The sequence below is a fragment of the Lotus japonicus genome, chromosome 1, assembly GCF_012489685.1.
Source record: "Lotus japonicus ecotype B-129 chromosome 1, LjGifu_v1.2".
Classification (NCBI taxonomy): Eukaryota; Viridiplantae; Streptophyta; class Magnoliopsida; order Fabales; family Fabaceae; genus Lotus; species Lotus japonicus.
In genome coordinates this window covers 95,351,543-95,406,297 of record NC_080041.1, presented here as the reverse complement: position 1 = coordinate 95,406,297, position 54,755 = coordinate 95,351,543, and the positions used below count along the sequence as shown (strand labels likewise).

The 54,755-nt window shown below is 38.0% G+C and overlaps 5 protein-coding genes, 1 long non-coding RNA gene and 1 other non-coding gene across 7 annotated transcripts; 4 read left to right on the top strand and 3 right to left on the bottom strand.

Moving 5' to 3' along the window:
- Positions 1-396: 396 nt before the first annotated feature.
- LOC130728048 (uncharacterized) lies at positions 397-5,506 on the top strand. The gene is made up of 4 exons (XM_057579375.1): positions 397-585; positions 742-2,379; positions 2,690-3,711; positions 5,181-5,506. Exons 2-4 carry the CDS (start codon positions 892-894, stop codon positions 5,302-5,304), a joined length of 2,634 nt encoding a protein of 877 aa, XP_057435358.1. The 5' UTR covers positions 397-585; positions 742-891; the 3' UTR covers positions 5,305-5,506.
- Positions 5,507-8,847: 3,341 nt separating this feature from the next.
- On the bottom strand, positions 8,848-8,941 carry TRNAY-GUA (transfer RNA tyrosine (anticodon GUA)). The gene is made up of 2 exons: positions 8,905-8,941; positions 8,848-8,883 (listed from the first exon to the last, which is right to left on the bottom strand). It is a non-coding gene; the product is annotated as a tRNA-Tyr (tRNA).
- A 928-nt stretch (positions 8,942-9,869) lies between these two features.
- On the bottom strand, positions 9,870-12,873 carry LOC130728051 (cationic peroxidase 1-like). The gene is made up of 4 exons (XM_057579379.1): positions 12,555-12,873; positions 11,059-11,250; positions 10,735-10,900; positions 9,870-10,407 (listed from the first exon to the last, which is right to left on the bottom strand). The coding sequence occupies exons 1-4, from the start codon at positions 12,792-12,794 to the stop codon at positions 10,022-10,024; spliced, it is 984 nt and encodes a 327-aa protein (XP_057435362.1). The 5' UTR covers positions 12,795-12,873; the 3' UTR covers positions 9,870-10,021.
- Positions 12,874-23,316: 10,443 nt separating this feature from the next.
- Positions 23,317-24,438, top strand: LOC130732267 (uncharacterized). Its single transcript, XR_009016987.1, has 3 exons — positions 23,317-23,922; positions 24,009-24,092; positions 24,189-24,438. It is a non-coding gene; the product is annotated as an uncharacterized LOC130732267 (long non-coding RNA).
- Positions 24,439-25,909: 1,471 nt separating this feature from the next.
- On the top strand, positions 25,910-26,936 carry LOC130713186 (uncharacterized). The gene is made up of 2 exons (XM_057562980.1): positions 25,910-26,327; positions 26,528-26,936. Exons 1-2 carry the CDS (start codon positions 25,910-25,912, stop codon positions 26,536-26,538), a joined length of 429 nt encoding a protein of 142 aa, XP_057418963.1. The 3' UTR covers positions 26,539-26,936.
- A 6,771-nt stretch (positions 26,937-33,707) lies between these two features.
- On the bottom strand, positions 33,708-37,114 carry LOC130728047 (cationic peroxidase 1-like). The gene is made up of 4 exons (XM_057579374.1): positions 36,776-37,114; positions 35,072-35,263; positions 34,530-34,695; positions 33,708-34,338 (listed from the first exon to the last, which is right to left on the bottom strand). Exons 1-4 carry the CDS (start codon positions 37,013-37,015, stop codon positions 33,953-33,955), a joined length of 984 nt encoding a protein of 327 aa, XP_057435357.1. The 5' UTR covers positions 37,016-37,114; the 3' UTR covers positions 33,708-33,952.
- A 7,189-nt stretch (positions 37,115-44,303) lies between these two features.
- LOC130713171 (uncharacterized) lies at positions 44,304-47,240 on the top strand. The gene has a single exon (XM_057562964.1). It carries the CDS (start codon positions 44,304-44,306, stop codon positions 47,238-47,240), a length of 2,937 nt encoding a protein of 978 aa, XP_057418947.1.
- Positions 47,241-54,755: the final 7,515 nt, after the last annotated feature.

Sequence of the window (54,755 nt, the reverse complement as noted above, 5' to 3'; positions counted from 1 at the left end):
CTCTTTACCATGATGTTAGAAATTCAATCTTACCTATGGAGATGAAACGTATATTGTGGTTAACCGTTTACTGCTTAATAACATCACCCCAATGAGGTGATTAATCATTATTATCGACGATGGATACTCAGATACTTTGGACTCGCCCAAAAAACTTATGAAGGAAGCTAACAAAACAATTTACTTTCTGGCGTGCTGAACATAATTAATTGTGAGATATCACGCCCAGTCAAGTATAAACTCATTATTATATCATCATTTTATTTTTCTTAAAAATCAATTCTACCTAGCACACACAACTTTTTTATTTCAAGAATTGATTTTGACTATTAAAATTAGTTTTCAAATTGGGTTCTCAGCCAGCCACCGGTCCAACGCACCCTCCACCCCGGTTTACTTTTACCCTGTTCTTCTTCTTTCTCTTCTTTATCGTTTTGCATACTTTCTTTCTCTTTATTTCTTCACAACACACACACAGACACAACAGACCCACCCACAATCTTGGCACCGACCCGAATCGGACGAGTCAAGCTCCGAACTCGTTCACGTGTTTCTCACTCCGAGTCCACAATGAACACCGTTTCTGTAAGTTCTCCATTAACGATTCTTCTTCTTCCCTTTCTATTGATGCTTCAATCGCCATAGTTGGAGCTCTTTTAGCTACCGAACTTAGGGTTTTCATTTTCCCCAATTTTCCGTGAAGGGTTCTGATTCTTTTCCTTTTTCTGGTTGAAATTTTAGGGTTTTGAAGTATCTGCGTGTAACTTCGTTGTTGGGTATTGAGTTGGAGGTGGAGGGTGAAAGTTTAAATAGGGTTAGGGTTTTTCTTGAAAAAGAATTGATACTTGGATTAGGGACTTGGATTATTCCTAGGGTTTTGGTTTTAGGATAATGTGTATACTGTGTGTGATTCAGAAGTGCTCTCGCCGGGTTGCTACAATGCTGCCTTGGTTGGTTGTTCCGTTAATTGGTCTTTGGGCGCTTTCTCAGCTGCTGCCGCCGGCTTTTAGGTTTGAGATTACTTCGCCTCGTTTGGGGTGTGTTCTTGTGTTGCTGGGGACTCTCTTTTGGTATGAGATTTTGATGCCTCAGCTGTCTGCTTGGCGGGCACGGAGGAATGCTAGGATTAGGGAGAGGAAGAGGTTTGAGGCTATTGAAATGCAGAAGCTTAGGAAGACAGCTACTAGGAGGTGCCGCAACTGCTTGAATCCCTACAAGGATCAGAATCCCGGAGGGGGTCGCTTTATGTGTTCGTATTGCGGGCATGTCTCGAAGAGACCTGTTTTGGACCTGCCCGTGCCGATTTCGAATTCTGGTATAGTTAAGGACTTGGTTGGGAAAAGTGGCAAGATATTGAATAGCAAGGTTTGGTGTGAAAATGGGTGGATGTGCAGTCAGGAATGGTTGGAAAACAGCAATTGGGTTGGCGGGTCTATTCTTGGTAATCCTAGCAAGTGGAGGATGAATGGGAATGCTGGTATTTTCAGAGGAGATGAGCATTGTTTGACAGAGAGGTCTTATTCCAGTCTTTTGGTTTTTGTTTGCAACCTTTTGACATATTTTTTTTTGAGCATTAGATGGCTTTGGAGAAAGGCTTGTAGAATCAGTTCAAGGGAAGGAAGTTTATCTGATGCTGAACATAGAGCACTGTTAGCAAAACAGAGTGAGGATGGGGTGAGCCTCAATGAAAGTAGAGGGGAAAAAGCACGCAGGAAGGCTGAGGAGAAAAGACAAGCTAGAATAGAGAAAGAACTTTTAGAGGAGGAAGAGAGGAAACAGAGGGAAGAGGTTGCTAGGTTAGTGGAAGAGCGCAGGAGACTGAGAGATGAGAAAATGGAAGCTGAAAGAGATCGCAGTAAATCATTACATCCCAGCAAGGAGAAGGACAGTAAGAAGGAAGCTGCAAAGAAGCGCCAGGAAAAAAGAAGAGACAAAGACAAGGGGTCTAGTAAGAGCAACTCTGATGTAGAAGAACTTGAAAAAAAAGCTGGCAAGGAAGGTGAAAGAAAGCGGGACTTCGACAAGAAGGGTGAAAAGAGTGAAACTGATCGTAGAGAGTATCAGAAATCTGGGTCAGAGAGTGGCAAGGGACAGAGTACAAACAATGCACATGGTAAAAATGTTGCTACAAACAGTTATAACCGAGGAAGTAGTGGAACAAGGTACCTGGATCGTATGCGGGGCACCATTTTGTCTTCTTCAAAAGCATTTGGTTTTGGAAGAGGTGCTAATGTTCCCACCACTGTGGTGAAAGAAAGCAAGTTGAACAGTTCTGTAGATCATGTTCATACTGCTGCTAGCAGGAGAGGTACATGTCCTCCTGATCTTCCGATGGCTAAATCCAATTTAAATGGAGATGATAGGAATACTATTCACTCAGTAAGTTATCATGCTCTCTGTCCCTTTGTCTATGACTTTTATTTTATAGTACTGTTTTTCTGGCTTTATTGAAGGTTGATTGATATAGGATTTAGAAATACTAATTTCTATTTTCTTAGACTAGCATTATATCCAAATGTCTCCATTACTTCCTGGTTCTCTGTCACATTATAAACTTTCAGTATTTGAAATTTATGAAAATTATAAGATGCTTAGTTAATATAATTGCTTGTTATCTACAGTAATCTTAGGAAGTGCTTAACAAATTTTGTGAAGAAAACAACTTTACCATTAAGACTGTTCCCTGCAGGTTCTCCCAGAACCACCACAGGCATGGACTGAACCTAAAAAGTCATGGCAGCAGTTATTTACTCGTTCATCATCTGTTCCGAAATCCTCAAGTTCTAATGTAATATGCAGACCAAATTCCAAAAGTCAAGAAGCCAAAAGCCCTCCTTTATCTGGCCAGTTACCGTTCACAGAGTCATTTAATAATCCAATTCAATTTGGACTTCAATCACCATTTAATGTTTCTGCTTTTCCAAATGGATCAACCAGTTGTAGTCTAGGTTTTACTCCTGCCATTGAACCCCTATTTTCTCCAGTTAAAAATCCATCACATGACTTTAGACATGAAGAGCAAGAGCTTTTTGAAGATCCCTGTTATGTTCCAGACCCGGTATCTTTGCTTGGTCCTGTTTTTGAGTCACTTGATAATTTTCAGTTGGACTTGGGAAGTGGCTTTCCTCACTCTTCAAATAACCCATCCATTGGTTCTGATGTCCATAAGCCATCTCCAATTGAGTCCCCATTGTCACGAGAAAAGCATAGCTATTCTAATCAGTTTCAAAGTACTCCCCAGGCCCAAGACACGCATGCATTTCCTATGGATGGTGTGTCTGCAAATGAGAAGGGAACATGGCAGATGTGGAGTTCATCACCACTTGTTCAGGAAAGTTTAGGCTTGGTTGGTGGCTCAGGAAGCTGGCTTTTATCTTCACAAAGGAACTTACCCAACTATGTTGACTCTGTACTTCCATCACCTCAGAAGACTATTGCTTCTGTTTTTGACGAAGACAATAGCATAATTTCTAGTACTCATTCTCCACAAAATATTTTCCTTCCTAATGGTCGTAAGAGTGGCGGGACCATCAGCCCTATTACTTGTTCAAGTGGTTATGAGCCTTGGTTACAACAGAGTACTTTCTTCCCACAGTTGTCTAGTTGCCTTAAAGCTCAGGAGAGTGCTCAGAATGAAATGATATACAGGAGTCCAAGTGGATCTGCTAGCAGTCGTGTGCATGAGTTTTCTCCAGCTAAAATTTTGCCCAAGTGAGTAAATTACTGTTTGGTTTAAATTTTTCCTATATTGTATAGCAAATGCGTGCTGTATATGGGTCTGAGTTGTTGGAACATTTTAGATTGATGAATTTCTTTAACCAACAGATTAGAAAACAATATCCCCATTTTTTTCTCAAATGAATCATGGAGCTTGAGTATTGATTGATAATGTGCTTGTTAGAGGGGATTTTTTTTTTTGTTTCAGTGGTAAAATTATTTAGTGGTACATTTATAACAGGTGATGGAACTGTGATATGAATGCACTTTGTTTCTCTTTTTATCTACAATCAATGACTTATAATATTCTACATGTTATATTTGTATTTCATTTACATCTGACATGTTTATAAAAATTCTGATGCACTCTTGCAAAAAAATAATAATTCTGATGCATGCATATATGTCTGGAGTTATGGGTTGCTACAAGGCTGAAATCAGTCAATCGAAAATGTAGATACTTAAAAACCACCAGTCCATAACCTAGACATTTCTGAACTGAAAGCTTGTTTATAGAGGAAAAGTTAGACTCACACGCCAGGTGGAAATGTAGCTCGCAAATTTATGTTAACTCCTTTTAAAATGGGTGAAGTGCTTTTGATGCTTGTTGGTAATAGTTTCACTGTTTCACTAATTATATACTATATAATATAATGGGAAAAAGAGACATATAATGTAAAATGACAAAGGCATGTCTAGGAAGTGATAAATTGTACTGATTGGCAAGGTATATATTAAAAACTATCACAGCCGGTGTTTCTTCAGATAAGAATCAGGATCAGGAACAGAAAATTGAAGAGGGATCAGTGCTGAAGTGAATTCAAATAGATGCTTTCTACATGGGCTGATATGATTTTATGGCATATATAAAGATTTTCCTATGTTGTTTGGCATCTCTGTTTCCATGGACCATATATTTATACATACAAAATGTAATGTTACGTGTTCAATTGAAATAGAAACCTGTGGTGTAGATTATTTTCAAATAGGTATAATGTAACCAAAGAAATCATTGGATTCAGCTCCTAATAATCATTTTTTATGCTGTTTCAGTGCTGAAGTGAATTCAAATAGATGCTTTCTACATGGGCTGATATAATTTTATGTCATATATAAAGATTTGCCTATGTTGTTTGGTTTTTCTGTTTCCATGGACCATATATTTAACATACACAATGTAAATGTTACATGTTCAATTGAAATAGAAACCTGTGGTATAGACTATTTTCAAATAGGTATAATGTATCCAAAGAAATCATTGGATTCAGCTCGTAATAGTAATTTTTTATGCTGTTTCATTCAGTAAAAATGAATTTTGTTCAAGTTAAATGATTGTGTGGACTCATCTTTATTATCATATGCTGATTTGTTCATCTTTATTATCTTACATATATTCCCCCCTTTAAAAAACTCAGATGTCTTCAGTCGTAGTTTAACAGCTTGTGATATTTTTTACATTGCAGAAATGAATGGCCTGTACATGGTTCTGTGGAAAGCGTTGGGAAGTCATCATCTGTTTCAAGGCCCCATGATGTCGGTGTGCATCCAACCTCGGATGCAAAGTCATTTTGGTTAAATAGACAGTAGTGACATGGTACAGAGACTTGATAAACACAAATGTTATCGAGGGAAATAGCCTCCCTTTTTTTGGGGGAAGAGTTTAGAATATTGCACCTTCCTTTCTTCTTTATGGAGGAAGATTGATGTTTACTATGTAATAGCATCGATATGAATACATGTTGATGCATGCCTTTGAAGCAGGTAACGAGAGGTGTCCCATTTTGACGCCTATTTGCGCTTTGGAGAATTGAGGTTGAAATTCCCTCGCGTGTCATGATCTTAGGCTATGTTTGGCATGTCATTTCAGCTAGCTTATAGCTTATTTGACTAGCTTAAAACTTATTTGACTAGCTTAAAAGCTCTTCATAAGTGTTTGGTGAAGGAGCTTATTTTAGTAGCTTAAAGCTTTAAGCTATAAGCTATCTCAGGTAGCTTATAGCTTAAAGCTTATAGCTTATTAAATTTATTCTCATTTTTATCCTTATTATTTTATTAAAATTCTACCATTACCCTTATATATTTATAAAAACACTAAACTTATTTTCCCCTCACACTTACGTATGCAGTTTCCGCCACTATTCCCGTCACACCGCTGCGCACCACAAGTATTATAAATATTATATTAATAAAAATAAATATTATATTTTTAAGATGATATATAACTGTAGCTAATAAAAATATTTAAAGTGATAATAATTTTAATATTAATATTATATTGATATTAATGTGAAAATAAAGTAATGTTAAATATAAAAATAATTATACAAGTATGTCATTTTATGTCATTTTACAATTTCAGCTTGTTTAACAGCTAGTTCTACCAAACACTTTTGTTTCAATCACGTAGCTTTTCAGCTTTCAGCTAGCTTATCAGCTTTCAGCTATCAGCTAGCTTATAAGCTTTCAGCTAGCTTTTCAGCTTTCAGCTAGCTTATCAGCTAAACATGCCAAACATAGCCTTAATTCATGTCTCATAGTTTAGGAATCGAGCACGTTATCTTCGTCCATAGCGTTCAGAAAGTTGGTTGGGTGTGATTTGACCCAGTCTTACATCTCATCAATAGTGAGTTTTATCTTCCCCATTTTGCTTAATCCATTTTTGAGTTTTTGAATCCTTTATTCCACATGTTTAATGGGAAAGGATTGGGGAAAAGGGGATGAAATTTTGTTGCTACATTAGTAACAATACACGAGCATGCGCTGTGACGCTCTATCATTTCTCCTAGATACGGTGATTGAATTAGCTGAGAGTTCAAACTATAGAAGCGAAGCTAGGATACTGGTTTAAGGAGACCATATGCAAGTTTATACTGAGGACCTTTCCTGGATATATCAATATATAGTGTTACTTATAGCCTTGCTTTTATGTCTACCCAAAACTTCAAAGCCTTCCTTTTACAAAAAGGAGTTTCACCCAGAAAACTGGTAAGTACTCATAGGATACCATTTTAGAGAAACTCTTCCTCTCATTTGTGAGAGTTCTCTATTCTTTAAGTTAAGTTATTCTCTGTTTTTTGGTATTTTTTCTTAACCTCTTCTCTCTATCTCCACTTGTCATTTATGAGAGTTCAAAGAGCAGTGTGTCTAGTATCTTTATTATTGGTTAAAAATCAGAAAAAACTGAGCTCAACAGTGTGCTAGTCGAGGAAGTGTAACTACCACATTAGCGGCTTCTCCTCCAAGGTCAAAAAAAGTGTTGAAGTTCAAAATATGAATATTTACTATTCGTATGTTTTGTTCCCCCAATACTTTTCTCGTTGATAGTGGTGAGTGGATATTTTTTCCCCACTTGTTTAACGTGTGAGCAGGCGAACCTGATAATCTGATTTGAATATTTACTATTCTAGTTGTTGAGTATTTGTTTAAAGGCTTAATCAAGTTTTTGGTCCTCAACCTTTGCCATAAATATGGCTTTAGTCCCTCGCCGGAGTAAAGGTGGGGATTCGTCCCCAGTTTTTTGCAAAATGATTGGCTTTGGTCCTTCCGGCCGGCTAGGTCAACGCCGGAGCTCCGGGAGCTGATGTGGCCTTGCCACGTCAATTAATGAGTCCAGTTGGCTTTTTTCTTTTCTTTTTCATTTAAAAAAATTAAGAAACCCATAACAACATTAATTCTTAAATCCCTAATTAACAAAATCTAATCCCTAATTAACAATTCCTTAAATTACTACTAAATCTGAACCAGACAAAATCTCTAATTTAAATCCAGATTCAATCACTTTATTAAACCCTTTCATCATCCCTTTTCATCATTCATATGCGTTTTCTCACAACATTTTCTCACAACAAACCTAAGCACTGGCTCATGGTAAGTTATTAGCAAGCTGATTCAGAATTCATTTACAGCCTTGATTCAGAATTCTTGAAGTACATACACTCTTCCAGAAAAACCACCACCCCCAAAATCACCCAATAAAACCCAAAATCAACAACCCAGAAAACTCACCACCACTCCCAAAATGCAGATCTGAGGAAGAAGCCACCAATAGCCACCACACTCTTCTCCCCTCCACGTCACGATTTCCCCCTTCATTCGGACCCATCAACCTCCATCGAACCTACAGATCCAAGACCACCGCAACCACCCCCTTTCTAGAGGATGAATGTTTTAGAAATAATTTAAATAAAAAGATTGTGATGTTTGGAGAATGAATGTTCTAGAAATAATTTGAAGACGATGGTGGCAGGATGTTTGGGGAAAATGAAGAACCTGATTAATCTGTGTTTTCTGGGTAAAATGATGAAGATGAGGATAAAAGTTTTTGAAGAAGATGAACATTCATCATTTTCTAGAGTTTTGTTTTTTAATTATTTTTTTATTAATTTAGGGTGTTTAATTAGTGTGTCTTAATATTTTTATTTTTTAATGAAAAAGGAAAAATAAAATCCAGCGAGACTCATTAATTGACGTGGCAAAAGCCACGTCAGCTCCCGGAGCTCCGGCGTTCCGGCGTTGACCCAACCGACCGGAAGGACCAAAGTCAATTATTTTGCCAAAAACTGGGGACCAATCCCCACCTTTACTCCGACGAGGGACTAAAGCCATATTTATGACAAAAGTTGGGGACCAAAAACTGGATTATGTGGAGACATACCAAAAAAACTAAGGGAGTTGATACATACACTACTCATATCCCAAAACTCACCACACCAACACCAAGTAATTTCCCAGAATATCCATGTTTAAAATCTGGAACACATTTACTTTTTCACTTTCTGAAATTTGAATGCGGTATCAGGATTGATAATATCGGTCCTTATACTAAAAAGCATTATAGCTATGCAACTGGAATTTTATTACGGTCAAAATAAACATTCATTAATTAGCCACAAAAGAACTATATCCGTGGTAAGATGGGGCATAAAATCCGTCAGATACTCCTCAAAATAAGCTTTCATTAATTGGATCTTAGTGGTAGGGGCGAGGATAACTGTCCGAAACACAAATGAAAATTGCACTGTCAAATGAGATAGAAAAAAAAAACTGTTACATACAATATAAATTGGACATGACGAGTGAAATTTGTTACCGACGAGGATAACTAGACTAGAAACAAAAAGAATAAAAAAATCCGACCTACCGGATTCGAACCAGTGACCTAAGGATATCTATTAGGAATAATTCCAACTACAGTCCTCCGCTCTACCAACTGAGCTAAGGTCGGTTATGTTAGAATTTCTCTTATATATTATTATATTGTAATAATCATAAGAAGCCACGACTTGACGGCACGTTGATATATATTTTTATACAGACTTTACAGCGTACCTTTTTATTTAAATATTCAACTACATTTTTTTATCTTGCGTCATTTTCACCTTCCTTAAAATGTGTAATGATAATATTAGTATCACTCTTAATTAGTTGAGGAAAATCAAACAAAGAACTAGAAGAAGTCTACATCCCAATTCATGGATATGAAATGTTGGTGAGGAATTAAAATTTCGTGGATATAAAAAACCCAATTCAAGCTCTTGACTATGAAGTTAATCATTTGAATATACTAAGCTCTTGACTCCTCCTTAATTTCTTGACTGAACTTTTCCTGCATCTTCATCACCATCAACAGTGGTCAGTGGGCAAATTGCAAACCACTTCCATAATATCCTGAATATTACCATCTTTAACACGGTCTAAGAGATCTAACAGTTGTTCAGCACACTTGAACACTACGTTTTTCATATGTGCATGTGTGGGTGTAGCTAACGCCTTTTGAGATATACGAAACCACCGGACGCCTTTGGTTTACTCCTCTTATGATTTTTTCAATCTAAAACCTCCCCTGCTTTTGTATAAATTTATACTGTTCGTAAATTTCGTTGTCGTACTACATAACCACACTCTTTTGTTAATTAATTATGTTTACTTAATAACTCATGACCCTCTACCCTTCATTTCTCTTTATGATATATCATGCCATTGATTTTTACTATATAGATACAATAGTTCTGAATTGCTTCTCTCTAACCTTCTCTCTCTCAATCTTCTCTCTCAACTTCCCTTTGGCGAGATCTAGGGTTATCTGCTTTTATAGAAATCTCACTCAACTCGAATAAGATTGCCTTATGATATTTGTGGTTAAAAAAAACAACTACTCCAAACTGATCCATATTAATAATTTAAATTTGCATTACAATACACTGATTTTTTGGCTTACAAAAAGAAACAATACACTGCAAAATGCAATAGAGATCAAGCCCTTAATTTGCACTATAATATGTTTCAAAGGGCCAAAATATATATTTCAGTTGACTTTCTTGCAGTCATTCCTAATCTGGCCGCTAGAACCAGTGAGGGGGCTGAGGTTCCCCATTTTAACCATGGCATTGGCGAAGTCGGTCAAGAAACTCGCAGAATCACTGCTATAACCATTCACATCAGAGTCTGTGGATCCTCCATTGAAGAGCTCTTGATCTGAGTGGAAGAGACCCTTTTGGCTCTGCAAGTTCTTGAAGTAAGAGTTGTCGAAGCTATTTTCACTGGTTGTGTCAATAGGGGACAAATTGTCGTCACCACCCGTGCTAGGACAATTTGCTTGCAATGATGTCGCAAAGGTGGAGTTTATGTTGGTGTCGTTGTATATCCTTGTTCTGAAGCTTGTGCACCTACCTTGTCCAATTGTGTGAGACCCTGAAATAGATTTTACATGTAAAAGTTAATTGCATATTGCCATATAGGTAATCAATTTATAATATTTGATCATTGAGAAGTACTCTAATGATATCCACTAGTGAATGCATTATCGAATTCCTGAATCCTGATAGACTCTAATAGAATCTTAAGAATTTCGGTCAAGGCCTACAGAAATTCAGTTTAAGTTGATAATCCTACATTTTATGAGCACTTTTAAATATTAGCAATATTATCTCTAGTTGTGGTAACTTAATACATAATTATATATATATATATGTCCGGTATATAATGGTGTTTATTTTTTAAATGCATCTAGCTTGCTACCTGATAGAGCAACCATTTCTTTGGCAGTGAAGTCTTTGTTAGAGAAATCAGAGATAAGTTCACTTAAACTCGAAGTTGGACGAGGCAAATCTGAGTTTGCAGAACTTAAACTTGCTGTGGTTGAATCTCTTCTGCCCAATTGCACTGTCCAACTAGTTCCTCCAAGCTGCGAGAAAATTGTCCAATATTAGTAATTAACTCAAAGGTTTTATTCTATTATACAATGATTGAACGATAAAATTAGTTCCTAAAAGTATTAATGGGTGTTGCTCATTTGACAATTCACTCTCTACAATATGCTTTTTGAAATATATATTTACTTACAGCTACAACTGAGTCTCTAGCAGCTACAGCAACGATATCAGCACAAGAGACAACACCAGGGCACAAGCTCTCCACTTTAGACTTGATGGTGTCTATTACATCATAGCCTCTCACTGAATTAGCATTGGGACCAGCTGTCTTCTCACCTGTGAAATTCGATGTGTCATCCAACAGTATTGATGCATCACATCCCTGAAATCAAAGACAACATATAGGGGGAAATAAAATTAGAATCAATTTGTGATATGATTGGATTTAGTTGTCTTTTTCAACTAAAGAAACCTCCTAAAGAAAGAAATACACGCATGTTTTTTGGTCATGTTTGCCAAGTCTTTAACAATAAATAAATAAGTAAAAAAAATAATAATAAAAGGTTAGCCACTGGAACAAATGCTGGTGGAAAATAGAAGAAGCGTTCAACATATATAGATGGTTAAATATTAATTCTTTTAAACAATATTTAGGATGGGTTTAGATAAATAATTTATTTTAATATTTATAAGAATTCATATAAGCAACCAATGTTAGAAACTTTTCCATTTCTTTTATGACTATTTTTCCTATGCAGTAATATTTAGTTGATGCTATCTAGAAGGATAGCTCAAGAAAAAGAGTTGAGGACATGCACTAGAGATCGATTTCTATAAACTTCTTTATCAAAAAAAAATTAGCTGATGAAAATAATTATTTAGTACATGTTATTCACAACACGCTCATTATGTGTTAAAAAGATTTGCAGATAAGAGATTTTATCATGTGAGCCAAATTTTCTTGATACACATTACATAGACAAAACCTAACTTATAAAAGTTTGATAAATTTATTAAAATAAGCTTAGAATAAACTATTTTAACAGTTTAACCATGCATACACTTTTTAGATACTTATGCCATAAGAAAACTCAAAAAATATGCTTAATTAGTCAATAAGAGACTTTTCATTAATTTGAAAAAAAATTACTTTGTTTACACTTTATACACCTCCACTTTCAGAGAGAGATGGAAGAATAAAATAGAGATAAATGAGAGATATGATGAAAAAGAAACGAGAGCTAAAAAGATAAAAATAATAAAAATGAAATGGAAGAGAAACATCTGTATAAATTTATCAGAAGTCGTAAAACACTTAGGTTATTATCATGTCTACAAAATGAGTTACGAATTTTCAACTTCTGTGCATCGTGACTTTCATTTTTCTTTTGCTGTTGTTGTTGTACTTGCATAGCACTTTCATTATGTTCAGCTACTAAACACAAAGAATACGAATATATTGAGAACACATTTAGTTTACTGTAAGAATACAGTAAATAATTACACATCTCCAAGCATTTTTTTTTGAAGTAGCAAGATATATTTTATTGTTATTATATTTCAACAAAAAAGTGTTAGAGAATTTGATATTTTTTTGTTTTTATACTTCTTAACGGTAAATCAACCGGATTCTGAGAAATGCATGAACAAGATATGAAAATAAGAAATAAGGGGATGTTGACTTGCTTGGACGAAGCAATCATGGAAATGAAGACGGAGCAGGGAAGCTCCCATGCGAGCCTCATTGTTGACAGCAGTGTCTACTTCTGTCTTAATGGTTGAAAGCACGTTCGGACATGTAGTGGAGTAAAAATCAGAGGATAATTGAGCTGAGGCTATACCAATATTAAAGCATAAGAATATGAAGAAGAAGAAGCGAAGTTTCAAGGTTGGAAAGGTCTTAGAGACTGAACTAGGCTCAGCCATGGTGGTAATGGGAATTGTTCTACACTTAATTTTAGAAGAAATTGGAAGGAGAGAGAGAGAGAGGCTTATGATTAGTTGCTATATAGCTTGTTGCTATGAAGTCGTGAAATGTATTGCATTATATATAGAAGGTATAGTTTGAGTTTTTCTCTGGTCAATATGTGCAGCTAATGAACACTTGTTTGAATTTTTCTGCATGTCGTGATTTTTCTATTAAGGCTTTGTACGCCAGGCACAAGTAATCATATGTTAAACCCCAAAACATCCACGTCCTAGTGGAATATTAGTTGTTAACTTGCTTTTGCACACACAAAAATTGAACTCCAATCATGTCTTGAGACTAATTCTCTAATACTCTAAGATCGATCATATTAAAGTAAATATATTTCCCATAACAAATGTTTTTTCCTAATAAATGTGTTAAAATTTATTGCTACTAACTAATTTTAATTACTTCTTTATTTCTAAAAGAATTGGTAAAAATGATTTATAATAGACACAGGGAAAGTATTTATAAAAACATGGTTCATGATTAACCTATAGAACTACCTAGAGGGGCCTAAACCAAAGAACCCTAACTTTAGAGGTGACGGCAGGAGCTGAAACCTCGATATTATTTGATGGAAAACACTTTTAGTTCACTCTAAAGGATGGAAGGAGGCGACAGGAGCTGAAACTTCGGTGTTATTTTTTTATTTAGGGGTGTTTTAAAACAACTTTAGAGGGACCAAAAACATATTTAAGCCTTAAAATAAATTGTACAACGTAATTAATATTTACTGATTGTAAGAAAAAAAGATGAAGCTTTTTAGAAATTTAACAATTTATGTGTCTGTTATCCAATTGCTAAAGCTTTTGAGATAATTGGTTAATGACATGATATAAGAGTCTTCATGACAAAGTAATCTAAGACTTTGTTTGGTTGGGTGGAAAGAAAGGGGAGGGAAAGAAAACACGGAAACCTTAGTATAAATTCATGCATCGGTTTCCGTGTTTTCTTTCCCTCTCCTTTCTTTCCACCCAACCAAACATAGCATAAGTTTGATCATGGTAAGTGAGATTGTGGTGTTGTGGATTATTCACGCTTTCAATCTTAAGTGAGGCTCTTGCATAATTGAAGTGTTAGAAATATAACCATTTATGTGTCCCTTAACTTCCACTTTTGGGATGATTGATTCATGAGAAAGCGAACAGCAAATTTTTTTTTAAAACAAAATTCATTTAATTACTAAACTAACTTATAACAATCCTCTCAAATGGAGATAATTAAAATGGTTAGAAAAGATTTTCAATTGAAGCCTAAAATCCAACCTCACTATGTGCCACTACCCACAATAATTGCCATATTCGTTTAAAAAAGAAAAAAAACACAATGACCACATAAAGTATCCAAACGTTGAATTTATTTTGCAAGTGTTAGGCTGAAAGTTCTATTTTTCCAAGCGTTGACTTGCTAATACCCCTTCCCTATTTGAGCGAAATATTGAAAGATATTTTTGCTTCTGGGTTTCTCGAAACATTTGAGACCATGAAGCGAGTAAATATCTTTTAGCATTTTCTGGGGATTTTAGTATTGTAATATCTTGAAAATAACTCTAAAGTATAAAGGATTATATTTTATTGTATGAGAGATTATGAATAAAGTATGTTTTTATTTTTTGAATGTGGAATAAAGTATGTATTTAAAATCTTATTTTGTGTTTTAAAATGTCCTAACCAATGATAAAGTTTTCAAAATTAATTATCAATGACGTCATTATACCTAAAGTTACAGAAGAGAAAAAAATTTCCTTTCATCTAAGAATGTTGGTTTTTTGAGGGAGGCCTAGGCTTCCGTGATTTTAAGTCTTTTAATATGGCTTTGGTTGGGAAAAATTGGTGGCGCATTTACACTAGGCCAGAGAGCTTGATGGCTCGCATCTTCAAGGCTGTTTATTTCAATAACTGTGACCTACGTTTGGCTAAAAAAGGGTTTCGTCCGAGCTATGCATGGACTAGCATCATGAAGACCAGTTGGGTCTTTGAACGAGGGGGAATGTGGCGTATTGGTGATGGTTCACAGGTTAATATTTTGACTGATACTTGGGTGCCCAGTGGAGCTTCTATCGCTTATAGGCAGGACCTTTTTGATGAGTTAGCTCTATCCAAGGTGGCATCTTTAATTGATCATGATAACCATTGTTGGAAGAGGGACTTAATTGAATATGTTTTTAGTCCAGCTACAGCAGAATTGATTTTCTCCATTCCTTTGAGTATTCATGAAGGCTGTGATGTGCTCTTTTGGCCTACTGCCCCAAATGGAATTTATTCCTCCAAGGAAGGGTACAAATTCTTGCGGATGCAGCTATCCCGCGATACTCCCTCTTCTTCTTCCTCCCCGGCTGCGTTTGGTCACGGATTCTGGAAAGATTTCTGGAACTCTGAGGCCTTACCACGGTGTAAGGAGACGTCTTGGAGAGCGGTGTTGGGCTATTTGCCACTCAAGGAGAAGCTTTTCATGCGCCATATTGATGTGGATCCAGGCTGTATTTTATGTGCAGGCGAGAATGAGACGGCAAGGCATCTCTTCATGCACTGTCCTGTTGCCCGTCAGGCTTGGTTTGCCTCGCCTTTGTCCCTGCGTGTGGACCGGTTTCAGTTCTTGGCGGATCTTTGGCGCTGGGTCTTTGAGGTGGGTGACAACGACACTATGGCGATGGTGCAGTCATTGATCTATTCTCTTTGGGAGGCTCGGAATAAGCTCCACTTCCAGCAGCGAGCATCGTCCACGGTGAGCATCATCTGGAGACTTATGAGCTTGCAGGCGGAGGCGCGGGTTGACGCTAGCATTACAACCGGGGCGGTACATCCAGCGTCATGGAGTAGACCAGAATCAGGTACAATCAAGTGCAACTTTGATGCATCTTTTCGTGATGGGGCCTAGCTGGTTTGGGTATGGTGGCGCGGAATAGCGAGGGGGAGGTGATGGCAGCGGCGTGTTCTTTTCCTGTTTCTGTTAGCTCCCCACTCCTTGCCGAGGCGCTAGCCATGAGGTGGACTATGCAGCTCGCGATTGACCTGGGATTCCGTCTGATTTCTTTGGAGACTGATTGCCTACAGTTATTCACTGCTTGGAGGAAACATGAGGATGGATGTTCCTACTTGAGTTATATTATTAGTGATTGTCGTACTTTAGTTTCTGCTTTTGATTTAGTTGCTGTTTATTTTGTTCGTCGCACAGGTAACACTGTTGCTGACTTTTTGGCTAGGAACGCAGACACTTATGCCAATTTGGTATGGGTGGAAGAGGTTCCATTGGCCGCTGCTCATTTGGTTGATTCAGATGTACTAAACTCTTTGCCTATTGGCCATTAATCTACTTTCAGTTGAATTTCAAAAAAAAAAAAAAAGAATGTTGGTTTTTACTTTTTATGGTAAATAACGAAAAGTATAATAGAAGCTTCGTAGTAAGAAACTTGGTAGCGTTGGAATATAGCAAGAGATCCGACATATTTTCTCTAATAATCAAACAAACACGGCATACGTATTTATGTATGCTGGGAATGAGATCGCCCACCACCCACGCGCACGAAAATTCTGCGTACCTTGACCATGCATGCATTATGTATGTAGTAGATCATATTTTATTTATTTTTGGAAGCAAAGTCAATCACGCGGAGATATAGTGCCAAGTCCACTTAGGATGACAAAGAATTTGAGACATAACATAACAGTATGAGTTAGTGTTCATTAAAATTTATTTAATTAGAAATTAAAATAACTTTTGTATAGAAAATTATATTAGTCGTTTATATAAAAGTTTACATTAGGGCTGTCCACAAGTTTTTGGCCCGCTACTAAAAAAGGCCTTCACGGTTCGGGCGGGTCAGGTGGCGGGTTGAGGGAAGGGGGAAAACCGACTCCAGTTGGTTTGGTTCGGTCGGTTACGGTTTGGAGCCCAGTCCGACCGAACCCAATATAAAAAAAAACTTTAGCCGGCCCAAGTGAAGCATACGGCCCAAATCCCCAAACCCAAACTAAACCTAATATCTGGCTCCTCTCTCTTTCAGACTTTAACTATTCCCTTCTTCTTCTCTCAAACCCGCCGCCACCACCCTTCTCCTCTTCTTCTTCTCTCCAAAGTCCAAACCCTAGCTTCTCGCCACCACCACCCTTCTCCTCATCCTCTCAGCCGCCACTTCGACATCTCCATCACACATCTCATCTCAGAATCTCCTCACACATCTCAAACCCTAGCCACTCCACCACCACAGTGCAACTGCATGGCTTCTTTCCTCACACATCTCAAACCTTAAGCCTCTTCTAAGATGTGAAATCGCTTCATCCTCCAGGCTTCTATGATCCGAAAGAGTTTGTTCATCTTCATTTTGCCTCAATCGATTCTGATGTGAAATCGCAAGGATGAAATGAACAATCTCTTTCGCATGAGGAAAGCAATGGAAAACTTGTTCTTGGTAAGTTGGTATCTCCGGATCTGATATGACATCGATTCTATGTTGTTCTTGGTTTAATGAAATTTAATGAAATTACTCAAATTAGGGTTCTATCTTCTTCATCTTACTGATCTTTGCAAAACCCGATCGAACTCGCCCGACCCGTCGGTTACCCGACCAACCCGAAACCGACCCAAACCGAAACATGTCACGGTCGGTTACGGGCCTAGTTTTGTGTCATGCGGGTTCGGCCGGTGGAGCTTTTTGGGCCCGAACCCGACCGATGGACATCCCTAGTTTACATTTAGCTAGAGGTGATATATATGAACCTTCACTTCTTATATATAAAAGTTGAAGCTGAGATAATAGATAGGAATAAACAATGGTTCAAGCTCAGGAATCTCAACAAACATTTTATAGTTCTGACAACTTCTTTTTACAACAAGTGAAAAGTGTTGTTGCAAAAAATGTAAATATCCAGCAAATGTGTATTTTATGCAACACTACTATTCTAACATTGAATAAGTGTTTTGTTAAATTTAAGTGCCAACACTCTTGACCTGTTAAATAGTAAATTATATGGGCTAACATCTCATAAGTGTTGCTTGAAAAAGAAATTAATACAAATTATTTTAGAAAAAAATTGTGTAAACAAAAATTATATCACCCAAAAGGACGAAATTAGAATTCGCTCCCATAAAGCTTCAGCGTCCTCGGGTTTTTGGCTAGCTTTGTCATAAATATCCTTCAAGCCTTAGCAAGGTCGTCACAACACTGACACCGATTGGCTTCACACCATAGGGTTTAAGGAAGGTACACTTCCATTAATAATGGATTCACTCTTCTCCTTATCTCTCTATATGTGTGTGTGTGGATATAGATTTAATGTTGTCTTATGCTTTCAAAAAACAATATTTGAGGGTAATGACACAAAATTCTTGGTCGGAAAATTGGTTAGGGAATGGATCACTAGAACTTAGATTTCAAAGGTTGTACATCCTGTCAAATAAAAAATTTGAAAGTGTTAAAAACCTTGGCTACTGGATCGGTGGGGTGTGGCACTAGGTGTTCAAATGGCGGAGGAGCCTTCGAGGTAGAGAGGTGTTACAGATAATGATCATGGTGGAATAGAAACTTGATAAGTATGTGTGGAAGTCAGATGGGAAATGAGTTTTTTTTTTGATAAGCAATGATATGATTAAAAGGCACAAGGGGTGCCCACCCAATTACAAAGAAAAGCAAAAGAATGGGTAACAATCGTACAAAAAGAAAGATAAATCACCTAGAGTGATTTAAGCAAAAGATAAGGACAATATACAGGGCAAATAACACCCAACCAAAATAAGAGACCCCACTTAATGTCAAAAACCACCGCCAAACTCAGAGAATTTTCCATCAGTGCACCGCTTGAATGCATATAATAGGTTGTGCGATCCATTCGTATAAGGAGCAATGAAAGCCACGGGTTCTCCCTGATAACCAATGCCACACGCGGGTCTGTGCTCTGTCAAATAATTCCTCCAAATGCAGTTCTCCTCCATTGAAAATTAGACCATTTCTTTGCATCCACGGAGACCAAGTCATTGCAAGCCAAATCATCCTATAAGTTGCATTCTGTTTGGTTGTGAGACAGGGCCAAACATGCTGTAAAAAATGGTCCCTGCAATTTCCCGGGTTCATCGACATCCCTCCAAGCCAGCGATAACATTTTGCCCATAGATTAAGGGTTATTGAGCAGGTTGTAAATAGATGGTTTGAGGTTTCAATCTCCTGTTGGCATAACACACAATTCAGATTTGTTTCAACAGAAATTACTCTTCTCTGCTCCAGGTTGGATTTAGTTGGCAATCTGTCCAGCATCATTCTCCAACCGAAAACGCAAACATTGGATGGAGCTCCAGATCCCCATAGCAGGTTGAAGATAGAATCAGAAGTCTCAGAAGGAAATCCTTTGATTAGATTGTATGCTGATTGCACTGTGAAGAAGCCACCTTGTTCTGGCACCCATCTCCATGAATCTGTGGTTCCATTCCGCAATTGCACACCCGCAGTAGTTCTTTTGAGATCCTCCACCAACAGTGCCTCACGCTCACTTAGGTTCCTTCTCCATCTGAATAGCCAAGTTACTTGTCCATTATCCCATTGACTCATATCCCTAACATTGGCATTCTTTTGGGTTGAAAGATGAAAGAGCTTCCTGAATCCAGAATTGAGTGGTTCATTCCCGCACCAGATATCTTTCCAATATCTTACCGTATTCCCACACCCAATCTTCCGCTGCAATCCCGCATCAAACCAGCAGTTATAAGGTTCAGGTTGGAAGCATGCTTTAAATAGATCACGCCACCAAATTGAGTCTTTGCTCTCGGAGTTTAATCCTACCGTCGCATCTCGATTTCCATAGCATGCCCAAATAATCCTATTGCAAATATCACTATCTCGCTTCAAAAGCTTCCATCTCCATTTTCCCAAGAGTGCTAAGTTGAAAGAGTCCCAATCCTTTACCCCCAAACCACCCTCCTATTTTGGTCTACATATTGTGTCCCATTTTACCCACGCTATCTTTGATGTCGTCTCATTACCGCCCCAAAGGAAATTCCTCATTGTCCTCTTTGCAGCCCTCAGAACACCCTTAGGTATTCGGAAAAAAGATAGGAAAAAGAGTGGTATTGCCGTCAACACACTGTTTATTAAGCACACCCTTCCACCGAAAGACAAGGTCTTTTTCTTCCAAGATGACAACTTCTTGCTTAATCGGTCCAACACCGGTTGCCAAAAAACCGCTCTTCTATGATTGCCACCAATTGGAATGCCAAGATATGTAAATGGAAGGTTTCCAATTCTACAATTCAAGATAGCAGCAAACATTCTTAGTTCATCCCTAGGTACTTTAATTCCCACACAACAAGTTTTCAAAAAGTTGACCTTTAAGCCCGAAGCAAGCTCAAAGCATCGAAGAATGCTTTTCCATGAGAGAACGTTTTGTAGAGATGCTTCCCCCATGAGAAGCGTGTCATCCGCAAATTGAAGGATTGCCACTTCAACCTTCTCAATCTCTCCCACCTTTACTCCCACTACTTTGTTAAGCTCCATAGCCCTCCTTACAAGACCCGTTAGGCCTTCTGCCACGATCAAGAAAAGGAAAGGTGCTAGTGGGTCACCCTGTCTGATTCCCCTCCTCATTTTGAATTCATCCCCTGGGCTTCCATTCACCAAGACCGAAACCGAGGCCGAGGACAAGCAACCATCAACCCACTTGATCCACCGTTCACAAAAGTTCATACGCCTCATCATATATCTCAGAAAGCCCCAATCCACCGTGTCATAGGCCTTTTCAAAATCGACTTTGAGAAGAAGAGATGGTGTTCTCCCTTTCTTTGTCGCATGGAAAATTTCATTTGCCACTACCACACCATCCAACATGCTACGACCTCCTAGGAACGCGGATTGTTTCTCATCAATGACCTTAGGTAGCACACATTTCAAACGCTTAGCCAAAAGCTTGGCCACAATCTTGACCAAGCAACCAATGAGAGAAATAGGGCGAAACTCATGTAATCCTTGTGGTGTCGCTACCTTTGGGATTAAGACAAGAAAGGACGCATTGCATCCTTTTGGCCAAGATCCATTCACCCAGAAATCTTCCACCGCCCTATGGATATCCTCCTTAAGAATCTCCCAAAATTCCTTAATAAATTTGAAGTTAAAGCCATCTGGACCTGGGCTTTTGTTGCCATCACAATCCCACACCGCCTCACGGATCTCTGCCACAGATATGTCTTCACACAAAAGTTGATTATCCTCCTCTGATATCCTACTAAACATCACACCATCAAGAGCAGGCCTTAGGAGATTGGGTTGAGTTTGGTATTTATCTTCAAAGAACTCTTTTACCCTTCTCTTAATCATGGGCACTTCTTCAACCAAGCTACCATCCATGAGTAGCCCAACTAACGAATCCGATTTTCTCTTCCAGTTTATTATTGAGTGGAAGTATTTAGTGTTCATGTCGCCTTCTTTGAGCCAATTCAATCTAGACTTCTGACACAAGATTGATTCATTCAGTTTTGATACTCTCCAGAATTCTGCTTGAACTTGTTGTCTTTCCTTAGCCTCCTCAATTCTTAAGCCCACCTCTTCAGCTAAAGCATCTAGTTCGCCTAGTCTTTGTACTAACCCCTTTCTCGAGGCATTCACATCACCAAAGACATCAACGTTCCACTTCTTCAAGTCGGTTTTAAGCATCTTCAGTTTTTCTTTAAAAATAAAAGTTCCTCTACCTTGAACTTGTAGCTTAGCCCACGAGTCCATTACAAACTTCTTAAAAGAGCGATGTTGGAACCAGCAATTTAGAACCTTAAAAGGTTTTGGGCCCCAGTTCTGCATTACCGATCTCAGAAGGAGAGGGCAATGATCAGAAATGTCTCTATCTAGAACAATTTGGCAACAATGTGGCCAAATGCTAGCCCACCCTTGTGAAACCAAGAACCTGTCTAAGCGGCTCATGGATTGGCCATTTGGTCTGAACCAAGTATATCTCCTCCCTTGTATTGGAATATCCATCACCTCCATATTGTCAATAAAGTGATTAAATTCTGTCATCTCTGTCAGATTCTGGTTGTTTACCTCCGACACCCCTCTCCTTTCCTCCGCTGATCTAACTGCGTTAAAATCACCTGCTATACACCACACTAGCTCCGCTGACCCCCTCCTCTACTCTACTAACTTCTTCCATAAGAAACGTTTTTCTTCCAAGCAACAAGAAGAATAAACATTTACTATAATACAGGTCACACCATGCTGTAATCAGTTATTAACTCTTCTTATATGTTTTTCCAGAACAAGTCTTGGAGGATCGAGACCTGGCCTTTATCCATATTTTGTCAGCACCAGTTTCGTCCAATGTATGAGTTTTGCCTGTTGGGTACTAGAAAATTAAAGCAGAAAAACTAATATTCATTTGAGAGAACCTGAACAAATATAACTTCCAATAATTAAACTTCCATCTGTGACAACAATAGATGACAATAAAATAAAATAGAGACACAAGAAATTTTAACGCGAGAAACTTCCCTCAAATTGTGATAATAAAAACCACGGGCACAAGTCAGAAAGTAATTCATTCTAGAAAAATAATTGTTACAAAATATTACCCCACAATATCGAAATCTTCACCCAAAAAAGTAGAAATACACCCCCAACAAAAAGGGAAAATTACACCAAAGACAGGTGGAAAATATGACAGAGACACAGCTAAAAAACCAACAAATGGCAAACTAACTAGACAACAAAGGGATGAAAACTCAAATAAAAAATAGGCTAAAAAGCATTTTTGGCCCTTGATGTTTCAAGTTTGTGCAAATTCTGCCCTTACTCTATTTTTGTCGACTTTTCTACCCCTCATATTTTCAAACAGTGCACCGTCTACCCCTCCGTCAGTCAGGCTTTCTCAGAAGAGATTGCTAAGTGGATTGGAGAGATGAAGAGGATTATATGAAGTTAATGATGATCAGGGAAATGATATAAATTAAATTTTCTTGATGTATATATCAATTATGTATGTAATTGAACTGGTTAAATGCATATTTTGCTACTTACAAGTCTTGAGTTTGAATCTCCCATGCCCCATTTTTCCAATTTCACTTGTAATTTCCACGTGGCAGGTCCAAAAAATATTAAAAAAAAGCCAAATCAGCTCATTCCGTTAGTTTTTTAACGTTTGACTGACAGAGGGGTGGACAGTTCACTGTTTAAAAACATGAGGGGTAGAAACATCGACAAAAATAGGGTAAGGGCAGAATTTGCACAAACTTAAAACATTAGGGGCGAAAAGTGCTTTTTACCCTAAAAAATATTATAAAAAATCTATCAACGGCTTAAAAAATCCTCCGTCCATTGTTGGCACTTGGCAGCGTTATTCCTTCTATCGGAAAAGCAAAATCACATTACTGTGTTGCTCACCAAAATCAAGGTCTTTGATCCCTTTCTAAAAACAAACCATGGGCTAGGCCCATTAAACTTTTTTTTCTTTCCTTTAAAATTTGGGTTCCACTCTACCCAACAAATGTGGAAATAGGCACCACCAACAACATGGCGAGCGCTGTTGGATTGTATCCAAACGAAGGACAACCTGCAAAAGAGGCAAGTGATCAACAGCCATGAAGAATCACTATGTACACGCTGTAGGTTGGTGGAAGAGTTGAGCTGGCACCTGCTTTTCTCATGCTCAATCACTGCAAAGATCTGGTATGACTGTTATGCTTAGAGTGGGATTTAGGATTTCCACGGTATTATCGTCAACACCACGGGGGCACCTTTAACAATTCCCATTGCTCGGTCGAAAACTTGCCATTTGGATGGCAATCATCTGCTCCTTGCTCCTTATGGCTGGTGTGAAACAGAAAATATTTCAATTGTGCTTTATTTAAGGTTTGTTCAAGTGGTAAGAGTTAAAGAACATAAGGGCTGAGTGAGATGAAGGGTTCAAGGTTTGAACCATAAAGAGAGACTAATTTACTAACAACTAACATTTACCTATAATTTTTATTTATTTGTTTGAACTTTTAAATATTGTCTCTTTAATTTGAACCATTTGATGCATGGATGCTATTGGTTATGCAGGAAAGAAGTTAGTTGATACTTGATAGCATTGTTAAGGAGAAGCTTGCAGCTTGTGTAAGCAGATCTAGTACCAGGTAACAATTACCACTCCCCCTTTTTTTGTTGTGGCTTGACTTCGCTTGGTTATCTGTGGTTTAAAATTTAACATTTTCTAGAGTAGTTCAAAAGAAAGGAGCTGAAGGAGACAGAGCCAAGGACTCCCTCTATCAATCACCTTATACGTCAAAAGAAAATCAGTCAAGAGGTTGGTAACTTCAATTGAGAAAGATGCATCCAAAGAATTTCATATTGAAAAGGATTCCATATTCAGTTTCATATTAAGCCTTAAATGTGATTGCAGTTTGTATCAAAACATTTTTTGTTTATGGTATCGCTTTCACACGGCAGGGTGATTGAAAAGGTATGGATGCATATGATGAGTTTTTGGACTAAAAGAGGTTGAGGTTCTTGTTTTGATCCGGTCAGTTTTACACTTTTACTCCCAACGATAAATTTAAAATTCATTATTATTATTAAATAGTTCAACTGCATGCTACTAATGTCGTAGTGGAATAGATACAGGGGCGTAGCCAGGATTTTCACGCCGGGGGACTATAGGTCAAACAAATGATTTTATATATGCATGTTTGGTAATACTTAAAAAAATTATAGTGGAAAAAATAATATAAAATTTCTTTTGTCGACTATCATTTTGTCTTAGCGTGATTTTTATTGTATATCCAAACATTCACAATTATTAAAAAGAATTTTTTTCCCTCATGAACATAAACAGTATGTTTGGATACGAATCACATTTTTCATTAAGTATGTTAAAGGAGAAAAATGCACCTTAATTTTTTTTTTATCTTTTAACAAAATCATGTAAACGTAATAAAGTATGTTATGAGTGTGAAAACGTAACTAATGAAAATGTAGAAATGTGATAGTTTTTCTATTTCAATTTTGTGTTGAAACACAAGAATTATAAAACTTTTCACATACAAATATAATATTTTATACATTTTATCAAATTTCATTATATCAAATATAATTTTTTCAATTGATATTTTTTATAAATAAAATAAATATATAATTAGTTTGAGTATAAAAGATACCAACAAAAAACTGTGTTTGTTATCTAAAAAAATAAGAGAAAATAACACATAATAATTAATATGAAATATTTATCATAATGATCAATGATGTTATTTAAAAAAAATGATGTTAATAATTATATGTATAAATAACTTAAAACATCAGTTAAAATACAAGAGTCGCACCTAGTTTAGTGGTAATTTATTCTCACAATATTCTTTTGGGAATGGGATCGACTCCCGTTTAAATCAGTTGTCAATTTTCTTTTTTTCAATTGATATTTTTTATAAATAAAAGAAATATATAATTAGTTTGAGTATAAAAGATACCAACAAAAAATTGTGTTTGTTATCTAAAAAAAGAGAGAAAATAACACATAATAATTAATATGAAATATTTATCATAATGATCAATGATGTTATTTAAAAAAATGATGTTAATAATTAGATGTATAAATAATTTAAAACATCAATTAAAATACAAGAGTCGCACCTAGTTTAGTGGTAATTTATTCTCACAATGTTCTTTTGGGAATGGGTTCAACTCCCATTCAAATCAGTTGTCAATTTTCTTTTTTTCGTTTAAAAAAACGATAAAACAATGGAAGCAAGGTTCGAACACAGGAACCATAGGCTAAAGGCAATAATGCTTGACACTGGACCACCATGTGATTTATGATTCTTACTGACTTTTATTTTATATTATTTTTTACGGGGGTGCTAGAAATTTTTTTTACATAGTATCGCTAAGAAAATTTAAAATTCACGGGGGTGCGGAGCACCGGTAAGCCACCCCGGTGGCTCCGCCCCTGAATAGATAGTTCTTGGAACTTGGAATCTATTGAAGAAGAGAAAGTTAACAACAACAACTATTAGAGTATAGTATATAGTCAGATATAGTTTCTGTTATGGAGTTAGTTACTCTAGTAATTAGCTTAGCTGTCAAGTTAGTTATTCTTCTTCCTCTGGTTCTCAGAGTCAACCTACTATGACATCACAAGCTGTTGTTTCCTCTCTTCTTGGCTTGCTTCCACAGTTTGGTTACACGCCTTTTCGTGGATTCCAGCCTTTTGGTTCTCCTGCACAGTTTGGTGTGCCTTTTGCTGGATCCAGCTATGGTACTGGTCTTCCTTTTCAACAAGGTGCTATGTCTGCTTCTCCTGGCTATGGTTACAATGCTTCTGCACCTTCTGGTTTTGGATTTGGTTTATTTCCTCGAGCTCCAGCACAGCATCCTCGTGCACCTCATGCTATGATTGCTTCTGCACCACAGGCTATGGTAGCATCTGCCCCTTCCACTCTTGGCAGTTGGTTCCCTGACTCAGGAGCTACACATCAAGTTACACATGATGCCTCAGTTCTTTCAGATAGCATGTCAGTTACTGGCAATGATCAAGTATTCATGGGTAATGGACAAGGTTTTCCTATATAGTCTATTGGTTCAGCCTCTTTTTCCTCTCCATTACACACACACTCCACTCTGAAACTTCACAATCTTTTGTTAGTTCCTAATATTACTAAAAATCTTGTCAGTGTTAGTAAATTTTCCAGGGATAATGGTGTTTTCTTTGAGTTTCATCCTTACCATTGCACTGTTAAATCTCAGGACAATTCTAGGACTCTCCTTCGTGGCTCTCTTGGTCAAGATGGCTTATACACCTTTGATGGCATGCACTCCTCAACATTCCTCAAGGGACTTTCTTCTGCTTCTGTTCCCTCTACCTTTTCCGTGACCAAGTCTTCTCCTGCTGATGTTAATTCTACAGTTTCTACTTTAAATAATGTACCTAATGTACCTAGCCACACATCATATGAATTGTGGCATTCTAGACTAGGGCACCCTCATCATGAGGCTCTGCAATCTGCGCTTTCCATATGTAAAATACCAATACCACATAAATCAAAGTTTTCAGTTTGTCAAGCTTGTTGTGTTGCTAAGTCTCATAGATTACCTTCCTCTTCTTCTACTACAGTTTATACTTCTCCCTTAGAATTAATATTTGCAGATTTATGGGGTCCTGCTTCCATTGAATCTTCTGCTGGTTATTTTTATTTTCTTACTTGTGTTGATGCCTTCTCCATGTTCACCTGGATTTATCCTATTAAGAGAAAATCTGATACCTGTTCTGTGTTTCTTCAATTTCAAGCAATGGCTGAATTGAAATTTGGTCTTAAAATAAAATCAGTTCAAACTAATGGTGGCACAGAATTCAAACCTCTTGTTCCTTATTTTACTAAGCTAGGTATAGACCATAGACTGACTTGTCCTCACACACACCATCAAAATGGTAGTGTTGAGAGGAAACATCGCCATATAGTTGAAACTGGTTTATCTCTCTTGGCCCATGCTAACATGCCTAATTCTTATTGGGACCATGCTTTTCTTACTGCTGTTTTTCTCATAAACAGGCTTCCTACTCCAGTTCTTGATAACATTAGTCCTTATCACAAACTGTTCAAAGTTCCAGCAGATTATAGTATCCTTAGGGTGTTTGGAAGTGCATGCTATCCACATCTCAGACCTTACAATTCATCTAAGTTGTCCTTCAGGTCTAGAGAGTGTGTTTTTCTTGACTATTCTTCCTCTCACCAGGGTTACAAGTGTCTATCTAGTGATGGCAAAATCTACATCTCCAAAGATGTGAGGTTTAATGAGTTTAAATTTCCATATTCAACTTTGTTTAGTTTTGATGTAATGTCTAGCTGTTCAGGAATCTCTTCTACTATTCCTGTTATTGCTTCAGTTCCTCTTGAGCAGCAACCCCTCTTTGCGGAAGCTCCTGCTTCTCCTGCAGCTACTGGTTCTTCTCACCCTATACAAGAGGCTACTACAGAAGCAGTTGCAGCTACTGGTTCTTCTCCTGAGCATGAAGGTTCTTCAGTTCCTCAGTCTCCTGTTTCAGAATCTGCTGCAGTCTCACCTAATGCTTCTCCTCCAGCATTAAATTCCTCTCCTGTACCTCCAGTAATTAATGCTCATCCTATGCAGACTAGGTCTAAGTCTGGTATTGTTATGCCAAGACTTTTTCCCACTCTATTACTTGCATAAACTGAGCCTACAACTACAAGGAATGCTTTAAAGGATCCTAAGTGGCTAGCAGCAATGAAATCAGAGTATGAAGCACTCTTGGCCAACAATACTTGGACTTTGGTTTCTCTTCCAAAGGGGAGACATCCTATAGGGTGTAAATGGGTGTTTAGGATTAAGGAAAATCCTGATGGATCAGTCAACAGATACAAAGCTCGCCTTGTGGCTAAAGGATATCATCAAGTAAAGGGGTTTGATTATGCTGAAACCTGTTCTCCTGTGGTAAAACCAATCACTATTAGGTTGATTCTTAGTTTGGTTGTCTCCAAACAGTGGCATATACATCAACTAGATGTGAACAATGCCTTTCTTCATGGTGCTTTGCAAGAAGAGGTTTACATGCAACAACCCACTGGTTTTCAGAATTCAGACAAGTCCCTTGTGTGCAAACTTAATAAAGCTTTATATGGACTCAAGCAGGCTCCTCGAGCTTGGTTTGATAGATTGAAGGCAGCTTTGGTTAAGTATGGGTTTAAGGCTAGTTGCTGTGATCCTTCCTTGTTTACCTTTCACAACAAGTCCAATGTGATCTATATTCTTGTATATGTGGATGACATAATCATCACTGGAAATTTCTTGCCTTTTATTCAAGAGGTAGTTCAGAAACTTAATTCAGAGTTTGCTTTGAAGCAGTTGGGTCAGTTGGACTATTTTCTAGGTGTTCAAGTGTACCACTTGCAAGATAGATCACTCCTCTTAACTCAGTCCAAATACATAGGGGATCTCCTTGAGAGGGCTGACATGGCTGAGGCTAAAGGAATTTCTACACCTATGGTTGGTGGTTCCAAATTGAGCAGACATGGGGGAGACTACTTTGAAGACCCTACACTCTACAGGTCCATTGTGGGGGCTTTGCAATATGCAACTCTCACCAGACCTGAAATTAGTTTTACTGTCAATAAGGTTTGCCAGTTTCTCAGTCAGCCTCTACAAGACCATTGGAAGACTGTCAAAAGGATACTTAGGTATCTAAAGGGCACTATTCATCATGGCCTGCATATTAAGCCTTGTTCCTTACATACTCCAGTGCCATTGACTGCATATTGTGATGCAGATTGGGGCTCTGACCCTGATGACAGAAGGTCAACCTCAGGTTCCTGTGTTTTCTTTGGACCAAATCTTGTCTCCTGGACCTCCAAAAAGCAAACACTGGTTGCCAGATCCAGTACTGAAGCAGAGTACCGCAGTCTGGCCAACACTTCTGCTGAGTTGCTATGAATTCAATCATTGCTTCATGAGCTTCATGTTCCATTCATGACTCCAAGAATCTTATGTGATAATATGGGAGCGGTTGCTTTGACCCATAATCCAGTGCTTCACACTAGGACAAAGCACATGGAACTAGATATTTTCTTTGTCAAGGAAAAAGTTCTGAATCAGTCTCTTTTTGTTCATCATGTTCCTTCTGTTGATCAGCTTGCAGGTATCTTCACTAAAGCCCTCTCTCCTACTCGATTTGAAGCACTTAGAACCAAACTCAATGTGGCTGAGAAACTTGTTTCTCACCCACCTTGAGTTTGAGGGGGTATATTAGAGTATAATATATAGTCAGATATAGTTTCTGTTATGGAGTTAGTTACTCTAGTAATTAGCTTAGCTGTCAAGTTAGCTATCCTAGCTGTTAAGCTTAGCTGTCAAAGCTGAGCTGGCATAACAGAATTAGTTAGCTTCTTATGCAAGCTTGTAATTCTCTATAAATAGAGAGATCTTCAATTATACTCTTCAGTTTTACAATCAATGAAATTTAGTTAAACATTTTCAATAACAACGTCATGTTCTAGTAAAAAGGTAAGCTCCTGACACTTCATTATGCCCTGATTTTGACCATGACATAGGAACAAATTAAATTATTGGAAATATTATGATACTATAAGCTTATTATTTAACATGTTTGTTCTATTGCAGAGATGGTTTTCTCTACTTGAAATTTGTTTTTTAATGTTGACACCGTGTAAGAAGCACATTATTGCTATTGTTCCTCCATGGGAGCTTTGCCCTTATTCTCATTCATCCTCTTCCTCCTCTTTCTTCCCAAACATTGCTACTATTGTGCGAGGTAAAATTGAGCTCTAGAATTTTTTTTGACGATCGAAACAGTGAGAATGAAGGTCTGTGAACTCAATCCAATAGTGAACAAATCCAGAAACGCCGATTTACTGATGTGGGTATGTCTATGGCCTAAAATGGCTTCTCCACTTCTTTCTCTTTTCTCTTCTTTCTTTATATTCTTCTAAACCCGAAGTGAGGTGGTTGAACCTATCTTCACTCTCATTCTCGACAAAGTCTTCGGTGGATCTATTGGGTTAGTAACATGCATCATGACACTTACTAATTAACATGAAAGTTCAAAATTGCCCAGTCATAATATTAATATTCCATATCTATCCTTTTGTTTACTTGGCCAAACCTTAGCCTTCTTCTCTCCTAGATGTCTGCACCGTCTTCTTCACCAGCCTCCCTCGACATCTTCTCTACTCCCCAGCCCCCTCCCTCGACACCCTCCATGGTGATGTTGGGTTCCTCACCATCGTGACATCGTCCTCCTCTCTGCAAGTTTGGTGCCACCAACAAGCTCCTCCATGTTCCCCCTGCCCTAGGTCGGGCCCCTTCTCAATGAGTGATTTTGCTGCAATACTACACTCGTCATTTGTTTAGCTTTTTGAGAAAGTTTTAATTTTTATTTGGTTTGTGTAATGTCATTCAACTTCTTCAAGAAACTTCTGATTTTTCTCTGGTTTGAATCTGGTCTTTGTCATGCATTTCAGCTTCTTTGAGAAAGTTTGAATTTTATTAGATTTGGTGGAGGCGCTCGGAAATGAGTTGGCCCAAGTGGTCTTTGGTTACCGTTGGAGGAGGTTTTAGTGGCTTGTACTAGGCACGATTTTAGAAAAAATTGTGAGATTCACAATTGTCATCGTCGTGCCGGAATAACCGACTTGTTAATAGCAACGGTGGCCGGAAATCATGATTCATGAGTCCAACCATGATTGTTGTCGCCGCTTCCTCATCGGCCTCCATCGTCGCCCAATACTTCGCTTCCTCACCGACTCCCGCAAGCCCCTCCTCTGCTTCTTCATCTCAGCCACCAACCTACAACCTACTCCGCCTCATCACAACTGCCACACTCTCTAGCGTTGGAGATAACGAACATGGTGTGGTGGACGTGGCAGGAGAGAAAGAGAAGAAGAAAAAAACAAGAGAAAGAAAAAGGGTATTCATGTAAATGCACATTTGAAAGTAATTGTATCCATGCCGTTTATTTTTTTAATATCATACTGAACGGTTGAAGTTTAACTAGACCACGGTGATTCAGTTTTTAACTGTCCCACCGAAGCCAACACCCTCTTTCTCATTCTTCTATATTCTTTTTCCTTATTCTCCAAATTGCACATAAACCCCTCCTCAACACATCCCTATATTACATTTCCTTCCAAATACTTTCTAAAACTAAAATCACCATATTTCTCCCAATAAATAATCATTCCTTAAATGACTCATCACCCCATAACTTATATTTAAATATTAAAACACTATAAATTATTATAATTACTTAGATATAAAATTTTGGGTATTATAGAGCTCACATGGTAAACATTATATAAGTCCAAACATTGTCCATAATTTTAAAAATTAAAACTTGTATCACAACAGTTTGGGGCGCTATGTCTGTGTTGATGGAATTACATCAAGAAAAGAACGCCTGGACTTTGCACGTATGTTGGTGGATACCACAAATCCAGTGATAGAACAGCACTATATCGATGTCAGTGTGGAAGGGACTGTGGTCCGCATTCTGATAGAGAAAGAATTGTCGATGTATCAAGATTGGTCTGGATTAAAGTTAGATTCTCAGGTCAAAAAATGGTATGCCTCGCAGGTGGATGAAGATGATGGCGAGGAGACTGAAAATGATGCAGTTTTCAATACGGATGAGACTGAGAAGGTGGTGGTTGAGACCCTTGGATTGGCGGCTGTGACGGCGGCGCCGACGACAACTCCGTTGTCAGGGTTTGAAACAGACGCATTCAAGGATCTGTTTGAGGTGGGGTATACGTCAGCGGAAGTATTGCAGTGGTTAAATACAGTGGCAATAATTGGAGTTAATGGTGCGTTTCTTGAGAATAATTGGTGTGAAGATGGGGAACGGTCAATGAAAATAGGAGAGGTTACGAAGAAGTGGGGAAGTATACCACATTTTGAATTTGAAGAGGAGCAAAATAATGAAGGGGGGAGCCCAGTTTTGAGTCAGCAGTTAGGTGGTGGTACAGATAGGGGGGAAGGGGATTCAAATAAAAAATTACCCAATTCACTCAGGAAAATAAAAGCACTAGCACGTTCCAGTGCGTTTTTTGTGGACAAAACAGATGCTGGGCCGGTTTTAAGTGGTTTGAACCTTTTACATGAGGAGAATCTTTCGGCTCAGGTTAGGCGGAATCACCCAAATCTAAAGTAGTAATGTGGTCTGGACTCTGGTGCGTGTGCGTTATGGGGAATCCGTGGGTAACTTGGAATGTGCGGGGTTTGGCAGCTGCCAGTGCTGGTGGGTTGATTTATTTATGGCGTGCGAGTGAGCTGCAGGTTGTTCAGGCATTTTCAGGGCAACGTTGTTATTGATCTGCTAGCTAATCTTCTAAGTCTGAGGCAAGGCAGCTAATTGTGAATGTGTATGGCCCTCAAACATACTGAGAGTTTCGAAATATTTGCTCATTGGACTCTATGGTGTCTCAACACACAGGAGAAGGGTTGATCTGCATCAGCATCTAGTAGTGGGAGATTTTAGGTGTGTGACAGAAGTATGCTTAGGAGGATATTTGTTTTTTATAAGTTGATTTGGTGTCTGAGTGGTGGGGTTTGCTTCATTTGGTCTGGTGCAATGCTTTTCAGTTTGCATAGATGCTTGCTTGGGTTAGAAATGGCTTAAATTGTGTTCTGATTTTTCTGACTTGTACTTGTGCTATGTTGAGGCAGGGGTTTTTGTGGGTGCTTTATGATGGCATAATCACATATTGAAGGTAGATTAATATGAATTGATGATGGGTTTGTTTAGAGAATTTGCTTCTTTTTTGGCTTATATACTGGTTGGGGGGACTGCAATTGAAGATTGCACTTGTTTTGAGCTTGGCATGCGTGGGAAGGATTGTGGTGGGCTCGTGATCAAGGTGTTTGGAGGCAATGGTAATCAATTGTTTTGGACCTATGGCATATCAATTGTTTGTTGTATAAAAGATTGAAAAATCATCGCAAACCTCTTTTTTCTTTTCTATTGCAATTTCTGGATTATTATTGCAATTTTTGGATTATTATATGATAATTTTTCAATTTTTTCTTTCTATTTCTATATATATATAGAAATAGAAAGACTAGAAACGACATCTCTTTTATCTCAATGACACCAAAGATAGAGGGTTTTCTTGTCTTTTTTCATCAATTGGATGGACGGGAGGTAATAGGGTGGGTTATTGTAAGTTTGTTTTTAATTTTTGGCTCTTTAGAGTGTGTTGTACTCTTTTCCCTGCACTAGGATTTTATCCCAGTTGGGTTTTTTCTGATGAGGTTTTAATGAGGCACACACTTTAGTTTTCAAGAGCATGGGTGGGGTTTTCTTGGTGGTTCCTTTATGCATGTGGTTTTTTTCACATGTACCTTTATATCAATAATATATATTCTTTTTGCTGTCAAAAAAAAAAAAAACTTGCACTTTTGATATATTCACACTTTTGATATGTTCACACTTTTGTTACAAATGGACCAAATTAATTGTACAAGTTTTGATATATTCACACTTGTATTTTTCTTACATATTATTTTCACTTTTTTTTTCTTCATATCTCTCTCACATTTTTATCACACAATTTATAATATCACTCATTCATTTCTCTTTTATTCTCATATCTCTTTAAAGTGGAAGGTGGAGAGGTGTACATTTTCCTTAATTAAAATATTTCAGTTGACTTTCTTGCAGTCGGTCCTAATTTGGCCGTTAGAGCCAGTGAGGGGGCTGAGGTTCCCCATTTTAACCATGGCGTTGGCAAAGTCGGTCAAGAAACTCGCAGAGTCGCTGCTGTAACCATTTACATCAGAGTCTGTGGATCCTCCATTGAAGAGCTCTTGATCTGAGTGGAAGAGACCCTTTTGGCTCTGCAAGTTCTTGTAGTAAGCGTTGTCGAAGCTGTTTTGACTGGTGGTGTCAATTGGGGACAAATTAGTATCACCACCTGTACTGGGACAGTTTGCTTGCAATGATGTTGCAAAGGTGGAGTCGATGTTGGTTTCGTTGTATATTCTTGTTCTGAAGGTTATGCAGCCAGCTTGGCCAATTGTGTGAGATCCTGAATAGGTTTTACATGTAAATGTTAATTGCATATTGGAAAAAGTAATAAATTTATAATATTTGATCATTGAGAAGTACTCGAATGATTTGGTTAACTGAATCACATCAGGATCATAGTTGATTCAATTTTGAATTCAGGATAGACTCTAATAATATCTTAGAATTTAGGTCTAGGCGTAGTAGCTATACCTGATAGAGCAACCATTTCTTTAGCTGTGAAGCCTTTGTTAGAAAATGCAGTGATAAGATCACTTAAATTCAAAGAGAAAGCGGGCAAATCTGAGTTTGCTAAACTTAAACTTGCATCGGTTGAATCTCTTCTGCCCAATTGCACTGTCCAACTTGTTCCTCCAAGCTGACAAAATTAGTCGATCAATATATTATTACCTAACTCAAAGGTTTTACTCTACACGAGTGAGTTATCAAATTGATAATTGAAAGTATTGAGCTCTGCAGGTATGTTGGTCTTTAAACTTAGAAAAATCCATTGCAGCTTCTAATTGTGTAATATCGGTCATGTTATGGTCAGGTCGTCACTGAAGTTAATTCCAACATTTGATTGATGTTTTACACAATTCAGAACCGCAATGAATATTTCCTTCTTCTATGAATGAATTTGCCATCACCTAATACTTTCTAGATCAATTTGGTGATCATTCAGTGCAATATGCTTTTTGAAATATTTATATATATATATATATATATATATATATATATATATATACACTTACAGCTACAACTGAGTCTCTAGCTGCTACAGCAACGATATCAGCACAAGAGACAACACCAGGGCACAAGCTCTCCACTTTAGACTTGATGGTGTCTATTACATCAAAACCTCTCACAGAATTTGCATTCGGAAGAGCTGTCTTCTCACCTGTGAAATTCGATGTGTCATCCAACAATATTGATGCATCACATCCCTGAAATCAAAGAAAACGTATAGGGGGAAACAAAATGAGAACTAATACACGCTTTGTTTGGCAAGTCCGATCCTTAACAATATATAAATAAGTGAAAAATGAAAAGGTTAGCCATCGGAACAAATACTGGTCGAAAATAGAAGAAGCTCGTTCAACAGAGATGGTTAAATATTCTTTTAAACAATATTTAGTGTGGGTTTAGATAAAGAATTTAATTAAGTAATCATAACAATTTGTATGAGCAATTCTTCAGTTTTTTTTTAGGTAAGCTGAGCAATTCTTCAGTGGACCTATGTTAGAAACTTCTCCACCTTTTTATTTTATTTTATTTTATTATGACTTTGTTTTCGTATATTTAGTACATGTGTTTCGGTCCCTGAAGATTTTGGGGATATGTAGGTTAGGTGAGAGAGGTTTAAAGATCAATCACTAACGGATGCAATTTATTTTTCCAATGTAAAAAAAAATGTGTTTAAAGTGTAAATCAGTTTTTTGTCTACACAAAGTAAGTATCTCTAGACAAAACTTTATTTATAAAAAATTGATAAATAAGCTTAAGATAAACTATATTAAAAGCTTAACCATGCAAGAGTTTAACTAGTCAATAAAGACTTGTCATTTGAAAAATACCATGATTATTATCATGACGCGAATTTAGGAAACTTATACTTGAGTTTGCAAGTGGAATATTATTTTTATGAAGCTCCATGCATCTCGACTGAAATATCAAATAACATGTCCTAAAAAAGACAAGTACATCAATATCACGAAATCATGCCTACAAAATGAGTTGCGAACTTTCAACTTTTGTGTATCGTCGTGATTTTCGTTGTTCTTTTGCTGTTAGCCTTGCTGTTATTACATAGCACTAGTGTTCCATAACTCGTGAAGTTTAACTCGTAGTGTATAATTCGTGATAAACATGCTTGTGTGTTTTTTAATTTACTGACATCATACTATCATTTTTTTTTATGAGTCAATGTTAGTTATTAATTATTATTAAATTAATTTTTTCACCAGGATTTGACCTTTCACCCTGCTATCCTTCATTCCCTTACTGACATCATACGATCATGTCAGCTACTAAACACAAAGAATACAAATATAATGATAGCCCGTTTAGTTTATTGTTAGATTAATACATTAAAATAACAATTTTTTATGTACTTTTTGTTGAAGTGTGTAGTAAATACTTTATTTTTATTTTTAACTCGTAGTGTATAATTCGTGTTAAACATGCTTGCATGTTTTTTTACTGACATCATACTATTATGTCAGCTACTAAACACAAAGAATACGAATATAATGATAGCCCGTTTAGTTTATTGTTAGATTAATTAATACATAAAAATATAACAATTTTCGATACTTTATTTTTTATTTTTATCAACAGAAGTGTTAGTGTTATTTTATTGACATCATACTTTCTAATGGTAAATGAAACGGATTTTAAGATATGCATGACCAATATAATATATGATGAAAAGAGGAAATAAGGGTAAGTTGACTTGCTTGGACAAAACAATCATGGAAATGGAGACGGAGCAGGGATGCTCCCATACGAGCCTCATTGTTCACAGCAGTATCCACTTCTGTCTTAATGGTTGAAAGCACATTTGGACAAGTTGTGGAGTAAAAATCAGAGGATAATTGAGCTGAGACTATACCAATATTAAAGCATAAGAATATGAAGAAGTAGAAGCGAAGTTTCAAGGATGGAAAGGTCATAGAGAATGAACTAGGCTCAGCCATGGGAGTGGTAATGGGAATTATTCTACAAATTTTAGAAGAAATGGGAAGGAGAGAGAGAGAGAGAAAGGCTTATGATTAGTTGGTTGTTGCGATGAAGTAGTAACATGTGTTGCCTGTTTATATAGAAGGTGTAGTTTGAGGGTTTCTCTGGTCAATATGTGCAGCTAATAAACACTAATTGTTTGAATTTTCTTCATATGTTCAACTGCAAATCATCCACGTCTTGTTGTAGTAAGTTGTTCATAGAAAACTCATTTAAAGATAATCTTAATATGTACTACTTAAACTGGCCAGTACCTATTGCTTTAATTTACTTGAGATGTCACATCATTTACCACATAATCAAGAGCGCACCTAAGATTTTCTTGTAATAATAATAAATTGTTAATGAATACTTTTTCTGTTTCATAATATATAACTGTTTACTTAGAGAAAAAAAAAATTGTTTCACAATAACTGTCCATGCACTTAGAATTTCAATGGAGCATTAATTGATGTTTTATATATAATGCCCCTATAAGAAGATTAAATGAAGAGAGTTAGAGAAACAAAATAAAAGTACACTCTAAAAGGTAAAATAGAGAAACAAATTATATGTTTTAAAAAATTAACGATATTAATTGCATTTCTTAATATATGTGCATCTTCTCTAGACAATTATTTTGAAACAAAACGAGTATTATATATACTATAAATAATAAAAAATTATATAAATATAACTAATCTTTCTTTTATTCTTTCATTGTATTAAATTTATCTTTTTTTATCAACAATGTTCTTTTAAGCCGTTTCTCTCTTAATATACACAACTAATAAATTTATGATCACTTTCGATCTTATGGCGAAGTTGAGTTTTAACAATTTTAATTATAGAAAAAATTCACTCTATAGATGATGTTGAAATAAGAAGTGTTAAAATAAAACTATCAATATTTCAACATGTGAAAACATTGCTGTTTTTCTAGTTTCAATTAACTCGTGGTAAAACTCAAATAAATTTGACATATTTTCTAAATTAAGATCTCAACACCGCACTAACGAAAAAAGAGCAACAACAACAAGAATAAGCAAAGAATAGCAGCAGGAAAAGGCAGTGACTGATCTAGAAATTTATGTAGTGAGTGCAATATATACATATAAATTCGTAACAAAAAAATTAACATATGTTATTAGAAGTGATGATATTTTTGACCAAAGATGACACAAGTGAACACATTTTTTACCAAATGGACCATCAAAAACTACATACTTTTACTACTCAAGTGAGACCATTTAGCAATGTGAGATACAAGTGAGAGCATTAAACAATAAGAAATATAAGTGAGACATTTTTCTTTAATCAAAGAGGACATAAAAAATCATATATTTTTACTACTCAATTTTTTTTTTTCTAATGTTTTTCCTAAATTTAGCAAGGGCACTTGCCCTCCAAGCCCATACCGGAGCCAAATAGTATAAATATAGATACTTGGGGTATCCCAACCCATTAAATACAAAGAGTGTAAAAAAGCAAGAGACAAACCGCAAAGAGAGAGTCACTGGGAAAAGGTAAAAGCAAGAACGCAGCATACCAGCAGCAAGATCTACCCTTATCAAGCAGGCATGTAATACTAGCAAGCAAACGGAAGGTACCAGCAAACAGCAACTATAGACGACAGCATTAGCAGAAAAACATCGGACCCTAATACAACAATAATATATACAAACCTCATTTTTTAAACACTTTATTTTCACATATTTTTATTTCTATCTCTCTCCTCTTATCATCTATCGCATCTCATATTTTGATATCTCTCTTACTTTTTCTTTTCTTCATATCTCTCTCCTCATTCCACCTCCTTTTGAAGTGTGTAAGTAACATTTTCCATCCCAATTGCAAAAAAGCACAGAAACCGGTCAATCCCCAACCCAAAAAAAACAGCAATAATCGTAACACATAAAAATACTATTCAATTGACACATTATATTTTCTATTATATATCTCATCAGTTATTTTTCTCTCTGCTCTTACAACTTTCTCATTCTGAATGCATGTTTATTGAATGTTATGCTAATATCCATAAATTAAATCATTTTCCTTCTAAGAGAGAGGATGAAGCGGACCGCACGTCGATCGGGAAAGTATAATTCATTCGATCGATCATTGAACGTATTTAATTTGTATGTATTAGTGCAGTGTTGGCCTAAAATACAATGAGGCTGAAGGTTCTATTTTTCCAAAACGTTGACTTGCTAATATCCTTCCATTTTTACTCTTACCACACTGCACAAGTGTTCATTGCATATAATTTCGACCTATCTTTGCATATTTTGATTGGGATTTACACTGGCTTCGACTTAGGAAGTCGAAAGTGAAGAGAATCAAGGAAATTTATCAAGTGTTCAATGACTTCGACCGTAAAGAAATTTGTGTTCGAGACATGAAAGATTCCAAATGAGAAGCCGGTTGTCTTCTGAAGATACTTCACCAGGGACACGTATGGAGTAGAAAGACACGTGTGAGACGAAGCCACGTTTAGAGGACACTTGAAATAGTTGTATTAAGTAACCGTTAGAAATTAGTTACATTTTAAGTCTATAAATAGCAGGTTTGTAGAGAGAATTAGGGGTTCACAATCTTTGCTAAAAACTCTCAAATGCTTACAATCGATCACAATGATTACAAGCCAAGTTAGAGTGAAAAAGTAGGGATTCATGTAACACTTTGCATTTATAGTTCATTATTTTTATTCAGATTTAGAAAGTTTATTTACGTTTTTATCTGTTTAAGTCGAATTTATTGACTTATTTCTAATTTGTTATCGAGTCTTTTTAGTTTTGTTTGATTAAATTTAATTCAGTTTCACTAAAGAACCCAAGAGGACTCGAATCCAGTCCCAGATTGATCTTTGGATTCTCTATTTGTTTTACCAAAATTTGGTGTAAACAAATTGGCACACCCAGTGGGACATCTTTGTGAAAATAATTGTTGAATTCGATTGATCATTCGAACTTACTTAACCCACGTTTATGCGTTTAAGAAGTGGAAGATTAGTGAGTATGGCGAATGGTAGATCGAGAAGTGGTAATTCCCCTCCCGCGAATACCGGACCTTCGGCAAATCAAGCCGGAAATCCTAGTGCTGGAATGAATGTTGAGGGAAATGCTTTGAATTCTGGAACGGCACAGGCAACAACGACTAATGTGGCAGAAAATGTTATACCTGTGGTGTCACAAGTGGCTACAGTGCCTTCCCCGACGACTCCAGTTGTATCACAAATGGCTGCTGGGGCATCTCGCCCTCAACCGGTGAACATGCCGGTGAATCCGCCATTTGGGATGCCTCCAGGGTTAATGGCTGGGGTGGGGACATTCCCTGCCGTGTATTCAGATAGCGTAATGTCAGTCGGATCCCCGAGGAACCAACACCAGGCTTCGGCCTCCAATATTTGGGGCCGAAATAATATTTATCCTCAGGGGGTGGCAGGGGCGAGTGCCAACCATTTAGGGACTTCGCTGACAAATACCTCTGTTAACGTATTGAGGCAACAAATGGATGAAAGTAACCACGAAATGGTGAATATGTTGGCCCAACAAATAGGAACTGTGTTTAACCCTTTAATCCAAAACACAAATGAGTCATATCAACAGTTGACAAGACAAATAGGTCGAATCGCCGACGCTTTTGGAGTCCCTCGAAACGAGGTGGCGAATCCTGTGGGTGCGACGGCGAATAATGCAGTCGAAATGAATGCGGTTCCTCAAAATGTTCCGCTTCAAGCAAATGCCGAAGTAGCGGCAGCGCAAGGTCGAAATCAGTTGGATAACCTTGGTGGCCAAATGCCTCTGAACATTGAAAATCCTGTTTTAATAAATCGAAATATGGATGCAGATAGGATAGTCGAGAGAGTTAGACAAAATAACGTTGGGGGCCATCAAAATATAGCAGGCATAGTCGAACAGTTATTGAACCAACATGGGTTCAATGTGGGTTATGCAAATCGACCCCATTTCGCTTCGGCTTTCTCCGAATTCGTCCTCCAAACAGAATTGCCTAGAGGATGGAAAGTCCCTAAGTTTACCAAGTTTTCGGGGGACACTGGAGAATCGACGGTCGAACATATCGCTAGGTACCAAATAGAAGCAGGGGATATAGCAAACAATGAGAGCCTGAAGATGAAATATTTTCCGAGTTCTCTGACTAAAAATGCTTTTACTTGGTTTACTACTTTGCTGCCTAATTCAATCCATAATTGGGTTCAGTTAGAGAGAGTTTTTCACGAACAGTTCTTTAGGGGTGAGTCGAAAGTCAGTCTGAAGGAATTGGCTAGCGTGAAAAGGAAATTCAAAGAAACCATAGATGATTACTTGAATAGGTTCAGACAAATGAAGTCGAAGTGTTTCACTCAGGTCCCCGAACATGAGTTAGTCGAAATGGCGGCTGGTGGCCTAGACTATTCAATTCGTAAGAAGATAGACACCCAACATCTTAGGGACATGGCTCAATTAGCTGATAGGGTCAGACAAATTGAAAATTTGAAACTCGAAAAAGAAAAGTTCAATAGAGTTCCCAAGAAGGGTAAAGTCGCATTCGTCGAAAGTTGCGAATATGAAGTCGATTATGACTCCCATACAGGCAACTGTGATGACATCGAACAACAGGAGGTTGATGTGGCGGAATTAGTATCAGGACCTCCTTATGTTTGTAGGATGTTAAAGCCCTACGAATCTAAAAATACGGAAACAAACAAAGGTGTTGGTAAATTTCCTGTGAAAGCATACAATTTTGGTGTTACTAAATGCGACGCGATTTATGATATTTTATTAAAAGATGGTCAAATTAAAATATCTCCTGATAAAAAAGAAGTACCTTTCGACCAAAGGAAAGGGAAAAAGTTTTGTAAGTTTCATAATGTATTCAGTCATTGGACTAACAATTGTGTGCGTTTCAGGGATTTGGTGCAAACTGCAATCAAAGAAGGACGACTCAAGTTCGAGGAAAAGGATAAGGCTGCCATGAAAATTGATTCTGACCCAATGCAAATTGGCAGTGCTAATTATGTCGAACCAGCCGGGATTATGATGGTTGAGTTGTCTGATTTGAACCAGGTTGTTACCGGGAATGACGATATCGAAGCTGTAGAGCCCACTCCTGGGATGGAGAAGGTCGAGCTTTCTGAAGAAGGAATGGATTCTCCTTCCATGGAAGAAGAGGTCGAAACTGCTAAAAATACCGTTTATCCTCGGTCGGAGGAAAGCCTGTTGGAATTCCTGCAGCGTTGCCAAAAGTCTTACTCTGAAGTGATGTTGTGCCCAAGGTGCAGTGTCGTATTCGACAAAGTGGCTGCTCAGGCTATACAAGATGCTGAAATCAAGAAACGCCAACGCGGAAAAACACCTGAAAGGTCTCCTAGGTTTGAGTCCAGAGGACGAGCTGATTCTCCCTTCATAAGGGGGAGGGGATCCTTTGGGTTCGGAAGAGGGCGTGGTCGAACTTATACGCCACCAAGTCGAGTTCCGTTCAACAAGTGGATGGCAAGGAGCCAGGCGCCTCATCCTAAGGTTAAGGTGGTCGAATTGGGAAATGGGTCTGCCTATATGGATAATTCTCGAAACAATAAGAATTATACCTATGTCCCAAGGCCATATCTGGGTCGAAACCCAATGACAAAAACTCAGTGGAGGCGTCACCAGAGGGAGAAAGCTTTCGAGGCGGGCCAATCCAGTTCTGAGAAGCCACTCAAGTACCAACTCTTGGGCCAGAGTGGAGGGGCCCCCTTGGTTCCTATTCAGGTGATTAAACAGAGTATGAAGAATGCGGGAAACTGGGTAACTACTAACCAGGAGAAAGGGAAAGAAAAGCAGTCTGAAGATGTCGAAATGAAGGATAACTTCGAAATGTTGGAGTCTGAATTTGAGTCCATGTGCAGCTTGGTTTCGATTCTTCCGGAAGAATTCGACGTGAAAACTGAAATCACTGATGATGAAGAGGATTACTACGTCGAAGAGGATGACGACAATCCACTGTGCTATTATGTGATGACAAAAGGAGGGATTGAAGGTGACTGTGCTGTTTTCAAGAAACCAGATATGGAGATGAAGAAGCATTTAAAACCGCTTTTTGTATGGGCCCGCATTGAAGGAGTAGGTGTCAATAAAGTCTTGGTTGATGGCGTGGCCGCCATAAATCTGATGCCAAAGTTTCTGCTTAAGAAGATTGGGAAATCTGTTGAGGATTTGCAACCTCATAATATGATGTTGACTGATTATGAAGGGAAAACCTCCAAGTCCTTGGGAATGTTATTGGTGGAAGCCACAGTTGGAACTATTTCTCGACCTACTCTGTTCGTAGTAGTGCCGTCAAAAGCAAACTACAATCTGTTACTAGGACGAGAGTGGATTCATGGGGTAGGGGCTGTGTCGTCCTCCCTTCATCAAAAGTTGTCAATTTGGAGGCCAGATGGGGTGGTCGAAAACGTTGATGCTGACCAGAGTTACTACAAAGCCGAAGTGGAGTTTGTCGATCGAAAGAATTTCGAGAAGCGGATGGCGAGCATTGCTCCATATGAATCAGAAGGAAAGGAACACATGGAGGGTTCCACTAATTATGCAATGAATCTTCACCCAGAGTACGGATTTCTTTGGAACAAGAATTTTCGCGCTCAGAATGCCACTGGAGAGTGGCAAATCGTCGAATTTGATGATTGAGTCGAGCGTAGCTCGAATATCGGCCTATGCGGCCGAGATAAGAATAAAGACGGCCTTGGAGGCCGAACAATATATAGGGACGGCAAAAGAAGCCGAATATGAAGAAATTTGCAAACCGGAGGAGTGCCTAGACTTGGATTATTTTAATGAAGACAGATCAGAGCCGGTTCTTGATTGTATATATGATGATGAACCCCTTGGATTCGAGCAATCTTTAGATCCCATGTTAAAAATGCAGGCTCAGGATCCTCTAGAGGAGGTCGATTTGGGAGAAGGAACCAAGAAAAGACCGACATATGTAAGTTCGTTGATCGACCAGGATTTCAAGAATCGAATTGTTAGTCTGTTGCAGGAATATAAAGATTGCTTCGCATGGGATTACGACGAGATGCCGGGTTTAAGCCGGGAGTTAGTGGAGTTGAAGTTACCCATTCGACCCGGTAAGAAGCCAGTGAAGCAAGCCCCAAGGAGATTCGCCCCAGAGGTGTTCTCATAGATTAAAGAGGAAGTGGAGCGCCTACTTGGAGCAAAGTTCATACGAACAGCCAGGTATGTCGATTGGTTAGCTAATGTAGTTCCTGTACTTAAGAAAAATGGTAAAATGAGGGTTTGCATAGATTATAGAGATTTAAATTCGGCTACGCCGAAAGATGAATATCCCATGCCTGTAGCCGAAATGATGGTAGATTCTGCTGCAGGAAATGAGTATTTAAGTTTACTGGATGGATATTCCGGGTATAACCAGATTTATATTGCAGAGGATGATGTGTCGAAGACTGCGTTTCGGTGTCCAGGGGCACTAGGAACATATGAATGGGTGGTGATGCCGTTCGGCCTTAAAAATGCCGGTGCAACTTATCAGAGGGTAATGAACACTATTTTTCATGAATACATTGAGAAATTTATGCAAGTGTATATCGATGATATTGTAGTAAAATCGAAATCTCAGGATGTCCATATTGAACATCTTAAGTTATCATTTGAAAAAATGAGAACGTACGGCTTAAAAATGAACCCACTCAAATGTGCTTTTGGTGTAATTGCAGGGCAATTCCTGGGATTCATTGTTCATAAGAAGGGCATTGAAATCGACCAGAACAAGGCAAAAGCAATCTTCAACACTCAACCACCGTCGAATAAAAAACAGTTACAGTCCTTGTTGGGCAAAGTCAACTTCTTGAGAAGGTTTATCATGGATTTAAGTGGGAAAACCAAGGTATTCTCCACATTACTTCGACTCAAGAAAGAACAAGAGTTTCAATGGAGGGAAGAACATCAGAAGGCATTCGAGGAAATAAAAGCCAGCTTAACAACGGCACCAGTCATGGCTCCCATTATTCGTGGAAAACCAATGAAACTCTACATTTCGGCATCAGAGGAAACTATTGGCTGTGTGTTGGCTCAAGATGATGAAGATGGAGTCGAAAGGGCTATATATTATTTGAGCCGAATCCTTAACGATGCTGAAACTAGATATAGTTTAGTAGAAAAATTGTGTTTATGTTTGTATTTTTCATGTACTAAACTTAAGTACTATATTAAACCTATTGATGTAACTGTTATTTCCCATTATGATATAATAAAGCACATGCTGTTCAAGCCCATTCTTCATAGTCGAATTGGAAAGTGGGCGTTGGCCCTTACTGAGTTTTCTTTGAGTTATCAACATTTGAGGGCTATGAAAGGCCAAGTAATAGCTGATTTCTTGGTTGATCATAGTGGGTCGAAAGAACAGGAGATGGTAGTGACGTTGAAACCTTGGGAATTGTATTTCGATGGTTCGAAGCATAAGAAGGGTACCAGGATAGGTATCTTAATAGTTTCACCCCAAGGGATCCCGACAAAAATTAAGTTGGGAATCGAAGGAGAGTGTTCGAATAATGAGGCGGAGTATGAAGCTTTATTGATAGGGCTCGAAACGGCTCTAAATTTGGGAGCTAGAGAGCTCTTAATTCGTGGAGATTCGGAGTTGGTTATTAAACAATTTACTGGCGAATACCAATGTGTTAGTGAGAATTTAATGAAATATCATTCGAAAGCAGTCAGAATGTTAAGGAGTTTTGATGAAGTCGAACTATGCCATATCCCTAGGATTGAAAATGCTGAAGCGAATGTTTTGGCACAAATTGCGTCAGGTTACCGGCTACCTCGTAAAAAGTTTAAAGAGCTAGTAAAAGTCAAAAGAAAGTTTATCCCTAGCTTTAAGGAAAGGGGAACGGAGTTCGAGCGAGAGGTATTGGTCATTAGTAATTTAGATGACAGTGATTGGAGGAAACCTATCGTGAAATATTTGCAAGACCCAAATGCACCAGCAGATCGGAGAATAAAATATCGAGCTCTAAGTTACTTGATTTTGAATGCCGAATTGTTTAAAAAAGGGATGAATGAAGTTTTACTAAAGTGCCTAAGTGAAGAAGAGGCATTTCGAGCAGTCAAGGCCGTTCATGATGGTATATGTGGGGCGCATCAGGCAGGCCATAAGATGAAGTGGACATTGAGTCGACAAGGAGTATATTGGCCAAGTATGTTAAAAGATTGCATAGAATATGCCAAGTCTTGCGCCGAATGTCAGAAGCATGCTGGCATCCAACATGTACCGGCAAGAGAATTACATTCGATTGTGAAACCCTGGCCATTTAGGGGATGGGCGTTGGACTTGATAGGTCAGATACATCCTTCTTCGTCTAAACAACACGATTATATAATAGTGGCTATCGATTATTTCACCAAATGGGTCGAAGCCATCCCGCTGAGAGGTGTCGATCAAGATACGGTTATTAGTTTTATTCAGGAACACATAATATTTAGATATGGGATTCCTGAGACGTTAGCTACTGACCAGGGGTCAGTATTTACTGGAAGGAAAATGGTTCAGTTTGCTGAGGATTTTGGAATAAAACTGTTAACCTCGACACCATATTATGCTCAGGCAAATGGACAAGTCGAAGCAGCTAATAAAGTTTTGATTAACTTGGTTAAAAAACACATTAGTCAAAAGCCAAGAAGGTGGCATGAAACGTTGAGTCAAGTTTTATGGGCTTATCGAAATTCGCCCAAAGAGGCCACTGGAGTAACTCCTTTTCGACTTACGTACGGGCATGAGGCAGTTTTACCGATCGAAATTTGCTTACAGTCCGTTAGGATTCAAAGGCAATTCGAGATTTCGTGCGATGATTATTGGAATATGATGTATGACGAGTTAATCGAATTGGACGAGGAAAGATTAAATGCTTTAGAAGTTATGATTCGACAAAAAGAACGAATTACTAGAAGTTATAATAAAAAAGTCAAGTATAAGGCATTCAGCGTTGGAGACTTAGTTTGGAAAGTGATCCTTCCAATGGACAAAAAAGATCGAGCATATGGAAAATGGGCCCCTAAATGGGAAGGGCCATTTAAAGTGATTAAGTGTTATTCAAACAACGCGTATTCGATTGAGGAAATTGGAACGATTGCTCGAATATTGACGATAAATGGAAAGTACTTAAAAAGGTTTAAGCCAGCGATTCATGAAATAAAAATCGATATCGAAACGTAGTGCATAAGCTGAAAACAAGTATGGCGAAAAACGCCATTAGAAAGTACATAGGGAAATAAAGTGGCACAGGCGCCATAATAATAAAGAAAAAAGCATGAACAAAGAAATAAGAAGACTAAAACGGTGGAGTGGCTTTCATAGGAGCATATCGACCCTTGAGTTTCTTGAGTCGCTTGTCAACCTTCGCCTTCTTGTTTTGAAGCTCAGAAATTTCACCTTCAAGCCGATTCTTGTCTTTCACGTGAGAAATGGCCTTGGCAGCAACTTCAGTCTTTTGCTTCTTGAATTTGGCCAGATTAGCTTTGAGGGATTTTTCCTGTTGTTGAAGTTCGGCAATTTGTTTCAAGATTTCATTCAGTTTCACTGAATCAGCTTCCTCGAGTAGCTTAATAGAATCCACTTCGGTTTTAGCTCGGTCGAATAGCTCAGCTGCATGTGTGCACTCAGTGGATTTAGAGGCTAAGTCATGACCGACAAGGTTGGCTTGATCGAAGGACGAAAGTGATTCGTCAAGAAACTCTTGAAATTCCTGAATGCCCTTTTCTTGTTGATCAGTGAGGTCCTCATTGCTAAGGTCAGTGATAAGTTGCTTAATTTCTCGGCCTAAGTTAGGATTCGAGCTGAGAGCAGAGAACAAATCTTGATCGAACGCAAGAGATCGCAGCTTTTTGATCATGATGGCGGCAGTGTTCGGAGTGCTTGTGCCTTCGTTTTGCATAGAGGATTCTTGGCTTCGACTAGTGCTAAGAGAGACTTGACCGCTGATGAGCTGCTCAAGGGCTAATACTGGGTCATCCATGGCAAGAGCATCGAAGTCTTCGATAGGAATGGACTGGGGAGACTTCCTGCCAGCAATAGGGCTCGAGGCCTTAAGAGTTTTTTCTTGAGTCTTCGAAACTTTGGCAATGGGTGAAGGGATAGGTTGACGGTCTTCATCAGTATCTGACTTTTCGGCCGAAGCACCAAGGTCCTGCGTAAAGGACTCATTGTCAGATGAAACATAACTAACTATTCGACCAGAAGGATATTGAATTCGTAACGGTTGAAAGTTTAAAAAGTCATCAAGACTTTGCCAGTCAGAAGAACTGGAATCAGAAGAATTCGAGGATGAATGGATTACTTGAGGAGGGGGCTTTGGTTTCGAAGAAGTGTCCTGAAGGGAAGTGTAAAAGTGCAAAAGGTAAGTACAAAGATTAAGGTATAATGAAGAAAGGAGTGGTAAACGAAAAATACATACTTGTTCTTGCTGAAGTTTGGTCGGGGAAGAAGCTCCCGAACTTTCACTTTGAGACGAGCCAGAATCTTCTTGGTCAGTTTCTGCTTGTTGTTCCTCTTGATTCGACTCAGCCCCGGTGCGTTTCTTTGCAGAAGAAATTGGTGGATTTTCTTCGTTAATGTCCGAGGCTTTAGAGCTAGTCTTTCCCTATACAACTTCATTTGGATTGACAGGCGTGGAAGAAATGTTCTCGTCTTCAGGAACTGGGTCTACCTACAAAATGCAAAGGAAGCAGATGAGTAAGAAATAAGGAAATGAAATGAGAAGGATAGAAGATAAGATTACCAAAGTTCTTTCTGAATCATCTTTTTCAGACGAAACTCTCATTTTCTTTCGAGCATCTGAAGTCGAGCCTTGAGAACCTCTCTTGCGAGCCTGAAAAAATACATAGGATATGAACTCGGAGTCGAATAAAGGGGTAAAAAACGCATTAATGAATATACCTTAAGGATGTTCTTTTGTTGAACTGGAATGCCTGTCGAAGTGTCAGAACCTTCATCTTCCTTGCATGGAACTTTGGTTATTGGTTCGGCTGAAGAGAAGATGTATAAGTACAAGAATAAAGAGAAAAGAACAAAAGTGAGACGAGTCTATCTAACCTTGATAAATTTGTGTAAGAACTTGGACGTGACATGAGTTAACATGAATGTGTCCGGGGTAGTTGTGCAAGAAATATTTAGTCGAAGTAACCTTTTTCGGAAGTGGTAAAAGACTTTGTATAAAGCATTTGTATGTAAAATGGTCGTGCCACTTTGGATAAATAACAGGTAAAGCCAAATTCATATCACTGGTAGGAAAAGCCGGAAATTTTGGACAATAATGTCGAAGAGTATAAACATATTTATCCACAAAAGGAGGAAAAAGTTTAATTTTTAAAACTTTGGCTTTGACTTTTTCTTTTAAAACTTCCGCCGCTTCCGAAAGGGTTAAGTTCAATCGACCTGGAAGATAAACAGTTTTGAAGAATCTCTGAAATGACTGGATTTCTTTGATGAGCATACCTCGAGTTTTCTTTGTAGCCTTTTTCTGCACAGATTGAAGAGCTTCAGTCATCTTTCCAATACAAACTCCTAAGGTGGTCTGAATAGATTTGTAGTAAGTCGACCACCAAACTTCAAATTCTCTAGTGCAATAAAAGGATGGTTCAAAAGATAGAGGCTCAAGACGAAGAGCAGATGACTTCTTGTCGTAATAGCTGAGGGCTTCATAAAAAGAATCGACATCTTTGTCGCAAAACCCTTCATTGCAAATGGCATCCTTTTTTGAGAAGAGAGGGATAGGAACAATTTGACATAGGCCGAATTGTCTAGCCACAAGTTGAGGCTGATAACCCAACACGTTTACCTCAGATTTTTTGAAACCAAGGGGAAAAAGCTGAGGTCGGAAAAATTCCCTCCAGATGCTAATACTTTCAATCTGTTCGCCTGGAGATTCGCATGGAAAAGGTCGAACAAGCCATTTAGGACCAGTGGTTGGAGCGGCAAATGGAGCAAGGTTAGGAGTAAAAGAAGTCATTTCCATGAAAGCAGTAAAAAACTCACGGAAAGTGGTTTCAGAATCGACTTTGTCCTTAGAAGGAGTCAAGCAGTTAAGTCGAAAAGCAGCAATAGAGGTCGAGACGTTTTGCGGAACAGGAGTTGAAAGCTTAGTCTCAAAGATGGCATTTAGCCAAAGTTGAAGAAACCACAAAGGTCCAGCAAATAAGATGTTTTTCTCGGCTCCAGAGGGCTTTTGAAGAGAAGTAATGGCTTGACTCAAAGAAAGGTAAAGCTCGCCTAATAAAACTTTACCTAGACAGACGTCAGCGCCTTCATGAAGGAGTTGAGCAAGAAGTACGAATTTTTGAGGGACTTGAAGAGACTTAGAACAAAGGAAGAAAGCAGATAACCAGAACAACAAGAAAGCTACATGTTCCGAGTCGGAAACACTTGCAGAGGTTTTGTCGTGGTTTCTCAAGATAAAGCTTTTGTAAGTCAGATGGTTATAGTCTAGTTTGATCTCTTTCTTGACAGATCGGTCGAATGTGAAAGAAGACCCGGTAGGTCGAAGACCAGCGATTGCAGCTACATCTAGGAGAGTGGGGGTAATCATTCCCTGTGGAGTGTGGAAGGTGTTGGTCGAACGCTCCCAAAAGAAAAAGGAACTGGCTAGCATCGCTGGATGGTAGACAATTTTCGATCTGGATAATTGAATTATATTGAAGATTCCTGTAGTTTTCCAGAAATCTCCTTTCACTTTCTCGACTTTGTTTAACCATTCAATGTAAGGATTCGTTTTCACTGGAGGAGAAGAACGGAAAGCTCGAGGAGGGTCACCTAAAAAGGACAAATTGTAGGAATCTCTAAAGGCCAAGATTTTCTCATCAGGTAAGGGTGAAGAAAAAAATGCAGATGCATTTCTTGGGAAAATAGTTTGGTAAGGCCCTAGATATGCATGCAACTTATCACCAATGGAAAAGGGAATAAGTACCTGGGAATTCCAGATCTTAACCTTTTCTTCTTCATTGGGAGGTTCTGGAACAAAGGTTCTCCCTTCAACTTCAATGGGTTGTGAGAAAGAGACTGCAGACGGAACTTGAGAAGAAGATGTGGAAGTCATGGTAGTGGCCAATGATGGTGACGGTGAAAGCTCGTGTAAACCGAGATGGTTCCGATAGAGCTTTGAAATATCAAGGAGTTGCAGAGTTTGGAAGTGGGTCTTTTAGAAAGAAAAGCTGGAGGTTGAAGAAGAAGTGAAGTGGAAAGGGTTTTCCACCTATTTATAAGTCTGGAGCTAGAGCAAGATGAACGGTTAGGATTGGACCGGATGCCAAAATTTTGTTCAATAGAATTCATTTGTAATCCGTTTGAATTCTGAGTGGGGTATAGCAGTTTTCCTTGGAGAACGTGTCTGACATGATTAGACATTTATGATAGTGGAGTGTGGAAGTTGCTAAAGGTTAAAAGAGACTTTTACTTGTCGGGAATGAAAAAGGGGAAAACTGACATGTAGTATGTGGTCGAAATTAGGTAAGTCGAAAATATCATTTTTCTGATCGAACAAATGATATTTTGGGGGGCATCTGTTCATTGCATATAATTTCGACCTATCTTTGCATATTTTGATTGGGATTTACACTGGCTTCGACTTAGGAAGTCGAAAGTGAAGAGAATCAAGGAAATTTATCAAGTGTTCAATGACTTCGACCGTAAAGAAATTTGTGTTCGAGACATGAAAGATTCCAAATGAGAAGCCGGTTGTCTTCTGAAGATACTTCACCAGGGACACGTATGGAGTAGAAAGACACGTGTGAGACGAAGCCACGTTTAGAGGACACTTGAAATAGTTGTATTAAGTAACCGTTAGAAATTAGTTACATTTTAAGTCTATAAATAGCAGGTTTGTAGAGAGAATTAGGGGTTCACAATCTTTGCTAAAAACTCTCAAATGCTTACAATCGATCACAATGATTACAAGCCAAGTTAGAGTGAAAAAGTAGGGATTCGTGTAACACTTTGCATTTATAGTTCATTATTTTTATTCAGATTTAGAAAGTTTATTTACGTTTTTATCTGTTTAAGTCGAATTTATTGACTTATTTCTAATTTGTTATCGAGTCTTTTTAGTTTTGTTTGATTAAATTTAATTCATTTTCACTAAAGAACCCAAGAGGACTCGAATCCAGTCCCAGATTGATCTTTGGATTCTCTATTTGTTTTACCAAAATTTGGTGTAAACAACAAGCCAATCGATTTGAAGGAAATACTGAAAGATATTCTTGTTTCTGGATTTCTGGAAACTTTTGAAACCATGAAGCGAGTAAATATCTTTTAGCATTATTTTGGGTAGGGTTGTAGTGCTAGACCACATGTAAGGATCTATGTAAACAATTATTTTCAATCTCCACAGCATGTCTTGTCTTATATATTGTGGTGAACAGAGTAGAATCAAATAATTTTTTTTTCCTTTTTTTTAGTTTAGTAGATATGCAGTTTCATTGTAAAACAATTTTACACTAACAAGTAACAACCTCTACCGTATGCTACAATTTTTTTTGATAAGCCAAGAAAAATATTAAAGAGAAGTACAAGGGATATTCAAGCCAATACAAGAGAAAGAAGAAAAAATACAACAAAAGAAACATGGATTTACAAGTCGAAATCATTCCGTATGCTACCTAGGAAGAACAATTATTTTTATTTCAAACTAGATGTATTTCTGATTTGTAATAATTCAATTAGATCATGTGTAAATAAAATTTATACTGAAAGTGGATAGTGGATAGTGGATAGACCTTTAATCCATATTTGTTTCCCAAGATATCCATACAACAAACGATTATGAGATTAATCCTTTGGGTTCTGAGATCATGTTTAGTAAATATGTATTTTTCAATAAATGATTCTCTATACGCACCGTCAAAAAATAAATAAAATTATTTGACAAAGAAAAAGTGATATCCCTAGATTAGAAACTGACACATACAAAGAGTGTTGGTCTAGTGGTCAATAATTCATACTTTTAAAGAATGATAGTATAAATTTAAATCCTTAAAAATATTTATTGGAATTAAGTGCCTAAGTGTTATATTTATGCATTTTAAGTCTGATATTTGGATGAATTGTTTTTCTCTAACGTTTTCTTTTTGATGAATTGTTTTTTTTGAACTCCTTTTTGATGAATTGTTAAACTTGAACAAATAGCTGTGACGAAGGATAAAAACTATAACTGACGTGTGTATCTTGGATTCTTGATTAATCCCCTTAATTAGTGTATTTTAAAACAAATATATCAGTCTAGCTTAGGTAGGATTCTTTTGACGATCCTTTAAATTAATCTTTATATAAGTTTAATTATCAATTAAGGTTGTGAAAAATATCATTTTTGAATGACTTCGTTTAAATTATTAGTTATTTCAAGAAACAACTAAAAAAGAAAACACCAAGTTGAGTGTTTGAAAGAAGAAGATAATGTTTATTCTTACATTGGAAATATAATTGCACTTTAAGGATCGATCCCAGTACCCCTTTCCATCCTATGTGTTTTCCCGTTCTTACCACTTGAGTTATTATTCATGAACTTATTTATAGAATATAATTATTACAGTATTGAACTTTCCTGCCTCGCAATCATCCTGGTATTCTCTCTAAACTTTCCCTCTCTAACTCCTTTTCTCTCTCATTTCTGAATTAGGGTTGCTCTTGGGTGGCTGCTGCGCCGCCCTTTCTCCCTGCACCGGTGCGGCGGCAACCCCCCATCTCGTTTCTCTCTTGTTTCAGTCGATCTTTTTCCTTGTTTTGGCTTTCGTCCTTCTTTTCTACATCGACTTGTTTTCTCTTCTGTGCCGCATCATAGTTTCCAGTGCCTCCCTCCGACACCGCTCCGACGACTGCCCGTGTTGTTCACCGTCTTTCCCTCATTGTCCACCGTGATTTCTCTGTCTCGAATCTGGGTCGTTTTCGTCCCTGATTTGGGTGTTTTTGGTGGATTGCATAGGGTTTGCAGGTTGCTTGTGGTTTTTCTGGCCTTGGGTGCGGCGGCCAAACCCGGGTCATTTCCTCCACCTCGATGTAGTGGGTGCTTTGTCTCCCCATAAATCGTTGCTCCTCTGCAGGCAGTGTGTATTGCTTGGTGTTTTTGGGTGTGGCTAGGTTCTTCTCCTGGCCATTCCATAGGTGTTTATGGTTGTTTTGTAGCCTTGGTGAGACAGGTCAATTATGTGGAGTGGTTGCATCAGGGTCGCTGGATTCTGTTGGTTTTGAGACGTTGTGTGTTGCTCTCCTTTGCTTCAGGTCAGGTGATGCAGAAGTTGTGGAGTCTAGTTTGGCTGGTTTCTGGGTCGGTGTCTCTTATTTGGCCATGCCTCTCGCTAGTCTTGATTCGTCGTCGCTCCTCTCTGTCTCGTTTGCTTCGAGTGCTCTTTGAAGCTTGGTTTTTTTGCTGGGTTTTAGCTGCTCCATGCCACTGTCGTTCATGCTTTGAAGTTGGTTGTTGGTTTTGTTTTGATCGATCTTGTCACTGCGGTTGGAGGCCCCTCCAAGTGGTGTGTTTGGTGTCTCTTTTGGGTTTTGCTGGTGTTGTTAGGGCTTTTTGTTAGGCGTTAATGTAAAAGCATATGTTTATGCTCAGGGTTTGCAATCCAGGGGCTTAAGGCTTATATATGTTTGGTTGAGTTTTTGCCGACTTTTGTTGGCTTCGTTATTGTACACATGTTGAGAGGGGTTATTTCTCAACACTTCTTATCAATATATTTTGCTTTT

What these genes read in the sequence shown, in the direction of transcription:
- LOC130728048 (XM_057579375.1), top strand. Translation starts at nt 892, where the DNA reads ATGTGTATACTGTGTGTGATTCAGAAGTGCTCTCGCCGGGTTGCTACA. An exon ending in ATAGGAATACTATTCACTCA is followed by an intron (nt 2,380 to 2,689) that starts GTAAGTTATCAT and finishes TGTTCCCTGCAG; the next exon opens with GTTCTCCCAGAACCACCACA. An exon ending in CCAGCTAAAATTTTGCCCAA is followed by an intron (nt 3,712 to 5,180) that starts GTGAGTAAATTA and finishes TTTACATTGCAG; the next exon opens with AAATGAATGGCCTGTACATG.
- LOC130728051 (XM_057579379.1), bottom strand. Translation starts at nt 12,794, where the DNA reads ATGGCTGAGCCTAGTTCAGTCTCTAAGACCTTTCCAACCTTGAAACTT. An exon ending in TCCATGATTGCTTCGTCCAA is followed by an intron (nt 11,251 to 12,554) that starts GCAAGTCAACAT and finishes CTTTGATTTCAG; the next exon opens with GGATGTGATGCATCAATACT. An exon ending in CTAGAGACTCAGTTGTAGCT is followed by an intron (nt 10,901 to 11,058) that starts GTAAGTAAATAT and finishes ATTTTCTCGCAG; the next exon opens with CTTGGAGGAACTAGTTGGAC.
- LOC130713186 (XM_057562980.1), top strand. Translation starts at nt 25,910, where the DNA reads ATGACATCACAAGCTGTTGTTTCCTCTCTTCTTGGCTTGCTTCCACAG.
- LOC130728047 (XM_057579374.1), bottom strand. Translation starts at nt 37,015, where the DNA reads ATGGCTGAGCCTAGTTCATTCTCTATGACCTTTCCATCCTTGAAACTT. An exon ending in TCCATGATTGTTTTGTCCAA is followed by an intron (nt 35,264 to 36,775) that starts GCAAGTCAACTT and finishes CTTTGATTTCAG; the next exon opens with GGATGTGATGCATCAATATT. An exon ending in CTAGAGACTCAGTTGTAGCT is followed by an intron (nt 34,696 to 35,071) that starts GTAAGTGTATAT and finishes TAATTTTGTCAG; the next exon opens with CTTGGAGGAACAAGTTGGAC.
- LOC130713171 (XM_057562964.1), top strand. Translation starts at nt 44,304, where the DNA reads ATGAGGGTTTGCATAGATTATAGAGATTTAAATTCGGCTACGCCGAAA.